We start from the raw sequence: 71,848 nt of genomic DNA, 5'->3' as shown, positions 1-71,848 counted from the left end.
CTGGGGCACCATCTTCAAGCCTGCATGTGGTGACTGAGTTGCACAATAAATGCAACTCAGTCAGGCACCAGGGTTACTGGTCATTCACATGCAGGGTGAGCGACCGGGAGTCGCAATTCACTTGGACATTGAGGGAGTGGTACTCTTTCTGTTCATGTAACTTTGCGGGTTCTGAAGGGAAGCCTTCCTTGCCACGTGCATTCCGTCGATCGCACCCAGCACTCTGGGGAAGCCAGCCATTCCATAGAAACATTGGTGTCTTTGCTCCAGTGCGGACTGTCCAAATGTAATGAACTCCCCAGCCCTATGGAACAGGAAATCAGTTACCTGCCGAATGGTCTATGCCTGTGTACATGTTCCGCACGAGCCTGTTCCCACCCTACTATAATGGAGGAGGAGGAGGAGGAGGAGGAGGAGGAGGAGGAGGAAGAACAGGTCTCCTGGGGATGCCGGAAGGATCCAGACCCATAAACATTGAGGGCCGTGGTCATCTTTATTTCTACAGTTAAGACTCTGCTGCATGTGGACCATTGTACATTAATGATTTAGACGAGGGGATTAAATGTAGTATCTCCAAATTTGCGGATGACACTAAGTTGGGTGGCAGTGTGAGCTGCAAGGAGGATTCTATGAGGCTGCAGAGCGACTTGGATAGGTTAGGTGAGTGGGCAAATGCATGGCAGATGAAGTATAATGTGGATAAATGTGAGGTTATCCACTTTGGTGGTAAAAACAGAGAGACAGACTATTATCTGAATGGTGACAGATTAGGAAAAGGAGAGGTGCAACGAGACCTGGGTGTCATGGTACATCAGTCATTGAAGGTTGGCATGCAGGTACAGCAGGCGGTTAAGAAAGCAAATGGCATGTTGGCCTTCATAGCGAGGGGATTTGAGTACAAGGGCAGGGAGGTGTTGCTACAATTGTACAGGGCCTTGGTGAGGCCACACCTGGAGTATTGTGTACAGTTTTGGTCTCCTAACCTGAGGAAGGACATTCTTGTTATTGAGGGAGTGCAGCGAAGGTTCACCAGACTGATTCCCGGGATGGCGGGACTGACCTATCAAGAAAGACTGGATCAACTGGGCTTGTATTCACTGGAGTTCAGAAGAATGAGAGGGGACCTCATAGAAACGTTTAAAATTCTGACGGGGTTAGACAGGTTAGATGCAGGAAGAATGTTCCCAATGTTGGGGAAGTCCAGAACCAGGGGACACAGTCTAAGGATAAGGGGGAAGCCATTTAGGACTGAGATGAGGAGGAATTTCTTCACCCAGAGAGTGGTGAACCTGTGGAATTCTCTACCACAGAAAGTTGTTGAGGCCAATTCACTAAATATATTCAAAAAGGAGTTAGATGAAGTCCTTACTACTAGGGGAATCAAGGGGTATGGTGAGAAAGCAGGAATGGGGTACTGAAGTTTCATGTTCAGCCATGAACTCATTGAATGGCGGTGCAGGCTAGAAGGGCCGAATGGCCTACTCCTGCATCTATTTTCTATGTTTCTATGTTTCTATTATCTCTGAGCAAGTCACACAGTCGACCAATGGTCTCCTTTGTAAAATGCAGCCGTCCCACAGTCAGCTCCTCGGACATTTCCTGGAACGTCAGTCAAGGCCGACACGTTCTCTCGTCCACGTACTTGCGTACAGGAGGCTGTCTCTGTTTGTGGTACTGCACTCTTTGGGCCTTCTGTCTCATGTTCTCTTCTGTTCCTCCTCCTCCGTTATAGTATGGTGGGTACAGGCTCGTGTGGAGCATAAACACTAGTTGGGCCGAATGGCCTGTATTTGCGCTGTAAATTCTATGTAATATAAATCAGGAGTAGCGACAGCAAAAGCGCCACTTTTATTTCTAAAATCAAATGTGGAGTGGCTTCCTGCAAGTAACAAACAATCAGCTGATTTGCACCTACTTCAGGCCCGGCCCGGAAATCGACGCGGTCCTGGCCTGCAAGACCATCAGCAGGCCGGGGCCATTGGAGGAAGCAGCGTGCGGCAGCATACCACTGCAGGGAGCAGCGCGTGCTGCTGCAGGAGGGCGATGGCTGCGAAGCCAGGTCGCGGATTGCAGTGCGGGCAGGCACAGCAGGAGGCATGCAGGAGCGGCAAGAGTTTGTAGAGGGAAGTGACCGGGGCCCAGGCGAGGCGTGAGTTTGGGGCTCAGAGGAGGCAAGGGCCCAGGAGTAGCACGGGCCAGCCCACACTGCGATATGTGTGCGCGCTCGGTCTGTGCAGCAGAGCTGGTCTCCAGTCAGCTTGGTTATTCCTGGCCACTGGACTAAGACCTAGCTCTGTCAAGCCCATGTAGTGGCTGGTGTGCAACGGCCACCACACGTTAAAAAAAATCCACGCATAGGCATCTTCCACCCTTCAAGATGTAATTTGGGATCTGGAATATTAGTTCGGGATCTGGAACATTGAAACACCTGTGAACTCATCCCTTTTTGGTATGGAAGCAAGTCATCCTCGCTTCGAGGGACTGCCTATGAAGATGACTTCAGGTGATTATGGGTGCCTGTCGCCTGAAAATCTGACGTAATTTGAGGAGATCCTCCGAACAAGCACAATCGCAGGAAACTCGGGGAATCGCCCAATTTATGGGTGGAGATGCGTTTGGGCAGAGGGGTCGATGAGACTGTCGCAAAAAATGGACTATTATAAATAGATTTACATAGGATACACAGAACAGAAACAGGCCATTTGGCCCAAAAAGTCCGTGCTGCCATTTATGCTCCACTTAAACATCCTCCTGACTTTCCTCATCTATTTCGATCAGCATAACCGTCTCCTTCTCCCTCGTGCTTGTCTAGCTTCGCCCTAAATGTATCAAAACTATTCACTTCAACCACTCCCTGTGTTAGCGAGTTCCACATTCTCACCACTCTGTCAAAGAAGTTTCTTCTGAATTCCCTATTTGATTTATTGGTGATTATCTTATATTGATGGCCTCTAGTTATGCTCTTCCCCACAAGTGGAAACTATTGTGTTCCTAACACAGATGAGACTGCACACAGGGAGGTTAAAGTAACAGTGACCTCAGTCTTTATTAAGACACTCCAGAGTGAGGAACAGGCCGGCTTATATACAGTGCTCCCAAGGGATGCTGGGATCCCTTGGAACTTCAGGGGATGCGCTCCCTGGTGGCAGAACATGGGAGTGCATGCTTTACAGATACACAACAGAAACACTCTTATTGTATTTACTCTATCAAAACTTTTCATAATTTTAAAAATCACTTCCCACCTTCTCCCACTCTGAATAGCTACTCTTTACTCCTACTCTCTGCTTTCTGTCTTGAAGCCAACTAGTTATCCATTCTACTACTTGTCCCATGATTCCGCATTTATTCATTAGTCTATTATGTGGTACCTTATCGAAGGCCTTTTGCAAAGTTAGATAAATTACATCTGTTATGTATGCAACCCGAGGTAACATAGAAAAATAGAAAATAGGTGCAAGGGTAGGCCATTCGGCCTTTCGAGCCTGCACCACCATTCAATATGATCATGGCTGATCATGCAACTTCAGTACCCCATTCCTGCTTTCTCTCCATACCCCTTGATCCCTTAGCCGTAAGGGCCACATCTAACTCCTTTTTGAATATATCTAACGAACTGGCCTCAACAGCTTTCTGTGATAGAGAATTCCACAGGTCCACAATTCTCTGAGTGAGGAAGTTCCTCCTCATCTCAGTCCTAAATGGCTTTACCCCTTATCCTTAGACTGTGACCCCTGGTTCTGGACTTCCCCAACATTGGGAACATTCTTCCTGCATCTCACCTGTCCAATCCCGTCAGAATTTTATGTTTCTATAAAATCCCTTCTCATTCTTCTAAATTCCAGTGAATATAAGCCTCGTCGATCCAGTCTTTCTTCATATGTCAGTCCTGCCACCCTGAGAATCAGTCTGGTGAACCTTCGCTGCACTCCCTCAATAGCAAGAATGTCCTTCCTCAGATTAGGAGACCAAAATTGCACACAATACTCAAGGTGTAGTCTCACCAAGGCCCTGTACAACTGCAGTATGACCTCCCTACTCCAATACGCAAATCCCCTCGCTATGAAGGCCAACATGCCATTTGTTTATCTTTATTGCCTGCTGTACCTGCATGCCTACCTTCAATGACTGATGTACTATGGCACCCAGGTCTCGTTGCACCTGCCCTTTTACTAATCTGTCACCATTCAGATAATAATCTGCCTTCCTGTTTTTTCCACCAAAGTGGATAACCTCACACTATCCACGTTATACTGCATCTGCCATGCATTTGCCCATTCACCTAACCTGTCCAAGTCCCCCTGCAGCCTCCTAGCATCCTCCTCGCAGCTCGCACTGTCACCCAGCTTCGTGTCATCTGCAAACTTGGAGATATTACATTCATTTCCTTTGTCTAAATCATTGTAAATAGCTGGGGTCCCAGCACTGAACCCTGCGGCATCCCACTAGTCACTGCCTGCCATTCTGAAAAGGACCCATTTATTCCTACTCTTTGCTTCCTGTCTGCCAGTATCATACCGCCATCAGAGGGCATCCCAGTATCCCTTGGGAGCACTGTATATAAGCAGGCCTCCCATGCTGTACCAGCACTCTGGAGTTTGAATAAAGGAGCTAAGGTCACACTTACTCATGTCTACAGTACTCAGTTACATTACTTTTATATGAACATAACAACTTGCGATGAGATAACGAGCAATCGCGCGAAAATGCAGAGAACTGTTGTTATCCTGGAGAAATTCTCAGAAGGGGATGATTGGGAGGCCTTCGTGGGGCGACTCGACCAATACTTCATGGCCAACGAGCTGGAAGGGGACGAGAATGCTGCCAAACGAAGGCCGATCCTCTTCACCGTCTGTGGGGCAACAACCTATGGCCTCATGAACAATCTTCTAGCTCCAGTAAAACCAACAACCAAATCATATGAAGAACTGTGTATGCTGGTCCGGGAGCACCTAAATCCGAAGGAGCACGTTCTGATGGCAAGGTATCAATTTTATACATGTCAACAGACTGAAGGCCAGGAAGTGGCGAGCTACGTCGCCGAACTAAGGCGCCTTGCAGGACATTGCGAATTTGGTGGATTCCTGGAGCAAATGCTAAGAGACTTCTTTGTGCTTGGCATTGGCCATGAGGTTATCCTTCGCAAACTATTGACTGTTGAAACACCGAACCTGAACAAAGCCATAACGATAGCTCAGGCATTTATGTCCACCAGCGATAACACCAAACAAATTTGGCAGCATAAAGAGGTTTCGGCAAGTACCTTACACAAAGTAACGCGTTTTCAGGCAGGAATGCATATGACAGAACGTACACGCCTGCAGCTGCATGACCTCAGATGACCCAGAGTCCGCCATCAAACGTTAAAGCAAGGCAGTTAACACCTTGTTGGTGCTGCGGAGGTGATCATCGAGCCCATCAATGCCGTTTCAAACACTATGTATACAAAGGCTGTGGAACAATGGGACACCCCCAGCGAATGTGCAGACGAGCTGCAAACCCTGCAAACCACCATGCTGCAGAGGAGGATCAATCCATGGCGGATCAGGCTGAACTAGAGACTCGAACCGAGGAGGCAGAAGTGTATGGGGCATACACCTTTACCACGAAATGTCCACCGATCATGCTAAAAGTCGAACTGGATGGAATTCCAGTATCCATGGAACTGGACACGGGTGCCAGTCAGTCTATCGTGAGCAAAAAGACCTTCGACAGGATGTGGTGCAACATGGCATACAGGCTCAAGCTTAGCCCCATTCATACCAAGCTAAGAACTTACACTAAAGAGCTGATCCCTGTTATTGGCAGCGCAGCAGTAAAAGTCTCCTATGATGGAGCAGTGCACGAACTCCCACTATGGAATGTACCAGGAGCCGGTCCCACACTGTTTGGCGGAAGCTGGTTGGAAAAAATCCGCTGGAACTGGGACGACATCCGAGCGCTTTCGTCTGTTGCCCACGCCTCAGGTGCCCAGGTTCTGAGCAAGTTCCCATCGTTGTTTGAGCCAGGCATCAGAAGTTTCTCGGCGGCGAAGGTGCAGATCCACTTGGTTCCCGGTACACGATCCATTCACCACAAGGCACGGGCGGTGCCATATATATTACGAGAGAAAGTGGAAATTGAGCTGGACAGGCTGCAGTGAGAAGGCATCACCACGCCGGTGGAGTTTAACGTGTGGGCCAGTCCAATTGTTCCGGTTCTCAAAGGCGATGGCACGGTCAGATGTTATGGGGACTATAAAGTAACGATTTAACCATTTTTCACTACAGGACCAGTACCTGCTACGCAAGGCAGATGACCTATTTGCAATCCTGGCTGGAGGAAAGATGTTCACCAAGTTGGACCTGACCTTGGCCCACATGACGCAGGAGCTGGCGGAATCTTCGAAAGGTCTCACCACAGGCATAATAGATGCCCGTTTGGGATTCGATCGGCTGCGGCAATCTTTCAAAGGAACATGGAGAGCCTGCTAAAGTTGGTTCCATGCACCGTGGTTTTCCAGGACGACATACTGGTCATGGGTCTGGACACCATCGAACACTTGAAGAACCTGGAAGAGGTTCTAAGTCGCTAAATCGCGTGGGACTCAGGTTGAAATGCTCGAAGTGTTTTTTCCTGGTGCCAGAGGTCGAGTTCTCAGGGAGAAGAATTGTAACAGACGGCATCAGACCCACTGACGCCAAAACGGAGGCCATCAAGAATGCACCGAGACCACAGAACGTGACGGAGCTGCGGTTGTTCCTGGGACTGCTTAACTATTTCAGTAATTTCCTACCCGGGTTAAGCACCTTGCTAGAACCCCTACATGTGCTGTTACGCAAGGGAGATGACTGGATATGGGGGAAATCACAAGAGGCTGCTTTTGAGAAAGCCAGAAATCTGTTATGTTCCAACAAACTGCTTGTTCTGTCTAACCCATGTAAACGTTTAGTGCTGGCTTGCGATGCGTCTTCGTACGGGGTCAGGTTTGTGTTACAAGAAGCAAACGAATCGCGAACATTGCAACCAGTCGCCTCCTCGGAGTTTGTCCAAGGCCGAAATGGCCGACAGTATGATTGAAAAAAAGAAGCTCTGGCATGCGTTCACTGGGTAAATAAAATGCACCAGTATCTGTTTCGTCTCAAGTTTGAGTTAGAAACTGACCATAAGCCGCTCATATCGCTATTCTCAGAGAGCAAAGGGATTAATACCAATGCCTCTGCCCACATCCAAAGATGGGCACTCGCGCTGTCTGCATATAGCTATGTAATCCGCCACAGACCAGGCACAGAGAACTATGCTGATGCTCTCAGTCGGCTACCATTGCCCACCACCAGGTGGAAATGGCACAGCCTGCAGATTTGTTCTTGCTGATGGATGCATTTGAAAATGAAAAGTCACCCGTTATGGCCCGCCAGATCAGGACCTGGACCAGCTAGGATCCTTTACTGTCCCTTGCAAAAAAAAAACTGTGTCCTCCATGGGAGCTGGTGTAGCGTCCCAGTGGAGATGCATGAAGAGATCAAGCCGTTCCTGCGGCGCAAAGACGAAATGTCCATACAGGCGGACTGTCTTTTGTGGGGCAATTGCGTGGTTTTGCCTAAGAAAGGCAGGGAAACGTTCATATGTGACCTATACAGTACCCACCTAGGCATAGTAATGATGAAAGCTATAGCCAGATTTCATGTGTGGTGGCCCGGCATCGACTCAGATTTGGAATCATGTGATGCGCCAATGCAACACTTGCTCTCAACTGAGCAATGCACCCAGAGAGACACCGCTAAATTTGTGGTCATGGCCCTCCAAACTGTGGTCTAGGATCCACGTTGACTTTGCGGGCCCGTTTCTAGGCAAAATATTTTTGGTTGTTGTGGATGCTTATTCAAAATGGATTGAGTGTGTAGTAATGTCTGTAAGCACGTCCACTGCCACCATCGAAAGCCTACGAGCCATGTTCGCCACTCACGACCTGCCTGATGTCCTTATCAGCGACAATGGGCCATGCTTCACCAGTGCTGAATTCAAGGAATTCATGACCCGCAATGGGATCAAGCACATCGTATCTGCCCCGTTCAAGCCCGCATCCAACGCCCAGGCAGAACGGGCAGTCCAAACCATCAAGCAAAGCTTGAATCGTGTGTCAGAAGGCTACCTGCAGACCCGCCTGTCCTGAGTCCTGCTCAACTACCGCACCAGACCACAGTCGCTCACCAGGGTTCCCCCAGCCGAGCTGCTCATGAAAAGGGCGCTCAAAACAAGGTTCTCTCTTGTCCACCCTGATCTCCATGATCACGTCGAAGGCAGGCGGCAACAACAAAGCATGTACCATGATCGCGTAAACTTGTCACGCGATATTGAAGTTAATGACCCTGTATTTGTACTCAACTATGGACATGGTCCCAAATGGCTTGCTGGCACTGTCATTGCCAAAGAAGGGAGTAGGGTGTTTCAGGTCAAACTTGCGAATGGACTAACTTGCAGAAAGCATTTGGACCAAACCAAAGTGTGATTCACAAACAGCCACGAGCAACCCAAAGAGGAAACCACCAACTTCGACCCTCCAACACACACACAAGTGGCAACCGACATCACGGTTGGCCACGAAGCTTAACTTACTATCCCCAGCAGCCCAGCAAGGCCAGCTGCCCAGCAGCCCAGCGAAGAACCAACCAACTCACCCACACCTACATTTGTACCAAGACGATCGACAAAGAAGCGAAAAGCCCCAGATCGTCTCACCCTGTAAATAAGTGTACTATTGACTTTGGGAGGGAGTTATGTATGCAACCCTAGATAACCTGTATCATACCGCCACCAGAGGGCATACCTGTTGGAGTCTCAAGGGATCCCAGCATCCCTTGGGAGCACTGTATATAAGCAGGCCTCCCATGCTGTACCAGCACTCTGGAATTTGAATAAAGGAGCTAAGGTCACACTTACTCATGTCTACAGTACTCAGTTACATAACTTTTTTTTTTGAGCATAACAACATCGACTGCATTACCCTTGTCTACTCTCTGTTACCTCTTGAACAAATGCAATGAGATTGGTCAAGCAAGACTTTCCCTTTTGAAATCCATGCTGACTATTCATTATTATATTTTTGGTTTCTAGATGTTCTTCTATTTTCTCCTTTAGTTGGGATTCCATTATTTTTTCTATCACCGATGTTAAGCTGACTGGTTTATAGATCCATGGACATGTTCTATCTCCCTTGTTAAATATAGATACTGTATTACGTTAGCCATCCGACAGTCCTCTGGAACTACACCTTTTTCTAACATTCTTAAATGTGTAGTAATGGCTCTGCTATCTCTTCCCCAGATTCTCACATGCATAACTCAGTTAAGGCCAAAATTCCTCGATCTTTTAGGCCATGCATTGTGCAAATATGCAGGAAATTCCAGGCCATGTTCTTTATCAACGCTTTTACAATTATGCTATACATAATGCACATAGGAAATCTTTCTTGATGGTGTATTTATCTACTGATGCACTGGGGAGTAAGCATACATTTTTTTCATTGCATTCCTTTATTGTATGTAACAATGTGCATTAATAAAATTTGTTAAACCTATGAAGTTTGGTTAGCTAAAAAAATGATTAATACTATTTTTCTGAGCCAATAGCTTTGAAAGAGCTTATCACACCACATGGTATAAACAAGATTAACAGGCGTTTCTTTGGCTTAATTTTCTCTGCTGTTTCTAGGAAATACAAAGCCTTTTTTGTATGTTAGTGAATAAACATGTATACTGATGTAGTGAGCCTCCACCTTAAGTAAGTGTTTTTTAATAAATGTAAAGGAGGCTGTGTGGTTACATCACAAGAGGATGTTGTAGTGTCTGTTAGTTCTTGAATTACCAGAGGGGAAATGCTTTAAAACTTGCATTTTTCTCTCCCTCCAACTTTCATTGTGTTCATATTTAATCCAAACTCTTGTTTATTTTACCTAAACTATACATTGTACAATTAAAATTGAGCTATTTCTTTATCTCTTTGGTTCAATTTCCTGCTGTTGCAAACCTTATTTATCCAAAGCAGTTCTAGAATGCACAAGATTAATTATGGTGTGCTTTTATAATGATTGTTTAACGAACTTCTGTCAAGTATTATGTCTCTAAAGAAGATTTCCTTTTTGCATTATGTAAGGCATAATTGTAAAGGTTTGCAAACAGCAGGAAATTCAACAAGATAAAATAATAAATGTATATATGATAAATAAATATTTCAGTTTTAGTTGTACAATGTAGAGTTTAGGTAACATGAACAAGCGTTTGGATTAAATATGAGCACAATGAAAGTTGGAGGGACGGAAAACTGTTAATGCTCAGGTAATGCACTCTTGTCTGTGAGCCTAAAGGTTGTTCAAATCTTAATTCATAAATTTGAGCACATAATCTAGACTGACACTCCAGTATTGAGGGAGTGGTACACTGTTGCAGGTACATCTTTTGGTCTCAAGTGAACGTAAAAGATCCCATGGAACTATTTTGAAGAAGAGCTGGGGAGTTCTGGTGTCCTGGTCAACATTTATCCCTCCACCAACATCATTAAAAACAAATTATCTGGTCCTTATTACATTGCTGCTTGTGGGAGCTTTTTGTGCATAATTTGGCGTTTCCTGCATTACAACTATTTTGGTTGTACCTGTAAATCAAATGCCTCTAAAGGGGCACTAAAACCAACAATTTAAACAAATTCACTTTTAACAATAATGATTCAAATTAAAATTTGGTTGCCGGGGCTGATGATGCACTCCAGTCCCTCTGGTGCCCACCTCTCGCAGAAAGCCGGTGGACAATGCGTGCTCCATCTCCAGGGACACCCTGGCTCGGATGTTTTCCTGCATTACAACAGTGACTATACTTCCAAAGTACTTTACAATGGCTGTGAAGCATTTCGGGACATTCTGAGGTCGTGAAAGACGCTATATAAATGCAAGTCTTTCTCTCCAGTAATGCTGTTTCAAAACCTTGGTACTTCTACAGTAACTTGGTATTTCAGCTTTGAAGAGGCTTAATGCAATTAAATCTACGACCTGTTCGGACATGTGTGTTGGAATATCACCACTGTTTGTCTGAGGCCGAGCTACTTATTTTGCTTTCTGACCAGCACGGCAGACCCTTGAGCACAAGTCGTTCTTCTCGCCCCGCCCCGCCCCCTTTCTCGCTTGATTGACAGCGCCGCCGCGCGCATGCTCAGGCCCGCACAAAGGCTGCTGGGAAAGCGCTGCTGGCCCGGCAGTAACAAGATGGCTGCTCCGGGAGAATACTTCAGTGTGGGGAGCCAGGTTTCCTGCCTGACGTGCCTGGGCCAGCAGCTGCACGGAGAGGTGGTCGCCTTCGATTACCAATCCAAGATGTTAACTTTAAGTATCCTTTGTTGAGAGGGCGCGGCGCTGGCGGCGAGGCGCGGGAGTGGATGTGTAAGTCAGTCAGTCAAGGCCTAGCTTCGGTCGGGATCCCGCAGCCTTTCACCGGTGTCCTGCCAGATAGTGGATCCGCGCGTGCGCACAGCTCGCCAGTGCCCTCTTTGCCAATAACTAGAGACGGAATAATTGCTAGCAGGCGCGTTGTTGCATTTGACCCGATCAATATAAGCTTGCAATTAAATATCACGATCGATCAGTATGGGAATCTGGATGTAGGCTTTCATTTTATAGTTGTTGGTGTATTATTTGGCACAAGGTGAGGCTGAATGTACACTATTTGGCAGTTCGCTGGTTACATCATGGCCTTGCTGGATGCTCATTGTATGAAAAATCCTTTATGTGGCACTGAATTCCAACGTCCGATTGGCGATGGCAGGGCTCAATCGATCGTAATCCTTATATTTAAAAAAATCCTGGCCATTGGGGTACCTCTGTGTGGTGAGGCTGTATCTGAGTAAGTGTGGCTAGCTGCTTATGTGGTTACCATGGGTAGGGCAAAGCTTGAGTCCGCCGTCTTGGTTTCTGTGTGCTATTAAGTTCCGCCAGACAGCTAACCCACCGAATGCCGCAGAATAAACCAACGATCTTCATATTCCTGAAGGAAATTGAAACTAGTAAAAGATGGATCGACGTGCCATTAATTTGCTTGCCCCGGGGGGAGAGATATGAAGGTTTTTCAGCATATTTTACGTCGGTGGAAGTTTTCCTTGCGGCTCACGCTAGTAAAGCTGCTGTTTCAGATCGGCGAAACTGCTTTCTGATAATATGCATGCTTCAATATTATTATGCTTTAAAATGCAGATTTTAAACAATATTAAAATTTCATTAAATTTGATATTTTGCTACATTAGTCTATACTATAGTTATTAACATGCTATGACTGTTGGTATTATAGTATAGGAATTTTGAATTTGCATTTTTAAATCTTGTAGATCTAAATTTAAGGAGTATATAACATTATTCACACTTTGAAAAATAGCCACTTTTGTTTACATGGTGCCTTTTAATGCAGTAAAATGTCCCTTGGAGCTATGCAGACAAAAATTGACACCGAGATATTACAACAGGTGACCAAAAGCTTAGTGAAAAAGGTAGGTTTAAGGAGCATCTTAAAGGAGGAATACGAGCAGTTTAGGGAGGGAATTCCAGAGCATAATTCCTAGACGGCTGATGGCACGGTCACTGTTAGGGCAAAGGAAGTGAGGGATGCACAAGTGGTCAAAGAGTTGGAGGAACGCAGGGTTCTCAGAGAGGTGTAGGGCTGGAGGAGGTTACAGAGATGGAGAAGGGTTAGGCCATAGAGGGATTTGAACATGGGGATGAGAATTTTAAAATCGAGGTGTTGCCGGCCCAGGAACCAGTGTTTGTCAGTAAGCACAGGGGTGATGAGTGATCAGGACTTGGTGTGAGTTAGGATATGAGCAGCAGAGTTTTGGATGAGTTGAAGATGGGACACTGGCTAGGAGTGGATTGTAATGGTCGAGCCTATAGGTAACAGGCATGGATGAGGGCATCCGCAGCAGATGGGCTGAGGCAGGGTTGGACATGAGTGATATGGAGGTGGAAGTAGGCGGTCTTTGTGATTGCAAGGATATAGGGTAGGAAGCGCAGTTAGAGGTCAAACAGGATGTCGAGGTTGCAAAGAGTTTGGTTCAGCTTGAGATAATGGCTGGGCAGTGGGTGGATTCAGTGGCAAAGGAATGGCGTTTATGGCAGGCTTTTGTGGCATATTGGTAGAAGCAACTATTGCCCAATTTGCCAAATAAGGTTTGATATTTTCTTCTGTAATTGCCAGCAAGGTGAAGCTGATTGGAGCTATCCTAAGGATTGTGTTTACTTAGCGCTTGGGTATTCAGCTGAGTCTTTGATTTATAACTTTTTTTTTAGAAAGGGCGAGGCTAGGACTTCTGATCCCATCTGGAATGCTGCGTTGAGTTTTGAATTGCACCTCGGGAAGGGTATATTGGCCTATGAGGGTGGATACAGCACAAATTCACCAGAATGATACCAGGGCTTAAATGATTAACTACACTTCATTGGCTGTGAAGTGGTTTGGGACCTTCCAGAGACTGAAAGGTGCTATATAAATACAAGTCTTTAAAATTTCCATAGAGTTTAAAAGATTGAGCGGTGATCTGATTGCGGTGTTTATAGTGATAATGGGATTCAATATGGTATATTCAGATAAACTATTTCCTCTGGTGAGAAATCCAGAACAAGGGGGCGTAATCCAAATTAGAGCTAGGCCTTTCAGGAGTGAAATTGGGAAACACTTTTTCTTAAAGGGTAGTGGAAATCTGGAGCTCTTTCTCTTCCCCACCCTCCCTCAAAAAATGGTTGTGGAAGGTAGGTCAATTGAAATTTTCAAAACTTCGATTGACAGATTTTTATTAAGATATGGGTATCTAGGCAAATGCAGCTAGAGTTTGGGTGCAGATCAGCCATTGACTAATAGAATGATGGGACAGACTCGAGAGGCTGAATGGCCTACTACTGTTCCTGGGCAACCATTTGTATTCCCTTGAATGCATGTGCAAAATAGATTTTTTTTTTCTTGAATACATATTTTGAATTTAATTTTAGCATTAATTGAGCTGTTAGCACACATTGCAATATGGTACATCGATGTATTAGCATTGAAGTTTGTTCAAAAAGATCTATATACATGTTGGAGTAGTTACTGCTTTAAAGCAACATATTACATATTAGTGGGATGGATAACTTTTCAGTCCTGACTAAGATAATTGGATAATAAATTTAGAAATTAAATATGGTTGCTTATCGTGAATTGATCGCATATATTTTCTGCAATATTGGTCTAGAATTAACTCCAATTCATCTACTGTAATGAATTGTAGTTATATAGAAAGAAAGACTTGAATTTATATAGCGCCTTTCACGACCACCCAACGTCTCCAAGCGCTTTACAGCCAATGCAGTACTTTTTGGAGTGTAGTCACTGTTGTAATGTAGGAAATGCAGCAGCCAATTTGCGCACCAACAAGCAGCAAGCTCCCACAAACAGCAATATGATAATGACCAGATAATAGAAGACCTTAACATTTTTTTAATTTGAGGGGGATGCAAGAAACATTTTAGGATTACTGGGTCAGGCTGAGTCCACAATTGCCCTTTATTGATTCTCACGGTGCAGTATGATGATCTTACAAGGTTCCATTTGACTTTTAAGACGGGTAACCTTTTAATATCGTGCTAATTTTCAGGTAACGAACTAGTCTGTTACAAAAAATGAACAGAGGGCTAGGCATAGTGATGGAGTCCTGTACACTTGACAAGAGAATTGAGTTTGAATGCCACTCTTAATTGATTTTGAGCATACAGGCAAGGTGTGTTTTAGCTGCCCTTAAATGAGTAGGTGCTGGGAGTGCTGTCTACTTCTGCTTCCAAGCTGATTGATATAAAATGTAGTTTACTTGCTCCTAGACTGAACAGGCTTTGTCAGGGCACAGAATGTGTTGAAAAAAGTTTCTTGGCGCCAAATAATGTGGGGAATATATGAAAACTGCTGTCTGAAATACTTGGGTAAATTCCAAATAGCCAACTAAAAATCAGAGAAGTGGGCAGACGTTTGTTGCAACGACTTATAAATGTCACACTACCTTCCATCTTTTCATAGGTCAGTGTACTTAGTGCAACTTCATTTCCTGAAGTTGTAAATAATTTGAAGAGTCTATAGCTTTAGCATATTTTAAAATCTGAAAATCTCCTCCCTGGCCCCGTGTATGTTTAATCGTCTGTTGATGCTCTTGTTGGATGTGTGGTTTGGTCACTAAAGGATTTTATTTGACATTTTATGCCCTGTAGCTTATTGCCTCTGTTCCAAGCCTCCAGCTGGCAAGCGGTGGTCCATTTATTCAGGTGATGGAAGGCAAGATTGGTATTGTGGAAGGTAGAGCATGCCTAACCTCTTCATTACAGGAAAGATTTCTTAAATACCTTGCCCCAGAGTGACTATGATTTTGCCTTGGAAATGTGGTAGGAGAAAGTAAAAAGAGCTAGAACAGAGAGTGAGCTAATCCTAGAACATGCAAAGTATGCCTGTGAGAGTAAGGTGTAAGTGGGCTCGTGCCTTTAGCATTTTGCCATCTGAAAATTAATGTTTGTGCCGACATGATGGGCATTCATCTGTGTGTATAGACAAATAAAAAGGATTTTTAATTCTGGCAGCTTTTTATAGCTAATGGCATCTGTTGACCATGTCGACGTTCAGTTGAATACTGAAGTGTTATGCTAAGAAGTACATTGTCCTGAGTGTCCAGAGTTAAAGTCACAGGCCGGGAATTTCCTTGGAGCTGCTCCTGCTCTGCCGCTGTAACTTTGCTGGAAGTGCAGCAGGAACCCCATTTACGTGTGGTTACGTATTGTAATTTTACAAAATTACAGTACTTGAGCAATAAATCACATTACAAATGGTAAGTATAAAAAGTTACCGGATGTGCTGTGTCTGCACAAGATTTACCCTAATCATGGGAAGGTATTAAGCAGAGTTCAGGAACTTGACAGCGATGAAAATTGGTCTGGTCTGATCTGGCCATGCTGGTGAGAGTCAACTGTACACTGACTTCTGTATTCTGTGGGTGACTCACGTTAAAAAAAAGATTTGAATGAGAATTTTGTGTGCAATACGTATAAACTTTTGACTCCTGACAATTTATTATGGCTAAAGTTGCTAACTTGTAGAAATCTTAACCAGCAACATGTGCAGATCATATTGACAGAAGATTCCAGTATCACTAATGTACTAAAAAAGTCACATTAAATATTAAAATTAATTTGGAAACTCTGAATAATGCTACTTTAAAATAATGTTACTTTTTAAAAAAAGATTTTGCAGTTGTGCATGATGTATGTGTGCAGAATACGTTGGCTATCTCTTAGCTTAACTAATACTTTAGCACCATAACCTCTTATCAGTCTTGAATGTAAAGGTGATCTCAGTGTTTACTATATGAAAGTAACTTGTCTAACTGGCAAATCATAAGTGTTGTATGTTGATTTTTTGGGGGGGGTACGGTAACCAAGCTTAAGTAGTCTTTGAGGCACTTGTGACTTTCAGTTGAAAGATTTGTCAATAGGTTTGAAGGAATATATGTTTCTTGTATTACAATGTTGACGTGCCTCATGGAACTATATCTTTCAATTAATGCCTTTTTATATTGAAGTATAGCAAGGGAGATGCAGTGCATATACTCAGAGGATTTACCATTCATTCATTGTGTTCCTTAACAATTTTCTTAAAGAATGTCCCTCCTCCAGTGGGAAGCCCAACCACAACGATGTTCTACTGATTAATTTAGCTTATGTTTCGGATGTTAAAACAATTAATGATCGCACAGAAACTCCACCACCCTTAGCTTCACTGAATGTTAACAAGGTAAGAATCTTAACCTGAGAAAAATGCTATATATTTCCGCTGATATTTTTGAATAAATTAATTTTACTTCGGGAAGGAGGGGCTAAAGAGAAGAATAAGGCTTTTGCTCATGCTGTGCATTTAAAAAAAAAAATTCAAACAGTCTACAGTATTTTTTTCTCATTATATCCCTGAGGGAATATGTTTCTCCGTGGATGGCTTCAATTTGACTTAGCAGTTCTCTTTGATGTTGGTAGTGAATTCTACATGAATTTTGTTGGGTGATTGGCAGTTACAGAATATGTGTAAGCTGATACTATGATAATTTTATTTGATTATTCCCATTAATGTATCTGCCATTGATGCTGTATGTTGTACAAAACCTATATTTTAACTTTGTTTAGAGCTGCAGTGCCACTTAAGTGGAAGATTTCCTTAAAGGCTATGACAGTTACATTTTCATCCTAGTTCCATCCATAAAGATAATTCAAATTTGCAATAAATTCCAGGAATGTGCGATCAATTGCTAAATAGCAATCAAGAGTAGGAGCCCTAGCTGTTTTTCATTCTTTATTCCACTGTAGTGCCCCTACTGCCACTTTGGTTGGGAACTGCTAATTCAGCACAGATCTGGAATTGAACTTGGGGCCATCTTGGTCGATACTATCATCTACTCACTGGATCAACTGAACTATTGGGGAAGTGAAACTAATTTTCCAAAATTTGGGCCTTTTTTTTTTTTACCACCTGCATAAAGTGCAGCAAAAACTATTATAAATTTAACTAAGTACACACCATCATGCTGAAAAATATTTTGAAATATAATTTCATACGCATGAAAACTGTCATAGAATGTCACATTGCATAAATTGGCTGCTGGATGGCTAGTTAAAAACAGGCACCTGTCTGGCAAAACTATTTTTGTTTCAAATAGTTGCCTAATTGTTTATGGCATGTGTTACATTATGGGTTACACCCCAAATAATAGTGGTGAGTTTGGCATTTGACTGTTTTGTAATGCGATGTATGCTTTTCTTCATTTCTTTCGGAGGAACGAAGGAGGTAATCTTTGGATCCTACCACAGCAAATTTAGTATGACTTTCTATTATAATCGATTCCAGGGACAGTGCAGTTTTTAACTTCCAGTAATGCAGCCCCACTCTCTGAGCCGAAACCAACGCATTATTTTGCTTAACCATATGCTATGGAAGTAGGTGAATTTGGTGATCCTGTCCTTCTGCTGATGGTTCTAGATAAATTTATTATGTACTGTGACACTGAGCTATACTGCCCATGAATATCTTGCAGAAATTTCAGCACAGGTGTTCATTTAGCCCATTTTAGCTCTACTGAAATCCCACTCCCCTGTTCTTTTTTCATATTTCTCAAGTGTTGAGTGACTAGGATTCCATATTTAAATAAACCTTTGCATGGAAAATTTTAACCGTTCAAAGCAATTCTTCACTATTTACGCTCGCAAACCCTTCCTTAATTTTGAACATTTAAATAAGTTGACAAATCAACTGAAATAGTAGAATTTGTACTTATTATTCTGTTCTCCACTCCATTGAGAATTTTACGATTTATGATATAGTTCAATTCTCATTTCCCCAAAATGTGCTATTTTCCTATTTATGTTAAATTGCATTTGCTGCATAATCTGCCCATTCCCAAACCTTTGTTTCCCATGTTCTCCCACATTCATCTTGCCCTTTCTTGGCTTGCATCTACATGAACACTTCTGCAGCAATCAGTAAAACAGGAGTAAGAGCTTTTGGTTTGTTCACCACCTCTCTCCTAGCCAGGGGACATTTGTCAGTTGTATTGCACAGCTTCTATGGTTAAGATCATTTCAGCACAGACGAGAAACTGATTTTCAAATATTATTTAAATGCAATTTATTCTATAGAGAATCGGCATATAAATAAGAGGAGGGGTGAGACTGATTAGGAGGCCTATGCATGGAAGCAGAGGGTATGGCTGAGGTACTAAACGAGTACTTTGCATCTGTCTTCACCAAGGAAGAAGATACTGCCATAGACAAGGTGAAGGATGAGGTAGTGGAGACCCTTGATAGGATAAAAATTGATTAAAGAGGTATTAGAAAGGCGGGCTGTACTTAATGTAGATACATCACCTAGGAGCGGATTGGATGCATCCTAGGATGCTGAGGGAATTGAGGGTGGAAATCGCAGAGGTACTGACCATAATATTCCAATCTTCCACAGATACAGAGGTGGTGCCAGAGGACTGGAGAATTGCTAATGTTACACCATTGTTCAAAAAAGGGTGTAAAGATAAACATACAGTTTAACTTTGCTAGTGGGGAAGCTTTTAGAAACAGTAATCAGGAACAGTGGGGTGGGGGGGCGGGAGCAAAGAGAGGAGGGATCCCTTGAGCAGAAATGTAAAAAGAGAAAGGAGAAGGCAAAAATGCAGGGTAGCAATAGGGGTCATGATAACCAGAGTGTGACAGGAAGGGACAGAGCGTATACACAAGACAAAATTAAAAGCTCTATATCTGAACGCACGCAGCATTCGTAACAAAATTGGTACAAGTAGAAATAAATGGGTATGACCTGATTGCCATTACAGAGACGTGGTTGCAAGGTGACCAAGGATGGGAATTGAATATTCAGGGGTATTTGCCATTTCGTAAGGGTAGGCGGAAAGGAGGTGGGGTAGCTCTGTTAATAAGGGATGAGATCAGTGCAGTAGTGAGAAATGATATTGGCTCAGAAGACGGGAGATAAGAAATAATAAGGGTAGGAAGTCACTGGTGGGAGTGGTCTACAAGCCTCAACAGTAGCCACACTGTAGGATAGAGTATAAATCAATAACTAATAGAGGCTTGTAAGAAAGGTATGGCAATAATTAGGACAAATTGGATAGGCTGGGTTTGTTCTCATTGGAACAGAGGAGGTTGAGAGGAGAGGTTGAGGTGTACAAAATATTGAGGGGCCTGGACATAGTGGATAGTAAGGGTCTACTTCCATTGGTGGAGGGGTCTATTACTAGGGGGCATAGTTTTAAGGTGGTTGGTGGAAGGTTTAGAGGGGATTTGAGGGGGGGCTTCTTTATGCAGAGGGTTGTGGTGATTCGGAACTCGCTGCCTGGAAGAGTGGTGGATGCAGAAACCCTCACCACTTTTAAGAGATGGTTGGATGGGCACTTGAAGTGCAGCAACCTGCAGAGTTACAGACCTAGAGCTGGTAATTGGAATTAGACTGCATGACCTTTTGTTGGACGGAGCAGATATAATGGTAAGTATTGCAGGGAATAGAATAAGGCCAAGGTGATCTCCTGGTCAGCGAGGAATTGTCCCAGATTTTTTTCTCCCTAAATTGGCCTGGGTTTTTAATCTGGCTTTTGCCTCTCCCAGGAGATCCGGTTGGGGTGGAGTGTAGAATGTTTTAGTATAAGGGGTGTCGCAGTTGTGGTGAGGCGGATTGGTTGGGCTGGATGCTCTTTGCCTTTCCGTCATTGTTCATAGGTTTATATGTAACCTTTAGGGCTGCTGATCAAGGACCGTGTGGCTCTTTGTCGGCCGGCGCAGACACGATGGGCCGGAATGGCCTCCTTCTGTGCTGTAAATTTCGATGTTTCTATAATCGTGGGCGATTTTAATCTTATTGATTTGGGCAAATCAAATTGGCAAAGGTAGCCTGGAGGAAGAGTGTATGTGGGATGGTCTCTTGGAACAATACATTGTGGAACCAACCAAGGAGCAGACTATTTTAAATCAGGTAATGTGTAATGAGTCTGGATTCATTTAATGATCTTGTAGTGAAGGATCCTCTGGGGAAGAGTGATCATAGCATGATAGAATTTCAATTTCAGTTTGAGGGCGAGAAAGCTAGATCTCAAACTAGTGTCCTGAATGAAAATAAAGGTAATTACAAAGGTGTTAAAGGGGACTGGAAAAATATATTAAAAGATAAAACTGTAGAAAAGCAGTGGCAAACATTTAAGGAAATATTCCATAACTCACAGCAAAGATATATTCCAGTGAGGGGGAAAAAAAAGACTGAGCAGGATGAACCATCTGTGGCAAACTAAGGAAGTAAAGGATGGTATCAAATTGAAAACAAAGGCATACAATGTTGTGAAGAACAGTAGAAGGCCAGAGCATTGGGCAATTTTTAGTAACCGGCAAAGGACGACTAAAAAATGATAGAGAAGATAGCTTATGAGAGTAAACTAGCAAGAAATATAAAAAACAGACAGTAAGAGCTTCTACAGGTATATAAAAAGGAAACGAGTAGCTAAAGTAAATGTTGGTCCCTTAGGATGAGACTGGGGAATTAATGGGAAACAGGGAAATGGCAGAGACTTTGAACAAATATTTTGTATCGGTCTTCACGGTAGAAGACACTAAAAGCATCACAATAATTGATAATCAAGGGGTGATTGGGGGCGGGGGAAACTTAAAACTATCACTAGAGAAATAGTACTAGCCAAACTAATGGGAATAAAGGTGGACAAGTCCCCTGCACCTGATGGCCTGCATCCTAGGGTCTTAAAAGAGGTGGCTGTAGAGATAGTGGGTGCATTGGTTGTAATCTACCAAAATTCCCTGAATTCTGGAGAGGTCCCAGCGGACTGGAAAACTGCAAATGTAACACCCCTATTTAAGAAAGGAGGGAGACAGAAAGCAGGAAATATAGACCAGTTAGCCTAAAATCTGTCATTGGGAAAATGCTGGAGTCCATCATTAAGGAAGTAGTAGCAGGACATTTAGAAAATCATAATTTAGTCAAGCAGAGTCCGCATGGTTTTATGAAGGGGAAATCATGTTTTGATAAATTTGCTTGAGTTCTTTGAGGATGTAACGAGCAGTGTGGATAAAGGGAAACCAGTAGATGTTGTGTTTTTGGATTTCCAGAAAACATTTGATAAGGTGCCACATAAAAGGTTACTGCACAAGATAAGAGCTCACTGGGCTGGAAATAATATATTAGCGTGGATAGAGGATTGGCTAACTAACAGAAAGCAGAGAGTCAGGATAAATGGGTCATTTTCAGATTGGCAAACTGTAACTAGTGGGGTGCCACAGGGATCAGTGCCGGGGCTTCAACTAATGTAGAGTGTGGTGTTCCCCAGGGGTCAGTTCTAGGACCACTGCTTTTCTTGATATATATTAATGACTTGGACGTGGGTATACAGGGCACAATTTCAAAATTTGCAGATGACATAAAACTTGGGAAGTATAGTGAACAGTGAGGAAGATAGTGATAGACTCCAAGAGGACATATACAGGCTGGTGGAATGGGCGGATACATGGCAGGTGAAATTTAACGCAGAAAAGTGTGATATATTTTGGTAGAAAGAATGAGAAGAGGACAAAACTAAGGGGTGCACGAAAAGAGAGACCTGGGGGTATGTGTGCACAAATCGTTGAAGGTGGTAGGACAGGTTGAGAAAGCGGTTAATAAAGCATTTGGGATCCTGGACTTCATAAATAGAGATTATAAGAGTACAAAAGTGTGGGAAATATGATAATGTATAAAACACTGGTTCGGCCCCAACTGGAGTACTGTGTCCAATTTAGTCACCACACTTTTGGAAGGATGTGAAAGCCTTGGAGAAGATATGGAAAGATTTATGAGAATGATTCCAGGAATGACGGACTTCAGTTACGTTGATAGACTGGAGAAGCTGGGGTTGTTCTCCTTTTGACCAGAGAAGGTTGAGAGGAGATTTGATAGAGGTGTTCAAAATCATGAGGGTCTCAACAGAGTTGATAGAGAGAAACTGTTCCCATTGGCAGAAGGGTTGAGAACTGGAGGGCACACATTTAAAGTGATTGGCAAAAGAACCAAAGGCGATGAAAGAAAAAACTTTTTTACGCAGCTAGTGGTTGGGATCTGGAATGCACTGCCTGAAAGGGTGGTGGAGGCAGACTCCATTTCATCTTTCAAAAAGGAGTGGGATAAGTATCTGAAGGTAAAAAATTTGCAGGGCTATAAGGAAAGGGCAGGGGAGTGAGACGAGCTGAGAGTAAGCATAGGCTCGACAGGCTGAATGGCCTTCTGTGCTGTAATCATTCTATGATTTTATACAGTCCTTAGTCTTATGGTGGCTGTACAGGAATTGCTTCAAAACTCAACATAAAGTTTTGTATTTAGCATGAGGCTTTGTGCAAATAAAAGTGAAAATGTCACTAATATTGTAGAGAGTAAATTCTTGATCCATGGTCGACTTGGGGTCAGGTCACTTGCTTTATTATCCTTTCACCTACATGACCCACTGACTACTGTGTTCAGTGTATGTGAAATAGTAGTAAGCCTGAGGATTGGGAGAGCTTTAGAAACCAGCAAAGGATGACCCAAAAAATTGAGGGTGAAAATAGAATGAGTGTAAATTAGCAAGAAAGATAAAAACCGATTGTAAGAGCTACAAGTATGTAAAGAGAAAGAGTGCAGAAGAATTGGCCCCTTACAGCAGCAACTTTTATTTATATAGCATCTTTAACATAGTGAAATATCCCAGGGCGTATTATGAGACAGGAGTATTATGAGACACAAATTTGACACCGAGCCACATAAGGAGAAATGAGGGGAGGTGACCAAAGGCTTCGACAAAGAGGTAGATTTTAAGGAGTGCCTTAAAGGAGGAAAGAGGCTGAGAGGTTTTGGCATGGAATTCGTGCTTGAGGCCTAGGCAACAGAAGGCACGACCACCAATGGTTGAGCGATTTGTAATCCGGGATGGTCAAGAGTGCAGATATCTCGAAGAAGGTGGGGGTTGTGTGGCTGAAAGAGATTGGGGATTGGGAGGGGCGAGGCCTTGGAGGGATTTGTAATCCAGAATGAGAATTTTGAAAACTAGGTGAGCAGAGGGGTGATGAGCGAGCGGGATTTGGTTCAAGTTAGGACATGGGCAGCCGAGTTTTGGATAACCTCAAGCTTACGTAGGGTAGAATGTGGGAGGCCAGCCAGGAGTGCGTTGGAATAGTCCAAGTCTAGGGGTAACAAAGGCATGGATGAGGGTTTTAGCAGCGGATGAGCTGAGGCAAGGGGAGATGGGCGATGTTACAGAAGTGGAAATAGGTGGTCTTAGATATGCTGTGGATATGTGGTCGAAAGCTCATTTCATGGTCAAATATGATACCAATGGTGCGAACAGTGTGGTTCAGCCTCCAGAAGTTGGGGAGAGGGACGGAGTTTGTGGCGGGGACCGAAAACAATAGCTTCAGTCTTCCCAATATTTAATTGGAGAAAATTTCGCCTCATCCAGAACTGGATGTCGGACAAGCAGTCTGACAATTTAGAGACCGTAGAGGGGTTGAGAGAAGTGGTAGTGAGATAGAGCTGGGTGTTATCAGCGTACATTTGGAAACTGATGCTGTGTTTTTGGATGATGTCGCCAAGGGGCAACATGTAGATGAGAAATAGGAGGGGGCGAAGGATAGATCCTTGGGGGACACTGGAGGTAACTATGCGGGAGCGAGACGAGAAACCTTTGCAAGTAATTCTCTGGCTGCGATTGGATAGATGAGTGGAACCAGCGAGTGCAGTCCCACCCAACTGGATGATGGAGAGGCGTTGAAGGATACAGTGGTCGACCGTGTCAAAGGCTGCAGAGAAGTCAAAAAAGATGAGAAGGGATAGTATTCCACAGTCACAAAGGATGTAATTTATGACTTTGATGAGCGCCATTTCAGTACTATGGCAGGCATGGAAACTGGATTGGAGGGATTCAAACGTGGAGTTCTGGGAAAGATGGGCATGGATTTGGTAGGCGATAACATGTTCAAGGACTTTGGAGAGGAAAGGGAGGTTGGAGATGGGTTGGCATTGTGCAAGGATAGAGGGGCAAAGGGTCGGACACGGAAGGAGGTAGGGTTATAGGGGGGAAAGAGAGGGGAGGGAAAGGGGATGTGGAGAGCGATATGAGGACGTGGTCAGAGATGGCCTTATCTGCGGTTGACACGATGGAGGCCGCGAGAGATGGCATGGTCGAGGGGGTGGCTGTGAATGTGGGTTGGGGAGTTCACATGGAGGGAAAGATTAAGGGAGGATAGGAGGCCAGTGAACTCGGAGGAGAGCGAGAATATGATGAATTGAGATGGAGGTTGAAGTCACAGAGGATGAAAAGTTGTTTGGTGCAGAGGCTGAGGGAGGAAAGCATGGAAGAAATATCGGTAATAAAATTTTTATGGTATTGGGTCGGCGATAGAGAATGAGAATTTTAACTGAGGTGCAGGAGGGGTGGAATTGGGTGAGATGCTTAAAGGAGGAGAAAGTGCTGGCGGAGTGGGGGACAGACCAAGGTGAGGTTTGATAAGAGCCACACTGTCACCACAGTGGTCAGAGGTTTGAGGCGTAGGCAGTAGAAATTATATTGAGAAAAAAGGAAATGACAGACTTTAATCAAAGCATTCAAAAATAGTGGGGAACCAAGGGGGTAATGAGAGTGAGGAATTAATATCAGTAGAGAAATTGTACTTGAGTGAGTAATGGGACTAAAATCCGACAATTACTCTGGACCTGATGGCCTACATCCTAGGGTTCTAAAAGAGGTGGCCGCAGAGATGATGGATGCATTGGTTGTGGTCTTCTAGAATCTAGACAATTTTGGAACGGTCCCAATGGGTTGGAAGGTAGAAAATGCAACCCCACTTTTCAAGAAAGGAGGGAGAAAAAAAGTTAAACTGACATCAGTTGTCGGGGAAAATGCTGGAATCCATTATTAAGGAAACGGTATTTTATAAAGTTATCATAGAAACATAGAAAATAGGTGCAGGAGTAGGCCATTCGGCCCTTCGAGTCTGCACCGCCATTCAATGAGTTCATGGCTGAACATGCAACTTCAATACCCCATTCCTGCTTTCTCGCCATACCCCTTGATCCCCCTAGTAGTAAGGACTACATCTAATGAGTTCATGGCTGAATATGATTAGGCAGTCTCAATGTGGTTTATGAAAGGGAGATAGTGTTTGACAAGTTTATTTATTATAGTTTTTGAAACTAGCAGGGTAGATCAAGGGGAACCGGTTAATGTAGTATATTTGGATTTCCCAAAATAATTCGATAACATATCACATTAAAAAGCTACGCAAGATAAGGGCTCATGGGATTGGGGGTAATATATTAGCATGGATTGAGGATTGGCTAACGGACAGAAAAGAGAGTAGGGATAAATGGGTTATTTTCAGCTTGGCAAGCTGAAACTAGTTGGTGCTGCAAGGATCAGTGCTTGGTCTTCCGCTATTTACAATCTATATTAATGACTTTGATGAAGGGACCGAGGTAATGTATCCAAGTTTGCTGATGACACAAAGCTAGGTGGGAAAGTAAGCTGTGAGAAGGGTGCAAAAAGCCTTCAAAGGGATATAGACAGGTTAAATGAGTGGGCAATAAGGTGATAGATGGAGTACAATGTGAGACTATTCACTTTGGTCGGAAGAATAGGGAACAGTATGTTTTTTAAGTGAATGACAAACTATTAAATGTTGGTGTTTAGAGAGATTTAGGTTTCCTAGTACAAGAAACAGTTAGCATGCAGGTACAGCAAGCAATTAGGAAGGCAAATGACCTGTTGGCCTTTATTTAGAAGGGGGTTGGGGTACAAGAGTTAATAACAATTGTACAGGACTTTGGTAACACCACACCTGGAGTACTGTGCACAGTTTTGATCTCCTTATCCAAGGAAGGATATACTTGCCTCGAAGGCGTTGCAACGAAGGTTCACTAGATTGATTCCTGGGATTGGAGACATCCCATGAGGAGAGATTGCGTAGATTGAGCCTATACTCTCTGGGGTTTAGAAGAATGAGAGGTGATCTCATTGAAACACCAGATTCTGAGGGGGATTGACAGGATAGATGCCGAGATGATGTTTCCCCTGGCTGGATAGTCTAGAACGAGGGGGATTGTGTCAGGATAAGGGGGTCAGCATTTTTAGACTGAGATGAGAAAGAATTTCTTCACTTGTGGGGTTGTGTATCTTTGCAATCCTTTGTCTCAAAGGGCTGTGGATTCTGAGTCATTGAGTATGTCATGTTTGTAACCTTCACATAACTGTAACCTTATATAACAACACTGTACATTGTATACACCTGAGTAATGCACACCTTGACCACAGGGATTGAACTTGTGGGAGACACTCCTCACCTGGTCATCCAGGTATATAAAGGGAGGTCCCACGCAGGGTCAGACTTCTTGGTCCTGGGAATAAAGGTCCAGGTCACGCAGTAACTTTGTCTGCAGTACATGCCTCGTGTGATTCTATAGTGAGGTGTAAGGACACCACATTTGGCGACGAGAAACGGAAATCAACGACCCACTAGGATGGCCACCGGTAGCACAGAGGTACAGTACTGTGTTGGTGAGGACTGGGATGATTTCATTGAGAGGCTCCAACAGAGTTTTGTCATGAAGGACTGGCTGGGAGAGGAAGTGGCTGGCAAGCGGAGGGTGCAGCTACTGACCAGTTGTGGATCCAAGACGTATGCGCTGATGAAAGACCTGCTCGCACCCGAGAAGCCGGCGGACAAGTCTTTTGAAGAGCTCAGCACTCTGATCGGCGAGCAGTATACACATGGCCCGGCACCGGTTCGACACCGGCGTCGGGAGGGACAAAGCATATCTGACTTCGTTGCGGACTTTCGCCGTTTGGCCAGCCTCTAAGTTCATAGACGCCTGCAGGGGGGAGATGTTAAGGGATTTCTTCCCTTGGTCATTGGTCATGCCGGGATTTTCAGGAAGCTTATTGAGATCAAGGACGTGACTTTGGAAAGGGCAACGTTGATAGCTCAGACCTTCATGGCAGGGGAAGAGGAGACCAAGATAATTTATGCACGCAGCCCTGATCCCAACGTGGCGATGGACCAGGGAGTTAACATTGTTAATCAGAATCCCGCAGGCAGGCAAGAGCAATTCGACACCGCCCAGGCAGCAACAAGCTCTAGGGTGGGCCAGCAAGAGAGACAATGGCAGGGGGATCGGCAATTCACGCCATCACAAGGGACAATGTGTCCCGGGATGGGACCATTGACACTCAGCAACAGAGTGCTCAGGAGTAATCAAAGAGACAATGAGAGGAATGCCTGTTAACAGTTCCTTTGTTCACAACAATCTCAGCTCATGCTGGAGGTACGGTGGCAAACATGCTGCGAGAACCTGTAGGTTTCAGCAATTTATCTGCAGAAACTGTAACTTCAGTGGACATCTGGCCAGAATGTGCAGAAAGCCCATAGTGAGGCTAGTTTACAAGGCAGAGGAACCAGACAAATGGTCTGCAAGGCAGGGTGATGCTTGGGGCAAAGCTATGGACGCTGAAGTCCAGCGGGTTCATGTGGCAGACATCCACAGCTCCTTTCCCAAAACGCCACCTATAATGATAAAAGTTCTATTAAATGGCATCCACGGTACGCATGGAGCTGGACACAGGAGCCAACCAGTCACTTATGAGTGCCCAACAATTTGAAAAACTATGGCCACTCAAAGCTAACAGGCCCAAACTAGAACGCATTGACATGCAGTTACGGACGTACACCAGAGAGATCATCCCAGTACTAGGCAGTGCAAACTTGGTGGTCACACGCAATGGATCGGAGAACCGGCTGCCACTCTGGATTGTCCCGGGGAATGGTCCCGCGCTCTTGGGGAGGAGCTGGTTAGCCGAGATGAACTGGAAATGGGGGGATGTGTGCACGCCATTTCATCTGTGGAGCGAAGTTCATGCTCACAGGTCCTACAGAAATTCGAGCCACTTTTTCAACCAGGTGTCGGGACTTTGAAGGGCACCAAAGTAGTGATACGCATCACCCCGGATGCCAGACCAGTGCACCACAAAGCCAGATCTGTGCCGTATGTGATGCGTGAGAGAATTGAGTGAGTTGGACAGGGCATAATTTCGCTTGTTGAATTCAGTGACTGGGCAAGCCCCATCATTCCTGACCTTGAAGTGGATGTCTGACCACCATCACTACACACAAGGGGCTATTCGTTTACAACAGGTGTCCATTTGGCATTCGTTCAGCGGCCGCTATCTTTCAGAGGAACATGGAAAGCTTGCTTAAATCCATCCCTAGAACAATCGTATTCCAAGATGACATTCTAATCACTGGTCGAGACACCGAGGAACACCTCCACAACCTGGAGGAGGTGCTACGTCAACTGGACCGGATAGGCTTGCGATTAAAGAAGTCCAAGTGTGTGTTTTTGGCCCCAGAGGTTGAGTTTTTGGGCAGGAGGGTTGCCGCAGACGGAATCCGGCCTACTGAATCCAAAACGGAGGCGATCCGTCGTGCGCCCAGGCCCGGCAACACATCAGAGTTGCGGTCACTTTTGGGACTATTGAACTACTTCGGGAACTTTCTGCCGAACTTTAGCACACTGGAGCCACTGCACGTGCTCCCACGTAAGGGTTGTGAATGGTTTTGGGGGGGACTGTCAAGAACGGGCTTTCAATCGGGCGCGGAATCTGCTTTGTTCTAACAAGCTGTTGACCTTGTACAACTCCTGTAAGAAACTGGTTTTAACGTGTGGTGCATCATCCTATGGGGCGGGATGCGTGTTGCAGCAGAGTAATGATGAGGGCCAACTCCAACCTGTGGCTTATGCCTCCAGGTCGCGCGCTCAGGCAGAATGGAGATATGGGATGGTTGAAAAGAAAGCACTCGCATGTGTCTACGGGATGAAAAAGATGCACCAGAACCTTTTTCGGCAGAAGGTTCGAGTTAGAAATGGACCACAAGCCGTTAACATCCCTGTTGTCCGACAGCAAGGCTGTCAATGCCAATGCGTCAGCTCTCGTACAGCGGTGGGCCCTCACGCCGGCTGCGTATGACTACACCATATGGCACCGGGCAGGCACCTAAAATTACACTTGCGCGCTCAGCAGGCTCCTACTGGCGACCACTGAGGGGGCGTCGGAGCAAAGCGCGGAGATGGTCATGGCCGTTGAGGCTTTCGACACCGCAGGCTCCCCCATCACAGCCCGCCAGATCAAAATCTGGACCAACAGAGATCCCCTCCTATCTCTGATAAAGAAATGTGTCCTGACCGGGGATTGGGCGCCCGCACACGAAGCGTGCCCCGAGGAGGTCAGGCCGTTTCACAGACGGATGGATGAACTCTCCATCCAAGCCGACTGCTTGCTATGGGGCAGCCGGGTAGTCATGCCCCAGAAAGAAAGGGAAGCATTCATCAGGGAACACCACAGCGAGCACTCAGGCATCGTGCTAATGAAGGCCATTGCCCGGTCACATGTCTGGTGGCCGGGAATTGACTCCGACCTGGAACACTGGGTTCGCAGGTGCACGATGTGTGCTCCGCTGGGAAATGTCCCCAGGGAGGCCCCACTCAGCCCGTGGCCCTGGCCCACTAGGTCATGGTCACGTAGTCACGTAGACTACATGGGCCCGTTCATGGGGAAAAATGTTCCTGATTGTTGTCGATGCATACTCGAAATGGATCGAGTGCATCATATTGAATTCGTGCACGACATCCACCACCATGGAGAGTCTGCGTTCGGTCTTTGCGACCCACGGTTTGCCGGACATCCTGGTTAGCGATAATGGCCCGTGTTTCACTAGCTAGGAATTCCAGGAGTTTATGTCGGGTAACGGTGTCAAACCCGCCAGGACAGCACCGTTCAAGCCGGCTTCCAGTTGCCAGGCGGAACGTGCGGTCCAAATCATAAAACAGGGCATGCTCCGGATTCAAGGACCCTCCCTTCAGTACCGCCTATCACGCCTCCTGCTGGCCTATAGGCCCCGGACGCATTCACTCACGGGAGCCCCACCCACGGAAATACTCATGAAACGCATGCTTAAAACGCGGCTGTCCCTCATTCATCCAGCCCTGTCAGACATTGTTGAGTGCAAGCGTCAGTCCCAAATCGAGTGCCATGATCGCAACTCAGTGGGGAGATGCATAGAAATAGATGATCCTATATTCGTTCTCAGTCATGCTTTGGGACCAAAGTGGCTTGAGGGTACTGTAATTGGCAAAGAGGGGAATAGGGTCATAGTGGTCAGACTTAACAATGGGCAGATATGCTGCAAACATCTGAATCAAGTAAAGAAAAGGTTCAGCATGGACACTGAGGAACCTGAGGAAGATCATGAGATGTCACCCACACCACTGCCAGTGAACGAGCAACAAGGACATTCACCAGCATGCACAGTCCCTGCGGCCAGGCCGGGCGACAGACGCATGCCAAGGCTCAACCACCAGAGCCCCAACTGCGACACTCCACGAGAGAGCGTCGACTGCCTGAAAGACTCAATCTTTGACCCAAAGACGTTGGGGGGAGGTGATGTCATGTTTGTAACCTTCACAAAACTGTAACCCTTATGTAACTACACTGTATACACCTGAGTAATGCACACCTTGACCACGGGATGAACTTGTGGGAGACACTCCTCACCTGGTCATCTAGGTATATAAAGGGAGGTCCCACGCAGGGTCAGACTTCTTGGTCCTGGGAATAAAGGCTCAGGTCACGCAGTGACTTTATCTGCAGTACATGCCTCGTGTGATTCTATAGTGAGGTGTAAGGACACCACAGAGTATATTCAATGCTGAGATAGATAAGGTTTTTGGACTCTAGGTGAATCAAGTTTATATGGATTTGAGGTTGAAGATTAGCCATGATATTGAATTGTGGAGCAGGTTCGAGGGGCTATATGGCCTGCTCCTAATTCTTGTGTTCTTATGAAGGGTTTTAGTGAACAATACGTGTTTACGTGCATAATTCTACACAAGTCTGAGCATTGTTAGTGACGACTTATGCCTCAGATAGCATTTTAACTCTCCTTGCCTATGTTGGCTGATAGCCAAGGTGGGCGCAGGGATGCTACAATTGGTCGCAGCAGGCCGATGCTAGGGTCCTCGTGACCCCGAGGGAAACTTTGTGGAATACAAGATTTGGTGTGATGCGCCCCGGAGCTGAACAAATTGGCTAACATTGCTGTCTCAGCTCACGTTTAAATAGCATCCACTTGGAAGAGGAAGAGGAAGTGATCAGTCGAACTCTATCACCAGGAATTGTGTATTGAGGATGGGAGAACATTAGGGCAGAGTGTCGGGTGGGGGGTTGTGGGTGGGGCGAGTTGGGGAAACCAGCTTTGAAATCCTCACCAGCTCGTCATTATTTCGTAGATGAGGCACTCTTTATCTGTGGCCATTTTAAATAAAAACTGACAAGGAATGGTGCAGGTTTTATTTTGCATATATTTTCTCATCGTCTTCGAGTACATAATATTAGATGCATAGCTCAATATTTAAGGTGCTGACCCAAAAATGTTGAATTCACTTGAAAAAATATTTTGATAATGAAAATTGTGGTCTAAGAATTCCTGCGATTCACTTGTATGGTGGTGTAACCATTGGCCGATTAAGCTTGCGGAGGTTCTATAAACACTTCCATTGTGTAATTTTAAAGTAAGCTATAGTGTTATTTCCTGTGAATGAACAATTTTCTTTGTATGGTGAAATGGCCCTTGTTGTAGCTTGAATGCGCTTACCATTGTAGGTGTAAAGAGTATGTTGTCATGAGTATTTCTCATTGTATCATTCCCTAGTTCCTATTGAGTGGGCAGTGCAAGAAATATAGTTGAATTCCCCTAAATTAACTATTTTATCTCTACTGTGTGTGAATCTGGCAAGTGTTTAATGTATTCAGTGTTTAAAAATCCAGTTTTTCCTTGGATGAGGTTGTCTCATCAGTTTGTCAGCATGATGCACATCCCATGGTTTTGGTTTTATGTGGACCTGCGTGGTGGCCTTGAGAGCTCTTGTGTTCAGAGATGTATTCGCAGTTCTTTATTTTTACCACAGGAATGCGTGACTATAGCAAAGGTGAAATAATATTGACTGCCTCCAGCGGCCTTCAGTGATATGATATGGGCCTGTTTTATATGTTCCTGTGGGCATGGTAGAAGTGTACAGTTTAAAAAAAAAAAAAAAATTAAAAAAAATTCCCCAGCTGTACTTTCTCGCCACACACATGCCAGGACAAGTCATCTTTTTACGAAGGCTCTGCTAGAGGGCAGCAAAGAGGAGATGGACTATGCCAGTATTTATATAGTCCGATGCTCTTGCATTTAGCAAATTCAAAGTAAACAAAACCTTTTTTTTTAAATACTGGGTTAGTTAAATCTCCCTTTTCTCTGCCTCCCAGAAACATCCAAATCCTTAACATGCAAACAGGAAATGCTGGGAACACTCAGTAGGTCACGTAGCGAGATCAAGCGTCAGCAGTGTTTCCAACATTTTCAGTTTTTATTTCAGGTTTCAAGCAACCGCAGTATATTAACTTTCTTTTCTAAGCGTACATATGGATGAACTAGAGTGTAATGTGGTTAACAGTAAACCTCAAACTTTCTGACCCATATGTGTTTTTCCGAACAGTCGAAATTGATAGCGTACAAAGTAGACGAACAAATTGTGAAATGGTGATGACAAACTGCAATTACAAAACAACCCCACATTGGCAATATTGAGTTGAATTGTGATATCATTCTGAAACTAGCCAGAGTCATAGAATCTGAAACAAGCACATGCGAGAAAACGGAACTTAGGTAGACTGGTTGGATTAAGACACATCTCGAAGTTCCAATGTAATCTGTAGCAAATAAATTACTTTTTGAAAGTGTAGCCTCCATTGACTTGTATGCAAATACAGTGGCCAATTTGTGTATAACAAGGTCCCACAAATGTCAGATGAATATTGAATCTGTTTTTGGTGTGGTGGTTGAGCGAGAAATATTGGCCAGGACACGGGGAGAATTCTCCTGCTCTTCAAATAGTGCCTTGGGATCTTTTATCTCCACCTGAGCAGGCTTTAATGTCTCCCCTGAAAGGCAGCACCTCCTGTCAGTGCAGCACTCACTCAGTATTACACTTAAGTGTCAGCTTTGGGCCATGTGCTCAAATCCTAGAGTGGGGCTTGAACCAACAACCTGCTGACTCAGACATGAGTGCTCTCACTGAGCCGAGACTGACACTAAAATAAAATATACCTATTTTTATCTTCTACTTTTAGGTTGCCACATGCCATTTTCTTGCTAAGCCTGTTCCCGACCTTTTAATTACAGCAACATTGGCTAAGCAATGTGAAAAAAACAGCCATTGATTTTTTTCTCTGTTTGAAAGGACTACTACTCGACAGTTCCAACAACCTGCCAAGCCCCACAATGAGGAACAGTGGGTATAACCCGCACCTGATATTTTTGTAGTATAGTTCATAGTCTACATAAGTTCATGTTTAATATGTCAAAATTGTTGGTTTCCAAATAAATAAAGACAATTTTATGCAGTTATCTGCAAAAAGAAAGTGTTTCTCCACTCTTTCCCGAAGGCAGTAGTATTCTGGGATACAGTTCCATGGGGAGCTCTCTGATACATCACCTTAGTGATTATTCTTGTTGTCTTAGCCTAGAATATGTGTCTACAGGTTATTTGACTAGTAGATGTCACAGTTAAGCCTGATCTTGATGTCCACATACATACAATTTCTAGCAGGAGTCATAGGATGGGAAGCAGAATGCTAGCTAATGTTTTCTTCATATTACTGAGCCAATCTGTGGTGTCCCATTGCTGTCTCAGCTGAAATCAGCTTAATCAGCACTCATTTGGAATTGAACCTGGGACCTTGCCTGTGTACTGTTTTCTACTGGGGGAGAAAAAGGCAGCATCATTCATTTCGTCATGATAACCAGGCTTGTCATAAATTTGGTAAGACCATCCCTTCATGCACTGTCCTGCCAGCTCCTGCTGCTGTCTATCTCTTGTTACTCTTCCATTTGTACAGGGTCCTTGGCTTTTGGCTTTCTAAATGATATTTTCCTAGCTGGGACCCATTCTTTTGAGGCTACTTGATCTTCAGCCATTTGGTTGTTCACTCTATTCTAGTTGATACCCAACATCATTTTTGAAAAGTATGTCCCAACAGCATTCATTTTCTGTGCCCTACAGAAATATTGACTGGCCACAAACCTTGCATGATCGTTTCACATTCCATTCCATTCCATGAGGCATCTCTCTTCCTCCAGAATGGTTTTGATACTCCTTCAAAATGCTTCACTGGGCATACAACTTTCCTGTTGTATAAACTCACTTACTTTCATTTTCTCTACATTAGTGCCCAATTTCTTCTTACTTCTATGCTCCTTGTACCATGGGCATTACCTTGATATTGAGAAGCTGATGTTCGACTCTTTCTTTCTTTCCTTCAACACCCAGCCACCTCTTTCATGTTCCGTAGTTAGGTTCTGACCTATCCATACACCTTTTTAGGCTCATTGATCTCCAATGTCTAGCTCCCATTGCCTAGCTTGTGATATGGTCCCTTTCACTATTGAACAAGGTAGATCATATGCTACCTTTTTGGAGTCTTATTTTAATTTTGAGCCACCTTCTCCTTTCCTTTGCCCTTATGCAATGCTTCTGTATCGCTTAACAGTCTGGTGCTCCATCTAGTTGCTTGGAGTTTCAACAAATCCCATACTGAATCTTGCACCTACTTAAAGTCTAACAAACACACCCATGGATATTTCTCATGCTTCCAGAACTTATCAGTTACTCATTTTGGTGTGATCTGATAACTGCATCGATATCTGTCCTTATCTAGTTCCAATCTAGTTACCTTTCCCCTCGGCTCATTTACAATTGGAAATTCTAAATTCACTCAAAGTTTTAAGTTAACCTGCCTTTCTATTCAGGTTCGCTTGTATTGAATATGAGATGCTTTTTTATGATGTATATAAATCTCAAGCAAGAGTTTTGTCCAGTATTCAATATTAGGAATGTGATGATGCCTCAAACTTGGTGCCATTTTTGTTTCCCAGACTCTACAATTGCAGAAGAGAAGACCTGAGTCAAAAGTTGCCCAAGACCATTTTTTTTTAAATGAGCTGAATTCTTAATTATTGATCAGAGGAATGGTTAAATGTTGTTCTTGATAAGCCACCTGCTTAAGATCTGTACTGTTTACCAGCTTTTAATTGTAAAAGAAGCTTGGTGGTAACATTTTAGGTAAGCATTGCAACAGTTGGACTGTTCCAGTCACCTGCATTATAAAAGCAGCTTTTGGTTGTGACACCAGAAGTGTCTGATACTTAAACTGTTACTTTATTACCAGCTTGCCAACCGAGCACGGACAGAGAAGGAAGAGAAATTAAGCCAAGCATATGCAATTAGTGCTGGAGTCTCTCCAGAAGGGCAGCAGCTTTTTCAGACTATCCATAAGACGTAAGTTCAGTATTTTTTTCATCTTCTCAACGCCTTCTTCCATCAGACAACTTCTTCAAAAGTAGATGGAAACTTTCATTAAACCAGTGAATAAGGGGTGGTAATATGAGATGGCAGTTGATTTAAATTAAAAACATGAGGTCTTCAGAATCTGTTTAATAATAATTCGAACAATATTGTCCCTGCGAAGACCAGTATGGATATAAAACTATTTCCGTGTACTATGTTGTAAAATTATGGTTACGGTTGATTCTCTAAATGAGTTGTTAATATTTACATGGCGAAGATGTGAAAGTGTAGCTTTTTCAATTGCTTGTTAACTGCTATGATATAGTTTGTATAAATGTGTGCATAATTTTAATAAGAGTCGAGGGGTAGTTCCTTTCTGTGATTGAGATCTTAAATAATAACAAAGCTCCTGGATTTTATTGGCATCAGTAGAATCTGCATTAAATTATATTGATTGGTATCAGCTGTTTGTTACCAATATTCAAAAAATAAAGTCTGTCTTTTTTAAATCCTGCTCTCATGAGGGGTTGAAATGCATGATTGGCATATATTACTACATCTGGCTGATACTCCAGTAATACCAGCTTTCTTCTCCCCAGTAGGTTGTAAGATTGCTTTTGTCCACAATGAATCCCAATATTTTTTAAAGGAATTTCTAGCCATTTTATCTTCATTTTCACTTTTTTCCCCTCTTTCCTTTCACCTTATCCCCACCCCCAAACACATTGCCTTTCTGGAGGCATCAACTCTGTTGTGCAGTTCCACAGTTGCCCTTTGGGCACCTTGCCCAAGTGGCACTTCATGCGAAAGACTTGACAGTCGGGTCCATTGCTCAAACCTCGATGCTGCCCTTGGCTTCACGTGTGTGTCAGGCAGAGGTTGCTGGATAGCAATTGGAATCTGAATTCTGTCCCAATTCCTTTCATTTTTTTTGGGCCCCCTTCCATCAAAACCTTGGGATACTGATGCCAATTGTAGCTCTGAAGGGCAATTATTCCTGGTCTGTGACTGAGCCACTTGCTGAATAAGCTGTTAAATGGAGAGCCTTGTACTCCAAATGTGATTTAAAACTTAAAAAAAGTAACGTAAGTTTAATCCCTTGCGTAGTGATTGGTATAATTAGAATTGGCATGATTTTACTGTTTTTGGAGCTAGATACTGGAATGTGCGATTCCAATACACTCTATCGCCTACCCACCTAGTCATAGTGGAGGAGCTGGGATGATGGAAACAAATTCATGTTTTCCTCCCAAAGCATAATCAGTGTAAAACTTACAACAACTACTGCAGAAAAATCATTTTCCCCTCTGAATATAATTTGCTGTCACCCCACTTAAAGGAATTATATGGATTGTTCAAAAAACTTTGAAACACATGTTCTAGAAAAAAAAACTTGGAATTACTTTTCCACATTTTAAAGTTAAAAATGCTCTTTGCTTGCTGATGAACATGACCATTTAATTCAGCAGTGGTTTAGGTGACAAAGAAGCCTGATGGCCCACATTTCTGTCTGCACTCTGTCAGCAATTGTTTCTTTTTAAAGCTATTAATTTTCTCCTTCAACCCTAAACAAGTGCTTATGTTTTAGATCTGTCCACCACAAAATTGTGGCTGCAGTTTGGAATGACATCTGCATTGATTTCCTCCCCCATCCCAGTTTTTAACCCCTTTATTTGCCTGGGGAATAGAACTGTGGTCCTAACTCTGGCAATGATGCACATTGTTGTTTCAAGTGTGCTATTGCACCTCATTTCATAAAGATCACATGGTGTGGTATTGAACATATAGATCAGGAAGCTCTCTGATTTAAGCGCAGGTCTGTGCTGAGGGAGCCTCATTTTCCCTGGAGGAGAGAATTAGCCAGAGGTCCTACTCTTTATCGCTGTCCAATAGCCACTGCAGTGCACGTCTGTGTTCCCTCTAATTTTTGTTTTGGGACGCATGGCCCATTCAAAAATCTGCGCATTTTTTGCATTTAAAAGCCAGTAAGCCAGCTATGCGGGAGCTCTTGACTGCTGCGTGCAGCTTAAAGGGGAATAGCAACCCAACTCTGGAGCAGCAAAGCAGCATTACAGACGGCTAAAGGCTAAGGTCCAACAAAAAACCCGTGACCTAAAGAACAGGTGGTGGATGGAGAAAGCACAGAAGATACAGCAGCTGGCCGACAGCCATGATGCGCGAGGATTCTTCATCGCAGTCAAGACCACCTATGGTCCAAACACCCAAGGCCCCACCCCGCTGCTGGAAACACTCATTAAGGATACCGAGGCAGTCAGTTCCCACTGGGAGGAGCACTTCGAAGATCTCCTCAATCGAGACTCTGCCTTTTGACTCGAGTGTTCTCTACTCGATTCCGCAGCATGATACCCGCCACCACCTTAGTGAGACCCCAACACTGCACGAAAAAGCCATAAGACAGCTAGAAAAATAACAAGGCTACTGGAGTGGATGGAATCGCTGTTGAGGCACTGAAATATGGCGGAGAGGCACTGTTGGTGTGAATACACAGCCTCATCTCTCTCTCATCTGGAGGGAGGAGAGCATGCCAGGTGATCTTCGAGATGCGGTGATCGTGACCATCTTTTTTAAAAAAGGGACAAGTCTGACTGTAGCAACTATAGAGGAATATCTCTGCTATCAGCCACTGGGAAAGTCGTCGCTAGAGTCCTTCTCAACCGTCTTCTCCCCGTGGCCGAGGAGCTCCTACCGGAGTCGCAGTGTGGATTTCGTCTCCTCCGGGGCACAACGGACATGACTTTTGCAGCGTGACAGCTACAGGAAAAATGCAGCGAACAGCGCCAGCCCTTGTACATGGCCGCCTTCGACCTTTGACACTGTCAATCGCGAGGGTCTATGGAGCGTCCTCTTCCGTTTCGGATGCCCCCAAAAGTACGTTACCATCCTCCGCCTGCTCCACGACGGCATGCAGGCCATGATCCTTACCAACGGATCCATCACAGGCCGAATCCACATCCGGACCGGGACCAAGCAGGGCTGTGTCATCGCCCCAACCCTCTTAATCTTCCTCGCTGCCATGCTCCACCTCGCAGTTGACAAGCTCCCTGCTGGAGTGGAACTAAACTACAGAACCAGTGGGAATCTGTTCAATCTTTGCTGTCTCCAGGCCAGATCCAAGACCATGCCAACCTCTCGTCGAACTACAATACGCGGACGATGCCTGCGTCTGTGCACACACACAGGCTGCACTCCAGGACATAGTCAACGTATTTACCAAAGCGTATGAAAGCATGGGCCTTGCGCTAAACATCAGTAAGACAAAGATCCTCTACCAGCCTGTCCTCGCAGCGCCGCACTGCCCCCCCCCCCCCCCCCCCAGACATCAAGATCCACGGCGTGGCCCTGGACAGCGTGGACCACTTCTCTTGTCTCGGGAGCCTCCTATCAACAAGAGCAGGCATCGACGACAAAATCCAACACCGCCTCCAGTGCGCCAGTGTAGCCTTCAGCTGCCTGAGGAAAAGAGTGTTTGAAGACCAGGCCCTCAAAACTGTTACCAAGCTCATGGTCTACAGGGCCATAGTAATACCCGCTCTCCTGTATGGCTCAGACGTGGACCATGTACAGTAGACACCTCAAGTCATTGGAGAAATACCACCAACTAGGTCTCCGCAAGATCCTACAAATCCCCTGGGAGGACCGACACACCAACATTAGGGTCCTCGTCCAGGCCAACATCCCCAGCATTGAAGCTCTGACCATACTTGATCAGCTTTGCTGGGCAGGCCACATAGTTTGCATGCCAGACATGAGACTCCCAAAGCAAGCGCTCTAGTCGGAACTCGTCCAGGTCAAACGAGCCAAAGGTGGGCAGAAGAAACATTACAAGGACACCCTCAAAGCCTCCATGATAAAGTGCGACATCCCCACTGACACCTTGGTGTCCCTGGCCAAAGACCGCCCTAAGTGGAGGAAGTGCATCCGGGAGGGCGCTGAGCTCCTCGAGTATCGTCGCGAGAGCATGCAGAAATCAAGCGCAGGCAGTGGAAGGAGCGTGCAGCAAACCAGGCTCCCCGCTTAATCTTCCCTTCAACCACTGTCCCACCTGTGACAGAGACTGTGGCTCTCGTTTTGGACTGTACAGCCACCTAAGAACTCATGCTAAGAGTGGAAGCAAGTCTTCCTCGATTCCGAGGGACTGCCTATGATGAAAGGGAACATAGGTGCACGTATGTGATAATTGAACCGGGTTCTGCTTTTCTTTTGCCTACACTCTTCCTTCCACCCAGTGGTAAAATGGGCAGGAGGAAGAGGGGAAAAAATCAAATCAGAAGTCATCCCAGATTGCTGTCGCACACTCCAGGACTTGGAGCATATAATCTAGGCTGTCACTTTAGTGCACCACTGAAGGAATGCTTCATTATCGAAGTTTCCCTCTTTCGGATGAGAAGATAAACCGAGGCATTGTCTTCCTGTTCAGGTGGATGTCACAGATCCCATGTCACTATTTGGGAGAGCTTCTCTGCTTTTCTTCAATATGCTGGCCAACATTTACCCCTCAACCAACACCACCAGAACAGATTAACTGGTCAATTATGTCATTGTTTGTGGAACTTGCAGTATGCAAATTACCTGCTGCATTTGGCTATATAACAGTAACTACACTTTAAAAAGTGTGAAGTCCTTCCCTCCCTCCTTCCTACATGGGCATTAATTTAGACCTGGTCCAGAAAAAAAAATCAGTACCACTTAAAATAATAACTGATGCGAGACCCTAGACAGGAAGTTATGGATAATGGCCACTTGGGCAAGATTTCACAGGGCTACTGGTACCATACCACGTAGTCAGTCACTGCTTTGAGAAGGGACGAATAGAGGAGCGCAAAGTTATTCTAATAAAACTGTTGGCTAATCTGTCAAGCAGTTGCTGTTTTCTTTCCCCAAACTATTTAAAAAAAATATTTTTCTTTTACTTCCTTGGAGTAGTGTCTCTGCATCAGAGGCAGTTTCTGAGACGAAGGTACATTTCATTCCCCTTTGGGGAAATATCTGTCCTCCCAGTCAATGTCTCTACCATGACCAAGCTTATTAAATTGATATGTGGACAAACATGATTGTAAATGCTATTGTGCTTTTCCCCGACATTGCAACAGTTTTCAGTACTGAACATTTAAGTTCCATCAGAAGAATTATGACAAACAAAAGTTTAAATCATTTTGATATGGCTTAATGGATTGGAAATCTGTAATTAGTTGTCTATTCACCCAGCAAACTTATATAATACTTTTTTAGCATCAAGGACTGTAAATGGCAAGAGAAGAGCATAATCGTCATGGAAGAAGTTGTAATTGTACCACCTTACCAGGTTGAGAACTGTAGAGGCAAAGAGGGAAGCGCATTAAGTCACGTACGCAAAATAGTAAGTATACATGTACATTTTGTTACACTCATTTAGAACATTTATTCTCTTCCTATTTAGGGTTTCCCTCCACATGACATTCTTTGCCAGAGAAGACAGGCAGATGACATTTTTAGGCCTCACAAAGAGTCCCATTTTTGTGAGGAAGTGCCTCCCTCGCTATAGTCTGCTTCTCTTTCCCCCTCCCCCCCCCCCCCTTCCCGAATGGCCTGCTTAAGGTCGGGAACCTGCAGCGTGGAGAATTGCATTGCCAATAGAATGGGTGAACTGTGCGGGAACCCTTTTGTAAATTTAGCATGCTCACTCTTCCAGAAAGATGTTTGAAGAAACCTTCTGTTTGGGTGAGTGCACATCATTCCTTATTTCACCTCTACACTAAAGTTCTCTTTTGAGCATTTGTGTAGAATTTCAGGTCATTGTTTTTTTGTGAAGCCAAAAGAATGACACCAAACGAGAGAGCGTTTGCAGTTTAGCCATCGAGTTCTTGATAGTTGTACAGTTTCATTACTTTATGGAGCTTCTGCACCGGGGCCAGGTACTCCTTTCTCTTTCCCCTCCCCCCCCCCCCCCCCCCCCCTCCAAAGCATGTGGAAGGTTCCACTCCCACTATCTTTTTGCACTGCTCCATGGAGAAAAAGTGGGCTGTCACCTACTTGGCAAGAGACACAAGAAGCAGAATGGAAGAGGGGGGACATCTTTTAAAAGTAGTTTTTTCCTCAAATTCCCATGTTTGTAAGTACCGATACTCAGTTTATGTTGGAAATTATTACCCTTCCCTGTAATGTTACTTGTATGCCTGAATATATTTGATTGTTACAGACTGTGTTTCATTTTAATGTGGGTTATTCTGACATTGAGTGCCCTCACATGAAGGCATGGTCTTCAACTCTTGTTGCTTCATTTATATCTGGCCCAAGGAGGCTGTGGACTGGAGCTTCAAGCAAGTGCACCACTGAGTGGTGGAATGTAGTCTTTCTATCATATTGTGCTCCTGATTGCTCAGCACCTCATCTTTGTAGTAGTTGTGTAACTTAAAATAGCTAGCTTTTGTGAAGCCATGATGGAGTCAGGTGACCCACTTCCTTATGTTCAGTTAGCATTGGTGTATGCTTCAGGGAGACACTTGGAGGAAAGAGAAAATACTTTTCACAAAAACGATCCTACAAAGGGAATTCAGAATTTGTATTGCCCCTCAATCCAATTCTCCACATGCATGTGAATTCCATTTAGTATCTTAAAGATTTTGTTAATATATATTTTGGAGATAACCAAACCATTTGTAAAGATGCATGCATTTTTAACATTTATTGTATACTTGCTAAACATTTGAATTGTGTTGGATGGCTAATAAAACAATCTATAATTATTGCTATCGGGAAACCTGCTAAAACGGAATAGCTTTTTTAAAAAAAAAGAGTAGGAGTTCCAACTTGTCGCAGTGATTGTTGCTAGACCTGTTGTATTTAGCAAGATATTTCCTTGTGTTGACGGTGGCCCCACCATAATAGCAAAATCAGCATTCAACAAAAATAATACAAGAATAAACGTTACATGCATTTTCATTTTATGTAGCCTGCAATTTAATTGGATTTGATTTAATTGTATGTACCTGTGTTTCCCAAGCTGGACTTTGATGTTGCTTACACCTTTTGCAATGCAATATCTTTTTTTTTAGTACCGTCACCAGGTATAACTAACATTTTATGTAGTTTCCTTATTTTAGAAAATTGCTTTAGTTTTATGCCCCAAGAACTATTCATTAATGTAGTGTTTTTGGTTTGTATTAATATTGTATAGTATCCCAAGATATAAATTTTAAATTTAGAAGTAGTCAGTAGGTACACGATAGTGATTTTGAATCTGAAATGACAAAGTACCCTGTACTGTTAATTCTGACAAGGCTTCTGTAACTTTAGGGTTTAGTTACTTTTAAGATAAACTGTCTTTTGTTCGTAAATCTTGGCCTCCATACTGTTAAAAGTATGGGCAAACAATATATTTAATAGCTAAATTTTACTCGGACTTTAACTTCATGTCATGGCTGATAGTATTGTGGAATGCAAGTAACACATTCAAAGTCCCACTGAATACTTGAACTGACAATTGAGTCTGGTGCTTACTTAATTCGTTTGAATTGATTGTCATCTAATATGAGCTTCATACTGAAACATAATCACATACTGCTCATACCATTGCAATTTCATTAAAATCCCAAAACAGTCAATTTCCACCCACCTCTTGATTTGTTTGGTCTATAGATAGCCTGCTCAGAGCAGAAGGGGGCTCAAGAATCATTTTTCAGACAAATGAGTGACAAATTTTAATGCCATCTCATCCCTTGAGAAGGAATGGAATTTTCATGGCGTTTTTTACTAATCTTTCCCTGTTGCACATTTAGTGAAGTGACGCTGTCCATTCAGCACCCTGTTTATTTAGAGAACACTTTGGTCAGCTGGATGACTCACGATTATCAGTATAAAACTCGGTAAATTTCAAAATTGGGTTTATTAGTTCCTTGAGACTTTATGAAAGGAAACTTCCCAAGTTCTAACCAACTTCATTTGTTTTACTGCAACCAACAGTTGCGATATTCATTTCCCCACAAACTTAACTGGTAGGATAAATTTAAATAATGATCTGTAAATGACCGTTGACTAAATTTGAGTGGACATAATACATTTCTGGCCTCAAGGTATTCAGTTTATTTCATCCGTTGTTAAAATGTAAACTTTTTAATAGTCGGCACAAAGCACTAATTATTTTCTATCATTTCAGCTATACAGTAAAAACAAGTTTCAAAGTGGAGGTTTCCACTTGCCTGATAGCAGCCATTAACTGCTTAGGAGAGAACGTTAACAGCCTTTTGTCAGGTAATGTCAGTAGGCTACCTGCTGTTGATTAAAGTACATTGGGGAGAAATGGGGCTGCTGTTTTTTTAAATTTGTGCTTAAAGCTTTTTTGTGCAATGAGCACCATACACTTAGCTGTAAGAAAAAAAAGAAATAAGCAGTGAGCTACTAGTTATGCATTTCAGCCTCATGGGATCATCCACTGATGATGAGGCTGCTTGTCTCTCCAAGCAAGTAATGGCTGCTATCAAAGAACTATCTACTTGTTTTTCCCATGTAGATGAAATAACTAGTACTAAAAACTAGATATTCCAGTGTTGATTATGTTAGCTTGAAAGCTTTCTTCAGTATAGCTACATGTCTGTCATATTGCTAGACAAGCACATCAAATCTAAATTCAGTTAAATTATGCAAGCTGTAAATCGTTTAATATTGACCAAGGGACAATATTCCTCCATTCAATTTATTTAGCTTCTCTCTGTCTCTTCCCTCTAAAACCCCTTTATGCTGAAGCTTGCAAAGAGTCACGGTTTTCATGGGAAAAGGCATTAACTTCTTTTCTAGGAGAAGGGGGAAAGCCATGTATTACTTCCATTGCAGTAGTGTCACGAAGTGGTGATTTTGACATTTTTTTTGTGAATCCAAACACACTTGCGGACCACTTTTCACGAAGACAATTTTCCTTTTATGCGTATCTTGGTCGGTGCTTGGCTGAAGCTAGTATAGTCAGTTGCAGAATAGAGCTGGCACAGGCACAATGGGCCACCTCCTGTGCTGCAAAATTCTGATTCTAGTAAGCTGGTGTAACTTTACCAGAAGTAATTGTGTCACTGTCTCTGAATCAAAGGACTGATGCAAAATAAGCTTGAAACTAAATAAAAATCACTGTTTATACTTGGAATAGTAGATACTGCAATGTGCTATAGTATATCAACACAGTGGACAGTTCTGGTTTGATTTCCTATACCATGTGAGTGAAGCTAAAGCTATTTTATAGATATCCTGTTACCTTAAATCATATGCCCATATATTCAAATTATTTAAAACATACAAAGCAAGTGTAGAAGGAAAAGGAGTTGAGCAGAAACTAAACTGAATTATGTATGCGACCCAAACAAATTGACATGCTCAAGGGCTTGGACAAATACTGTAATATTTGACTAAATACCAGAAAATGCTGCTTTTGTGTTATAAATGAATCTTCAACAGTAATATGCTTTGTTTTCAAATGTACCAGATAGATTAAACATAACTTGTACAAATATGCAAGAATCCAGTTTGTGATGTAGTTTATAAATCCTAACTGTCCTCCATTGGCTTGGTTATGTTTCTGGCACCAAAGAACAATGTTCCATCTGCACAGGAAAAAATGAACTTCAAAGTGAATATTTTCCACTTGATTTCAGCAGGAGAAAGAGAGGTTTTCAGTGAGGGTGATGAGGCAGTGGAAACACTGGGTAGAACAAAGGATGCAAGACTTTAGACCTGTCTACAGACCTCCTGACAGTAGTGATGTAGTGGGAGGATGTATAAATATGGAGATCAGGGAAGCATGTAGCAGACATAATGGGATATTTTAATTTTCACAGACTGAGAAACCGAACAGCTCAAGTAATAAAGGCAATGAATTACTAGAATGTATTTAACAGTTTTCTGGAACAATATGGTTTAGAACCGACAAGTGAACAAGTAGTACTAAATTTAGTGCTGAGTAATGGACCAGAATTAGTTAACCATCGGATGGTAAGGGAACATCTTGCAAACAGTGACTATATGATTGAATTTGTTATTGGGTTTGAGAGGGAGAAGGGAGAGTCACAAACCAAGGTTGTAAATTTAAGCAAGGCAAACTTTGAAGGGATGAGAAATAAATTGACACGGGCTTAACTGTTAATGGGTAAACCTACAGACAAACTGAGGATTATTCAGAAATATTTGGTACAATACAAAACCAGTACATGGCCTAACAGGCAAAAGCGCTACTTGTGCAATTAAGCAACCATGGTCAACAAATGAGGTAAGGGACGGTATCAATCTAAAAGCAAGGCTTGCACAAATTCAAGGAAAGTAGAAATCCAGTGGATGGAGAGTTATAAAAAGAACAAAGGGAAAAAAAGAAGGTAAATAGGTGCAAAGAAGGAACATGGGAAAAAATTGTAAAGAATATGAAAGCTAACAATAAAAGTTTTCCTAAATATATTAAAAGAAAATAGTAAGGGGACTGTGGCCCATTCGGACAGATGCAGGTGAGACTATAATTGGGCAATGACAGACTTGTTAAATGAAATACTTCGTATCTGTTTTCACAGTAGAGCAAGAGGACAAAATACCAGCAGTACAAGGGAACCTAAAACTAAGTCAAAATGAGAAACTAATTGCATTTAATGTGGGTTTTTTTTTTTTAAGTGTCATGGCAAAATAGTGGGACTTGAGAGACAAATCTCCAGGACCTGATGGTTTCCACGGCGGCGGGGGGGGGGTCGGGGGGGGGGTGGGGGGGGGGGATTAGTGTGGAAATTGCAGTTGCGTTAGTCATAACCTTGTAAAGCTCTCCAGATTCGTGAATTGTGCCTTTTGGATTACATAATTACAAATCTCTGTTATTTCAGAAGAGAGGGAGGGCAAAAGCAGGAAACTACAGACCTGTTGTGGGGAAGTTACTGGAATCTATCATCAGAGACCGGGTGACTGAGTACTTGGACAAGCATAAGCTGATAGAGTCAACATGGATTTGTTATGAGCAGATCACGTATGACTAATTAATTTCATTTTTTTTGAGGAGTTCACTAACCTGGTAGATAGGGAGGTATCTATGGATAAGAGATTAATAAAAATAAACGCATGGAATTGGAGATAACTTTGTGACTGGGGTTAGTAATTGGTTGGGAGGTAGGTGACACCAGTTAGGGATAAAGGGAATGCACTCTGACAGGATGTGTGAAGTGGTATTCTCCAGGGATTTGTGCTGGGACCTCGGCTTTCCGCCATAAATTAATGACTTTAATGAAGGAAAGAGAGTTGTATATCTAAATTTGGAGATAATGCCAATTTAGGGGGCATAGTAGGTTGTATAGATGGGAGCAGGAAGTTGCAAAGGGACCTAAACATTGATTAAGTGGGCAAAACTGGCAGATGGAGCTCAGTGTGGGGAAGTGGGAGATCCATTTTGGATTCAGAAATGACAAATTGGAATATCTTCTAAATGGCAAGAGACGAGGAACTGTGGAGGAGCAAAAGGATTTGGGTGTCCAAGTACATAAATCCCTAATAATAACTTATTTATATAGTGCCTTTAATGTAGTAAAACATCCCAAGATGCTTAAATTAATTGCTAATGAAGGGATAGAAAAAATCATAAATTTCTATTTGAATTTGGCCTTTATATCAAGGGGACTGGAATTCAAAGGGGAGGAAGTTGGGCTTCAGTTGTACAGAGCCTTGGTCAGACCCCATCTGGCGTACTGCGTTCAATTTTGGGCATCGCACTTCAGGAAGGGTATAATGGCCTTGGTAGGATTACAGCGCAGATTCACCAGAATTATACCAAGGCATGAAGTGCTAAATTATGAGAGCTGGTTGCATAAGCTTGGCTTGTATTCCCTTGAGTTTAGATGGTTGAGGGTGATATTTTTGAAGTGTTTAAAATGATACAGGGATTTGATAGCGTAGATACAGAGAAACTCACTTCTTCTGGTGGGGAATCCAGAACAAGGGGGCACAATCTTAAAATAAGAGCGAGGCTGTTCAAGAATGGAATCAAGTAAAACATTTTCCTCACAAAGGGTAGTGGATATCTGGAACTCTTTTTGCCCCCCCCCGAAAGACTGGAGGGCTGCGTCAATTCAAATTTTCAACACTGAGATTGCTAGGTTTTTGTTGCGTAAGGGTATTAAGGGATATGGAGCAATGGCGAGTGTATAGAGTTGAGGTACAGATCAGCCATGATCTAATTGACTGATAGAACAGACTTGAGTGGCTGAATGGACCCACTCATGTTTCGAAGTGCCGTCAACTATAGCATAGAACTATTTAAGAGGAAGCCACATAGCTACGTATATAACTTTTGGGTAAGGGTATCCAGGGATATGGATCAACGGTGGTTTCTGTTCCTATGTTAGCAGCAGCTGTTAGCTACATTACTGTGATTATTGCCAACTTTTTGTGATCGTCATTGGCTGAAATTTCAGAAAAATATGATGGCTTCTTAGTACAATTTTTCTTTTGTGCAGTATAGAATGATTTACATAATAAATACTGTTCTATTTAATCACTACCAAAACCTGTTTACCTAATGAGAAAAGGCAGTTGTATATTGATACATCCAGTTATTCTGTTTGGCTTCATCGATAGTACATCTGGTTATGCAAAACTAACGGTTTCTTGAAAGCATTTACTTTGAGACTAGATTTTTAATCCCATCATTGCTTGTAATACTGACGAGAGTGCTGCGTGCATTAAGTTGTTTGGAACCAGGCATTTAATTTTTTTAAAGTAAAAGCTCAATGTTCATTTTGGCTGATACACATTATCCAAATTCCTGAATGAAACTGGAAGCCCATGATTTATGTTAAATCCATTTTTGTGCAAAACTGACTTCAGGCTCTAAAAGGAAATGGTTGCCTGAAGTTCATCTGCTGGTTATTGGAAGTTTCTTTCCAGGAGGCAGTAAAGTAAAGGCTAGATTAATCGCTCTTGCAGTTGGATATATTTTATAAGGGCATTGTGGGGGGGTGGTGGTGTTGGGAGGGAGGGGGAGAAGGAGAAGCAGGGAACCTTTTCTGACTTCAGAAGTGTGACTCTACTATGGTTCTCCTGTGTTTGGAAAACAATACATTTAACACTAAACTAAAATAAAATGTTGCACATTTTATATATTTCAAATGCATTCCAGGCACTCCCTGGTGTTGATTTAGAAGCATGCCAGTTCAACCTCTGGGTCCCTTCCCTGTACTCCGTATGGAACCTATTTGTTTTTGTAGAAGATTAGTCTTGGTCGTGCACTTGTTAGTACAATATATTTGAAAAGGTATTCAACTGATGCGTTCTTCTTGCCTGCATTTTATTTCAGTTTTGTGTTCTTGAATGAACTTGCTTTGAATTCCAGTTTAAATTCAGAGCAAGAGCTCCATATTTTCACTTTGCAGTAAATCTACAAATGTAATTTGGATAACAACGCTTACTATGGGTTTTATGAACACGAGTCTGAAGAATAAATTTTAAATTGAGATTGTTTTATGCTGGTTAACTTGTCTGTTAATGCACATTATGCTTGTGTAAAATAAAATGGCCTTTTAGAATTGTGGTACTTAGCAGGTACACAAACTTTGCATTTTCAGTTCTGAACTGGTTCCATCTTGTGATTTGTGTAAGTGCATTCCTTCCCCCCCCCCCCCCCCCCCCCCACCCTTAGCCTGTTCCGCCATTCAGTTAGATTGTGGCTGATCCGCATCTCGACTCCATTTACTCACATTAGCTCTATATCCCTTGATCCCCTTAACTAATAAAAAAAAATCTGTCATTCAGTCTTGAAAATTTCAATTGACCCAGCACCCACAACTTGTTTGGAGAGAGTTTTCCAGATTTCCACTACCCTTTGCTTGGGGGGAAAAGTGCATCCTCTGATTTCACCTAGCTCTCATTTTAAGATTGTGCTGCCTTGTTCTGGATTCTCCCACCAGAGGAAATAACCTCTCTTAACTGCTGCATGGAATCCTTTTTTATAATTTTAAACTCCTCAATTAGATCACTCTCATCCTTCTAAGCTCAAAGGAATACAACCCCCAGTCTGTGCAACCTGTCTACATAATTTAATCCTTTAAGCCCTGGTACCATTCTGGTGAATCTGCACTATACCCCTTCCAAGACTAATATATCTTTCTTGAAGTGCAGTGCCCAAAATTGAACACAGTACTCCAGATGGTGTCTGATGAAGGCTCTGCAATTGAAGCATAACTTCCTCCCTTTTTGTATTCTCATCCTTTTGAGATAAGGGCCAACATTCCATTAGCCTTTTTGATTACATTTTGTACCTGTGCACTAGTTTTTAATTATTTACTTCCCTAAATCCCCTTTCTCCACAGTACCTCATCTCTGAATTTAGAATGTCTTCTTGGATCCAACGTGGATAACTTCACAATTCTGCACTTTGAACTCCCATCTGCCAGTTTTGCCCACTCAATCTGACTACACTCCTTTATAGCTTCTGTTCCATCTACACAACATGATGTACCTCCGAGAAGTGCCAGTTGTAAACTTGGATATACAACTCTCTCTTCCTTTATCTAAGTTATGATCCATTTGGTGTAAAACTGAGGCCCCAGTATGGATCCCTGGGAAACACCACTTGCATTATACCACCAATCAGAGTACAGTCCCTTTATCTCTACTCTCTGTCTCCTCCCCCCCCCCCAATCATTACCAACTCATGACACAATTCTTTCTGTGCACTTTTAACTTTGCTAGTAATCTCTTGTGTGGAACTTTATCAAATGCTTTCTAGAAGTTGACAGAGGCAACATCGATAGACACACTCCTGTCCACCATGTTAGTTACCACCTCAAAGAAATCCATTAGATTAGTCAGATGTGACTTGCCCTTCACACATTGATGCTAACTTTGATCAGCTCATACTTGTTCAAATGATCTTTGCTGAGATTTTTGCTGGGCTAGTTTCACACATGTCATTCCTCCTGAGCGCTGGTGGGCTATTTAGTTATTTGGCTCATTGCAGCGGAGCCCATTCCCCTTGGTGCATTTGTAATGACTATTGGGAGCAAAAAGACTACCCTGTATGGATGGCTAGGATGTGGAGAGCTCTCATGCCTCTACCAAAATTGAATTTGGGACCATCTGCTTTGAAAAGTTCAGTACAGTACCACATAATGTATTTATTGACTTCATTAGGGAGCATGCAATTTTATCATTTTATAATTGGGTTTACCAGAGTATTGTAATTTTGTTCAAGATTTAGGATAGTAATCATTTCTGGAATAATGTTTGACTCATATAAAATGACTATCCGCTTTTTAAAAAAAAAAACAATTTGCCCTGCACATACCTTTATTGGTCTATTGAAACTGCTGGACTTAACTATTGAATGGAAAGAATATAATTGTGATTTGCTTGTTTTGGTTTTATTTATTTCTCTTCCTTTCTTTTAGGTCGAGAAACATTTTAGAGATTTGGAAAATCAGAAGTTAATGCAACAACGTTCACAAGCACAGCAAACACAGAAGGAAACTGCCTTGTCGTCCTGAGTGGCTTGGATAGGTCCTTTGCAGAGCTTGATGGGGAGGGGAGGTGGGGGGGGAATTTTTTTTTCCTGGGATGGGGAGGGGGTAGTCCACACATTTTCCAGGGAGAATCTACAGTGAGCTGACATTTCCACTTCCAGAAGAGAACAGACTTTACAAAAAAAAAGCATAAAAGACAACACTTATTGTAACTTGACTAACTATAAATTACCTTTTTCCTTTGTTTGCTTTAAAAAAAAATTAAAAAAGGTCAGATATTTTGTTAATTTTATTTTTTACATGTTCATTTGCTTTTTCATTTTGTCCATTACACTCTTTAGGTAGATCCTAAACTGCTGTCTGTGACCTGCACAACACACACAACTTTCAAACATTTGTTAGAGTAACAAACCAGCTGTTTGTAGTAATAGTGTTCAAAGGAGGAAAAAAAGCAAAGCAAGAAGGTAATTTAACATGTTAAGTGGTTGTCCCATTTAGGAGAGATTTCCTTTTTGAGTCCTTTTTTTTTTCCCAGAAACTTATTCCCAGAAGGAATAAGTCCAGTTTTTTAAAAACATCACAGAAAAGTCTTCCAGTGAAGAATTGAGTATCTGATGATGGAAGATTTGGCTCATTAGCTTATATCCTCTGACTGTGTACAGAATCGGTTTGTCTTGCTAAGACAGTGCTTACGGAGAGTGTGGCCGTTTTAAAGGATATAACTGTTCATGCAGTTTTGCATGTGTCATGTACTGTACACTTCATTAAATTGGAAGAAAAAGGTTGTCGCCTGGTCTTTGCATAATAAAATTAGACAGTAACAGTCATTTAAAAAGTCCTTTTTATAGGCTGGTGAAGAATCTATGATAATGTATATTTTTATTCGCAGTCCCTGTCAGCACAACACTATAATATAAATTGGAGGAATTTAAAAAAAAAAAACATTTTAAAGCTGAATCTGTTATTGTCTTATTTTGATTGAAAAAATGAAATTAAAGAGAGTAAGAAGAAATTTATAACTGGTGTTTGTTATTCTCTACTTTGATGTTTCCTTCATGAGATTCTTTTAACAAAGGGCAGCTGTTTACCATTATGTCACAGAAAATCATTTGTAATGTTCAAAACACCTTGAACAAATATAATGAAGTGTTGTATTGAAATTTAGCACAGGATGGAAATGTATAATATTAACATCCTACCCCAAGTTAAACCTTTCTGGATTATTTGAAAGGTATTGTGTATGTGTCCTTTGTTACTCAAATTTTAAAACCATCACAGCTCAGATCTGACAATTCTGGTAGATTCCAATGACAAACTATACGGAGATAAGCTTGGTGTTGACTAGAGGAATGAACTTGTAATATTTGTACAGTATTAGCAATTACATCATTTTTATTGTATTTCAATAGCAGGTACTCTGTACAATTATTTCTTTCATCTCTCCCCTTGCTCCTAGAGTTATCTTTTGCTATGATTTAAAATCAAAGCATTGTCTACTGAGTGGTAGAATATGATTAAATATGAATTTAATACATTATGCCACTAATAGTGATTGTTCACAATCCAGTGATTTTGAGTACGGTTTGCTTAAAAAAAAAAGATTGGGGGCTGCTGTATTACCGAATGGATAAATGGTCTTGTTCCTTTTGTAATTTGGAGAAGGAATTTCCCATGAAGAGTTAAAAGTTCAACATTTTAAGCTATGTGAATCTTGTGTGCTTTTGCTTCCTAATTTTTGCAAGTTAAGCTCTCATGGATGCCCTGCATTTGGTACATGAATTATGTTTTCCCCCTTGCTAATCTTTGCATCATGTTTTGAAAAATTCTGAACAATTTATGGTATTGATTTTCTAGCAGTACCCTTGTATCTTGGAAAATTTCTTCGGGGAAATTTGGGGTTGCTAAATATAACTCATGGGTAAATGCAAAAAAATGTTTGTGCTTCCCTCCCCATTCATTTTTGTAAAACAAAGCTTAAATTGTTATGTATGCAACCTTCTGGTGTACTGTCATGAAGTAGTGAGATGCAATTTGTCCCCTGCTGAATTGATTTAATCTGTGCTACTACGGGCAGTTTGTTGAAGCTAGACCATAAGCCTCCTCGTTGTTTCGAGGAGGTCAAAATGAAGGGATTGAATAAGTCTGTCCTTGGCTAATCTAATGCACGGCGGTGCCATCCAAGAGCAACATTGATGTGGCTCAGTAAGAAGAGATTTGGGAAAGGATTGGAGGGATGTATACTTTCTTACCTACATGAGGTGTGCGCACATTTTCTTTAGTCAAGAGGATGACTTCTGCTCTTGAAGGTGTGCGTTGAGCAGCCCAGTAATACTTTCTGGCGGTGCTTCAATACAATATTGTGGCTGAAATCGAATTTGGCATTGGGGCTAGAACCTCAAGATCATAAGAAATAGGAGCTGAAGTAGGTCATATGGCCCTCGAACCTGTTCTGTCATTCAATAAGATCATGGCTAATCATGGACCTCAATTCCACTTTCCTGCCCCATCTCCATAGAGTCCTAAAATCTATCGATCTCCGCCTTTCATATACAACAACCACTTGTATTTATATAGCGCCTTTAACGTAGTAAAATGTCCTAAGGCGTTGACATCCAAGATTCAGCATTCACAGCCCTCTGGGTCAGAGAATTCCAAAGATTCACAGCCCTCTCAGTGAAGAAATTTCTCATCGGTCCTAAATGGCTGACCCCTTATCCTGAGATTATACCCCCTAGTTTTAGACACTCCAGCCAGGGGAAACAACCTCTCAGCATCTACCCTGTTAATCCCCTTCAGAATCTTTTATTTTTCAATGAGATTACTTCTCTTCCGAACTCTAGGATTATAGGCTCATTCTCCACAATATCTCAGCATAGGACAGCCCCTTCATCCCAGGAATCAATCTAGTGAATCTTTGTTGCACCGCCTCCAAGGCAAGCATATCCTTCATTGGGTAAAGAGACCAAAACTGCACAGTACTCCAGGTGTGGTCTCGCCAAGACCCTGCACAATTGTAGCAAGCAATAAAGGCCAACATGTTATTTGCCTTTCTTATTGCTTGCTGTACCTGCACACTAGTTTTTTGTTGCACGAGGACAGCCAAATCTCTCAACACCAACATTTAAAAGTTGGTCAGCATTTAAAAAATATTCTCTCTTTTCTATTCTTCCTACCAAAGTGAGTAACCTTTCATTTCCCCACATTATACTGCCCACTCACTTAGTCTATATCCCTTTGAAGACACTGTTCCTCCCTACAGCTTACTGTCCCCCCCTAGCTTTGTATCGTCAGCAAATGTGGATGCATTACACTCGGTCCCTTTATCTAGGTCTTTAATATAGATTGTAAATAGCTGAGGCCCCAGCACTGATCTCACTAGTTGCAGACCGTCAACCTGAAAAAGACCTGTTTATTCCTACTTTCTTGTCCATTAACCAATCCTCAATCCATGCTACTATATTACCCCAACCTCATGAGCCCTTATAAGAACAAGGATTAGGAACAGGAGTAGACCATTCAGCCCCTTGAGCCTGCTCCACCATTCAATACGATCACGGCAGATCTACCTCCACTCCCTTCCTGCTCTATCTCCATATCCCTTAATTACCTTAATATTCAAAAATCTATTGATTCCTGTTGTGAATATACTCAACGATTGAACATCCATAGCCCCCTCAGATAGAGAATTCCAAAGATTCACCACCCTCTTGAGTGAAGAAGTTTCTCCTTGTCTCAGTCCTAAATGGCCGACCCCTTATTCTGAGTCTGTAACCCCTGGTTCGAGACTCCCCAGCCAGGGGAAACATCTATCCTGTAAGAATTTTGTATGTTTCAATGAGATCACCTCATCCTTCTGAACTTAACAATATAGACCTAGTTTACTCAATCTCTCCTCGGAGGTCAATTCCCCCCCCCCCTCCCTCCCAGGAATCGGTCTGGCGAACCTTTGTTGCACTCCAAGTATACTTGACAAGTATATCCTTCCTTAGGTAAGGAGACCAAAACTGTACACAATATTCCAGGTATGGTCTCACCAGAGCCCTATATAATTGCAGTAAGACATTTTTACTCTTCTCAAATCCTCTTGTAATAAAGGTCAACATACCATTTGTTTTCTTAATTGCTTGCTGTACCTACATGTTAGCTTTCAGTGGCTTGTGTACAAGGACACCTAGGTCCCTCTGAATACCAATATTTGCCAATCCCACCATTTGCAAAATACTCTGCTTTTCTATTTTTCCTACCAAAGTGCATAACTTCACATTTCTCCACATTATATTCCATTTGCCATGTTTTTGCCCACTCACTTAGCCTATCTATAGCCCCTTGCGGTCTCTCTGCATCTTCCTCACAACTTACATTCCCATCTAGCTTTGTATCATCAGCAAACTTGGATATATTACATTTAGTCCCCTCATCTAAATCATTGATATAGATTGTGAATAGCTGAGGCCCAAGCACTGATCCTTGTGGTACCCCACTAGTTACAGTCTACCAACCCGAAAATGACCCATTTATTCCTACTCTCTTTTCTGTCCGTTAACCAATCCTCAATCCATGCTAGGATTGGAAAGCAGTTAATGTAACGTCTCTGTTTAAAAAAGGGGGCAGACAAAAGGCAGGTAACTATAGGCCGGTTAGTTTAACATCTGTAGTGAGGAAAATGCTTGAAGCTATCATTAAGGAAGAAATAGCGGGACATCTAGATAGGACTAGCGCAATCACGCAGACGCAATATGGATTCATGAAGGGGAAATCATGTTTAACTAATTTACTGGAATTCTTTGAGGCTATAATGAGCATGGTGGATAGAGGTGTACCAATGGATGTAGTGTATTTGGATTTCCAAAAGGCATTCGATAAGATGTCACACAAAAGGTTACTGCAGAAGATAAAGATACGCGGAGTCAGAGGAAATTTATTCGCATGGATCGAGAATTGGCTGGCTAACAGAAAGCAGAGAGTCGGGATAAATGGGTCCTTTTCGGGTTGGAAATTGGTGGTTAGTGGTGTGCCACAGGGATCGGTGCTGGGACCACAACTGTTTACAATATACATAGATGACCTGGAAGAGGGGACAGAGTGTAGTGTAACAAAATTTGCAGATGACACAAAGATTAGTGGGAAAGCGGGTTGTGTAGAGGACACAGAGAGGCTGCAAAGAGATTTAGATAGGTTAAGCGAATGGGCTAAGGTTTGGCAGATGGAGTACAATGTTGGAAAATGTGAGGTCATCCACCTTGGGGGGGGGGGGGAGGGGGGGAAGAAAAACCAGTAAAAGGGAATATTATTTGAATGGTGAGAAATTGCAACATGTTGCGGTGCAGAGGGACCTGGGGGTCCTTGTGCATGAATCCCAAAAAGTTAGTTTGCAGGTGCAGCAGGTAATCAGGAAGGCGAATGGAATGTTGACCTTCATTGCGAGAGGGATGGAGTACAAAAGCAGGGAGGTCCTGATGCAACTGTACAGGGTATTGGTGAGACCGCACCTGGAGTACTGCGTGCAGTTTTGGTCACCTTGCTTAAGGAAGGATATACTAGCTTTGGAGGGGGTCCAGAGACTATTCACTAGGCTGATTCCGGAGATGAGGGGGTTACCTTATGATGATAGATTGAGTAGACTGGGTCTTTACTCGTTGGAGTTCAGAAGGATGAGGGGTGATCTTATAGAAACATTTAAAATAATGAAAGGGATAGACAAGATAGAGGCAGAGAGGTTATTTCCACTGGTCGGGGAGACTAGAACTAGAGGGCACAGCCTCAAAATACGGGGGAGCCAATTTAAAACAGAGTTGAGAAGGAATTTCTTCTCCCAGAGGGTTGTGAATCTGTGGAATTCTCTGCCCAGGGAAGCAGTTGAGGCTAGCTCATTGAATGTATTCAAATCACAGATAGATTTTTAACCAATAAGGGAATTAAGGGTTATGGGGAGCGGGTGGGTAAGTGGGGGTAGGTAAGTGGAGCTGAATCCACGGCCAGATCAGACACGATCTTGTTGAGTGGCCGCGCAGGCTCGAGGGGCTAGATGGCCTACTCCTGTTCCTAATTCTTATGTTCTATAGTAACCCCAATCCCATGAGCCCCAATATTGTTTAATAACCTCTTGTGGCACCTTATCGAATGCCTCTTGAAAATCCAAATACACCACATCCATTGGTTTCCACCCTTAGCTATTCTGCTAGTTACAACTTCAAAAAACTCAGATTTGTCAAACATGATTTCACTTTCATAAATCTGTGTTGACTCTGCCCAATACTAATATTTTGTAAGTGCCCTGTTACCACATCCTTAATTGATTGTAGCATTTTCCCTACTACTGATGTCAAGCTAACTGGTCGGTAGTTCCCCTTTCCCTCCTTACATAGCGGGGTTACATTTGCTACCCTCCAATCAGCGGGAACCTTTTGAGAATCTGGAATTTTGGAAGATGACAACTAATGCATCCACTATCTCTATAGCCGCCACTTTCAAAACCCTCAGGTCCAGGGGATTTATCGGCTTTCAGTCCCATTAATTTCTCTAGTACTATTTTTTTAACTAATTTCTTTCAGTTCCTCATTCTCGCTAGACCCTTGGTTCTCCACTATTCCTCTTCCCCCCCGCCCCCCCCCCCCCCCCCCCCCCCGGTTATAATTTCTCCTGTCTCAGCCTGTAAGGGACCCACATTTACTTTCACTAATCTTCCTTTTTACATATCTAATTGAAGCTTTTTCAGTCTGTTTTTGTCCATTTTTCTTTTATTCATTTCTTGGTCCTCCTTTTCTGAATTCTAAAATCCTTCCAATCCTCTGGCTCTTTTTGGCAACATTTATAAGCCTCTTTCATCTAATACTATCTTTAACTTCTCTTGTTAGCCACAGTTGGACCATTATTCCTGTGGGGTTTTTGTGCCTTAAAGAACGTATATTTGTTGTAAATTATGTATTCTTTAAATGCTAGCCATTGTTTGTCTATCGTCATACCTTTTTAATGTAGTTTCCCAATCTACCTTGGCCAACTCGTCCCTCATACCTACGAAGTTTGCTTTGTTTAGATTTAAGACCCTAGTTTTGGATTGAACTAAATCACTTTCAAACTTAATATAAAATTCTTTCATATGGTCACTCTTCTCTAAGGATCCCTTTGCTACAAGGTTATTAATTAACCCTTTCTCATTACACAATACTAGATCTAAAATAGCCTGCTGCCTAGTTGGTTCCTCAACATATTGATCCAGAAAACTATCTTGTATACAGTCCATGAATTTATCCTCCACATTATTACTGCAAATTTGGTTTGCCCAGTCTGTCGATTTAAAGTCTCCCATGATCACCATATTGCCTTTTTTACATGCCTCTCTAATTTCTTGATTTAAATTCTGCCCTACATTACAACTACTATTTGGGGGCTTATAAACCACTCCCAGCAATGTTTTTTGCCACTTGGTGTTTCTTTGCTCCACTAAAACTGAATTCTACTACTTGATTTTCAGAGCTAAGATCCTTTCTCTCTCTCTCCTGTCTTTATCCCATCCTTTATTATCAGGGCTACCCCTCCTCCATTTCCAATTTGCCTGTCTCTTCTAAAAGTTAAGTATCCTGGAATATTTAGTTCCCAACCTTGGTAACTTTGCAACCACATCTCCATAACGACTATTAGATCAAACCTATTAATTTCTATCTGCGCTATTAATTCATCTATTTTGTTGTGAATGCTTCACGGATTCTGATATAGTGCCTTTAGATTTGATTTTATTCTCTTTTTCCCTGATGTCACCTTAATCAGTGATGACCTTTGTTACACTCTCGGTCACTTCCTGACCCACTCTGTTTATTTTAACCCAAAATTCTGCTCTGCTCTAGAGCCTTGACATTTCACTTGCTGATTTTAAATTTACTCTTTCCTGAATCCACCCCACCCCTTAGTTTAAAGCCCTGCCTACTGCGATATGTATTCAATTCGCCAGGACACTGGTTCCAGCCTGGTTTAAATGGTGCCCATCCCAATGGAACAGCTCCCTCTGCTTATCCCTATGCCAATTGGCACGTGGCTCAGGTAACAATTCAGCGATTATTACTTTTGAGGTTCTGCTTTTTAATTTGGACCCCAACTCCTCAAACTCAGCAGAACCTAATTCCAATTCTACCTATGTTGTTCCTACATGGACCACGACAACTGGATCCTCACCTTCCAACTCCAAGTTCTTCTCCAGCAGTGAAGTGATGTCTTTAACTCTGGCAGGCAACACAACTTCTGAAACGCCTGGTTGCAGCTGCAGCGAACAGTATCCCTCTGATTATACTGTTCGCAAATACATTCCCTTTCAGTCCCCTGACTTGAATGGCCTCCTGCGTCATGGTGAGAGGAGGATAGTTATCTAGTGTGATTACCTTTCATGTGCCACCTTATCGAATGCCTTTTGTAAATTCAAATATACTACATCTACTGGTTCCCCTTTATCTACCATACCAGTTACATCCTCAAAATACTCTTAATAAATTTGTCAAACACTATTTCTCTTTCATAAAACAATGTTGATCCTGCCTAATCAGGTTACGATTTTCTTAGTGCCCTGATACCATTTCCTTAACAATGGATTCCAGCATTTTGTCAACAACTGATGTCAGGCTAACTGGTCTGCAGTTCCCTGTTTTCTCTCTCCCTCCTTTCTCGAATAGCGGTGTTAGATTTGCTACCTTCCAATCTGCTTGGACCATTCTAGAAAATTTTGGAAGATCAAAACCAAATGCATTCACTATCTCTGCAGCCACCTCTTTTAGAACTCTAGATTGTAGGTCGTCGGGTCCAGGAGATTTGTTTGCTTTGAAGTCCCATTCGTTTCTCTCGTACTTTTTCTCTACTTGTATTAATTATATTAACTTCCTCACCCTCATTAGACCCTTGGTTCCTCACCATTTTTGGTATGCTTTTTATGTCTTCTACTGTGAAGACAGATACAAAATATTTGTTTACTGTTTCTGCCATTTCTTTATTACCCATAATAATTTCTCCTGTCTTGGTCTCTAAGGGACCAGCGTTTATTTTTGCTACTCTCATCCTTTTTACATACGTGTAGAAGCTCTTACAATCTGTTTTCTCTCATTCTATTTTTTTTGATTTTTTAAATGTTTTTTGGCCATCCTTTGCTGGTTTCTGAAATTCTCCTAATTCTCAGGCTTTTCTTTGCAACAGTATAAGCTGCTTCTTTCAACCTAATGCTATCCTTAACTTTAGTTAGCCACGGTTGGATCAATTTTTCCGTGGAGTTTTTGTTTCTCAATGTAATGTATTCTTGAAAATGTTGAAATATTTATTTAAATGCTAGCCACTGCTTATCTACCATCATACCTTTTTAATCTATTTTTCCACCTCTCCCCCTCATACCTACGTAATTGACTTTATTTAAGTTTAAGACTCTAGTTTTAGTGGGCAAGTCACTCAAACTTAATGTGAAATTCTATCATATTATGATCACTATGCCTCAGGATCCTTTACTATGAGATTCCTAATTAAATCTATCTCATTGCACAATACAAGATCTAAAATAGTCTGTTCCCTGGTTGGTTCCGTGACTTATTGTTTTGGGAAACTGTACCGAATGCATTTCATGAATTCGTCCTTCAGACAACCTTTGCCAATTTGATTTGTCCAATCTTTACGAAGATCAAAGTCCCCCACAATTATTGCATTGCCTTTGTTGCAAGCTCCTACTATTTCTTGATTGATATTCTGTCCAACAGTATAGCTACTGTTCGGGAGGCCTATATACTACTCCCACCAGTGCTTTCTGCCCCTTGTTATTCCTTATCTCCAACAATGCTGAATCTACTACTTGATCTTCTGAGCTGATATCCTTTCTGTTGTCCTTATGTCATCCTTTATTATCAGGGCTACCCTCCCTCCTTTTCCATTCTGCCTATCTTTTCAAAATGCCCAGTACCCTGGAACATTTAGTTCCCAATATTGTTCAACCTTGCAACCATGTCTCTGTAATGGCCATCAGATCAAACCCATTTATCTCTATGCCACTAGTTCATTGATCTTGTTACGAATGTTTTGTGTATTCAGATAAAGAGCCTTTAAAATGTTCACCCTTATTCCCTGCTTTGACCTTATTCTCTGCTGTACTGCTATTGTTAAACTCTCTGTCCCTTCCTGTCACACTCTGCTTATTTTTACCCAAATCGCTACACTGCTCCATTGGCTTGACCTTTCTCTTTTTAGATTTCTAAATTTTCACTCACCTGACTCCTCCCCGCCCCGCCTTTTTAGTTTAAAGCCCTATCTATTATTGTAACAGTGATGACCGTGATTTTGAATGATTGTTCATCGTGCCTTCCTTTCCCTGCCCTGCAGAGATGGGAGATGTGCGTATTGAACAGAAGTTAAGGAAAATCTTTGGCTGGAATGGAGTCACAAAGCAAAAGAACTACCTTGTATGGGAGTGCTGAAGCCAATGCTTTAGTTGCTAAGTAAACTATTATTTTCAGTTTAATTTATGCACATCTTGAGCAAGGTGTCTACAGTGAAATAGATTTCTGTTATAGACATGCTATCTGATGCTTTTCAGTCCAGTTAAATGCTAAATTAATCTACCTGGTACCAAGTGAGTTTAACAGAAAATGTTTCTAAATCAACAAGTATTTCAATTTTATCAACTTTATTTTTAATTGGTTGAAGCTCCCTCCTTTTAAAACAACTAGAAATGTGTTTCATATGTATTTTTCTGTTGTAAAACTTTGGTGTTTAAACAATTCTATCTTTCCTTTGCCAATTGCAGGGTTATGGGCAGAGTGGGGGAGTGGGACTAATTTCAAAATTTGCAGATGACACAAAACTTGGAAATATAGTGAACAGTGAGGAGAAGAGTGATGGACTTCAAGAGGACATAGATAGGATGGTGGAATTGGCGGACATGTTGCAGATGAAATTTAATGCCAAAGTGCAGTGTGATTCTACCAAAATGTATGAGGAGATGAAATATAAACTAAAGGATACAATCCTAAAGGGAGTGCATGAACAGGGAGAATTAGGTATATATATGCACAAATCATTGAAGGTGGCAGGACAGGTTGTGAAAGCTGAAAGCTTACGGAATCCTGGGCTTCATGAAATAGAGGTATAGAGTACAAAAGCGTGGAAATTACAATGAACTTTCAGTTAAGTGGATAGACCGGAGAAGCTGAGGTTCTCCTTAGAGCAGAGGAGATTTGAGCGAGGTGCTCAAAATCATGAGGGGTCTGGACAGAATAGATAGAGGGAAACCATTGGCAGAAGGGTTGAGAACCAGAGGACACAGATTTAAGGTGATTGACAAAAGAACCAAAGACGACATAAGAAAGAAATGTTTACGCAGCGAGTGGTTAGGCTCTGGAATGCACTGCCTGAAAGGGTGGTGGCCCCAAACTCAACCATTGCATTAGGATGGAGAATGAAACAGTTAATTCAGAGACCATGGTCCAGAACTTAAAGAAGGGTAACTTTGAAGGTATGAGGTGTGAATTGGCTAGGATTGATTGGCAAATGATACTTAAGGGGTTGACTGTGGCTGGGCAATGGCAGACATTTAGAGACCGCATGGATGAACTACAACAATTGTACATTCCTGTCTGGCATAAAAATAAAAAAGCAAAGGTGGGTCAACCGTGGCTATCAAGGGCAATCAGGGATAGTATTAAAGCCAAGGAAGTGGCATACAAATTGGCCAGAAATAGCAGCGAACCCGGGGACTGGGAGAAATTTAGAACTCAGCAGAGGAGGACAAAGGGTTTGATTAGGGCAGGGAAAATGGAGTACGAGAAGAAGCTTGCAGGGAACATTAAGATGGATTGCAAAAGTTTCTATAGATATGTAAAGAGAAAAAGGTTAGTAAAGACAAATGTAGGTCCCTGCAGTCAGAATCAGGGGAAGTCATAACGGGGAACAAAGAAATGGCGGACCAATTGAACAAGTACTTTGGTTCGGTATTCACTAAGGAGGACACTAACAACATTCTGGATATAAGAAGGGTCAGAGGGTCTAGTAAGGAGGAGGAACTGAGGGAAATCCTTATTAGTCGGGAAATTGTGTTGGGGAAATTGATGGGATTGAAGACCGATAAATCTCCAGGGCCTGATGGACTGCATCCCAGAGTACTTAAGGAGGTGGCCTTGGAAATAGCGGATGCATTGACAGTCATTTTCCAACATTCCATTGACTCTGGATCAGTTCCTATCGAGTGGAGGGTAGCCAATGTAACCCCACTTTTTAAAAAAGGAGGGAGAGAGAAAACGGGGAATTATAGACCGGTCAGCCTGACATCGGTAGATGATGGAATCAATTATTAAGGATGTCATAGCAGCGCATTTGGAAAGAGGTGACATGATAGGTCCAAGTCAGCATGGATTTGTGAAAGGGAAATCATGCTTGACAAATCTTCTGGAATTTTTTGAGGATGTTTCCAGTAGAGTGGACAAGGGAGAACCATTTGATGTGGTATATTTGGACTTTCAGAAGGCTTTCGACAAGGTCCCACGCAAGAGATTAATGTGCAAAGTTAAAGCACATGGGATTGGGGGTAGTGTGCTGACATGGATTGAGAACTGGTTGTCAGACAGGAAGCAAAGAGTAGGAGTAAATGGGTACTTTTCAGAATGGCAGGCAGTGACTAGTGGGGTACCGCAAGGTTCTGTGCTGGGGCCCCAGCTGTTTACACTGTATATTAATGATTTAGACGAGGGGATTAAATGTAGTATCTCCAAATTTGCGGATGACACTAAGTTGGGTGGCAGTGTGAGCTGCGAGGAGGATGCTATGAGGCTGCAGAGCGACTTGGATAGATTAGGTGAGTGGGCAAATGCATGGCAGATGAAGTATAATGTGGATAAATGTGAGGTTGTCCACTTTGGTGGTAAAAACAGAGAGACAGACTATTATCTGAATGGTGACAGATTAGGAAAAGGGGAGGTGCAACGAGACCTGGGTGTCATGGTACATCAGTCATTGAAGGTTGGCATGCAGGTACAGCAGGCGGTTAAGAAAGCAAATGGCATGTTGGCCTTCATAGCAAGGGGATATGAGTACAGGGTTAAGGGAGGCGTTGCTACAGTTGTACAGGGCCTTGGTGAGGCCACACTTGGAGTATTGTGTACAGTTTTGGTCTCCTAACCTGAGGAAGGACATTCTTGTTATTGAGGGAGTGCAGCGAAGGTTCACCAGACTGATTCCCGGGATGGTGGGACTGACCTATCAAGAAAGACTAAATCAACTGGGCTTGTATTCACTGGAGTTCAGAAGAATGAGAGGGGACCTTATAGAAACGTTTAAAATTCTGATGGGTATAGACAGGTTAGATGCAGGAAGAATGTTCACAATGTTGGGGAGGTCCAGAACCAGGGGTCACAGTCTAAGGATAAGGGATAAGCCATTTAGGACCGAGATGAGGAGAAACTTCTTCACCCAGAGAGTGGTGAACCTGTGGAATTCTCTACCACAGAAAGTTGTTGAGGCCAATTCACTAAATATATTCAAAAAGGAGTTGGATGTAGTCCTTACTACTAGGGGGATCAAGGGGTATGGCAAGAAAGCAGGAATGGGGTACTGAAGTTGCATGTTCAGCCATGAACTCATTGAATGGCGGTGCAGGCTCGAAGGGCCGAATGGCCTACTCCTGCACCTATTTTCTATGTTTCTATGTTTCTATTGCATTCAAAAGCGAGTTTGATAAGTACCTGAAAGAGAGAAATTTGCAGGGCTATGGGGAAAGGGCAGGAGAGTGGGACGAGCTGAGGTCCTCTTGCAGTGAGCCGGCACGGGCTCGAATGGCCAAATGGCCACTTCTGTGCTGTAATCCTTCTATGATTGTATAATAGTATAGCTCTTTCAAAGAGTTGATGCAGTCATGATGGGCCGGATGGCCTCCTCCTGTGCTGTGAGATTCTATGATTTCTTTTTTTTAGATTGGAGGGGAGTTTTGTGCAGTACTTGTGTGTGCCCACTAGATGGACCCATTGACAAGAGATGAGTTATCCAGTTGCAATAAAAGCACAGCCGACATGACAGGCTCGATTTTTTTTCCTACCTTGGCGGGTGATATGGGGTGTGGAATTGAACGACACTCCTGACTCCATGTCCACTTCCCCCACGACTTTCCCCTGATTGAGCTTGTTAAGCCCGCCCTGCGAGGTTCCCGGCCAATTAAAAGGAAGTGGTTCTGACTATGTCATTTGATGCATCATCAGCCGGTATCCTTGCAAGGGACCATGCCCTCATTCATTTTGACAGTTGTACTGTAAGTGTTCTGCAGCATTGAGGTGCTGCACACTGCTGAGCACTGCACAAAGGTGTACAGCTGCACCCAGGCTCTCCCATCACTCCCTCCAGATGCTTATGGAGGGAGTCACAGCATAGGCGGAGGAGGCCTCCCCAAGACACCAACGCAGGCTGGTTGCACATTGTACAGGAGGGCACAAGCAGGAATGTGGTCAAAAAGACCTGGCTGCAGTGGCGCAAACCTTTCAACGATCTCTGTGGATCACAAAACGTTACTGTAAAGCCACACTCCACCTCATCCTGCTGTACCACTCATCACATTCCCATCACTCTGCCTTCCCTACCCTACTCCTGCACATCCTTACTCACACCAACTTACCTTGCACCTCCACCCATCCCGCTCTCTACATTATCTCATCCCCATCACACTAGCCACCCCTTTCACTCACCCTCATCCTTGTGCAATCATAACAACACACAAGGGTAGGAACTTGGGTCTTTTAGCCAATGTTCATATCGAGTGTCTGTTAATGTGTTATCACGTATTTTTCCTTCCAATTTTCTTGCCTCTCCCAGGAGATTGTGTGCGAGCGTGGTTGGGAAAGGGTGAGTGCAGTTGATGTGCATGGGGTGCACCATGTCTTCCTGTCCTTTCTTGTATGTTCTGTCAGTTCAAATTTAGGGATTTTTTTTTTTGTATCAGAGATCATTTTGTCCCTTTTTTGATTTCTTACTGAAAGTCCGTGACATTTTGCCCTCAGTATGTGAGACTGAAGTGTGTGCAGCATGTTTGGTCATCTTGAAATTACTTGCAATCTGGATCTTTTTGTCATTTAAAAAAAAAAGAATAATATTTAAATTTGTCCTTTTATTTATGTTTCTAAGTTGACTGAGTTGATCTTGGGCTATGTAAAGCTGACCCATTAAATAGAGGAGAAATTAATACACCAATTCTAACAACACATTTTCTCATAATTACTATTTATTCCCTTCTGGTCTGAGGTACTTAATCTTCATTGAGTAGGTTCTGTTCAAGGAAGATGTTTATTTATAATCCTGATCTAACAAAAATAATTTTTATTAAACCTATGAGATACTAAAAAAAGAAGAAATTAATAACCGTGAAGGTTGAGTGCAAAGAGTAAATTCAAAGCTTATGCTTGTGAAATTTGTAAATAACTTAAATTCCAGATGGCCCTATTGGTAAAAATGCCTAAAAGCTTAGGTAATGATTTTAATATTTGAAATCGCTATACCTTTTTAGTCCATTTTCGGCCCTTCTGAAAGTACAAATGGCTCCTGGTGGTCCTCTGATATCCAGCCAAAATGACTGCTGTTCATGCATGAGCCTAGAGGGTGTGTGCCTGCAGGCTATTCAGCTGAGGATAGGATTAGCTAAGAGCAGGGACCTTGGCTCTTTCTTTCAAACCCCGCCCCAGTATTGAGACTGATTTTTAGTACTCCCAATTGCCATGGGCTGAGATTAACTAACAGCACATACTGGAGTTGAAGCTGGTATCTTCTGGTGTGTTTGGCCTTTTACTATATTGGGCAGTGCCTTTACCCGTCAGATTGCCGGAGAGCTGACAGTGCTATACTTTAGCCTGAGTTTTCCTTGCCACTAGTACCTACAAATTTCATTCTCACTGTCTTTTTTTAGTTTCAGGCAGGCAACACCTTGCTTCACTTTAGGTATTCAAAGAAAGACTTGCATTTATATAGCGCCATTCATAACCTCAGGTGTCCCAAAGCGCTTTACAACAACAACAATGTGTATTTATATAGTGCCTTTAACATCGTGAAACATCCCAAGGTGCTTCACAGGAGTATTATGAGGTTTAAAAAATTTGACACTGAGCTGCATAAATAGAAATTAGCGAAGGCGATAAAATGCTTGGTCAAAGAGGTATGTTTTAAGAAGCGTCTTGAAGGAGGATAGAGAGGTTTAGGCAGGAGTTCCTGAGCTTGGGGCCTAGGCAAACAGCAGGCATGGCCATCAATGGTTGAGCGATTTATAATCAGGGATGCTCAGGAGGGCAGAATTAGAGGAGCGTAGATATTACAGTCGAAGTACTTTTGAAGTATAGTCACTTGTAATGTAGGAAATTCAGAGTAGTAAACAAGAAGTTGAACTGAAGTGCCTTTAGAGTACATGCACTCTGATTCAAAGGCATTTCAGTTCAAGGAAAATGTCTTCCTCACAGTAAAATGAAATTTTTTTTTAAAGTGCGCATCACCACTTCAGGTCATGACCATTATTGCTTATTATTGAGTGTTGTCCAACTCTTAAAGCATTGCACAGAACATAATCTGCAATAGCATTGTGGGGCTGCAAGACTATTTGCAATAGCAGCTGATTATATTGTATTAAATGTCTGAAAGGAAAATTTGTGCTTGCAGTGCAGTTGATCAAGGTTGATGGAGAAATGGGCAGTAAAATGTGATGCATGCCCTTAACCATTAAATACACTGCTTGTGGTCAAAATTATAAAGACGCAGTAAACCGCTTTAAGGGGGGGAAAAAAATCAATCATAATGCAACCTCTTACTATTATGACATTTTGCTAGGTGATTCTTTTCAAATACAATTGCTGCAAGTTAGGCCAAGCACTCCCCCATTTTCTGAAAAAGATTTGACTTGTACTCTTGCTTTGTATGAAGATTCCTTATAATCCAAATTGTTTTTTGGGGGGTGGGGAGGATTATGAGGTTTAAGATTCTTGTCAAAGAATGACTATTTCAGTCAAAAGTAACTGGTCTTTCAGAAAGTTTTGATTTAATTCTATTTCCTCTTCATGGCTATTTTGATAAGGAACAAAAGTTAATTTTTTAAAGATTATTGAACCCCCTCCCCACCATTCCTCCATCCCCTTTTATCAAGATCCAGTTGGTGAGAAAAACATTGCACACAAGTTAGGGGCAGCAGGAACTTGGTGCTTGAGACCTGTTTAAGAAACCTGTTGGATAATTTTGAGAAGTCTTCCTAAACCTGAATGGTCAAATGCACTTCCTTATTGGCTTAATTCAATGGTAACACTCTCACCCGAGTCAGAAGGTTGTGGGTTAAAACCCCACTCCTCAATGCAGTGCCGAGCGAGTGCTGCATTGTTGGAGATGGAGTCTATCAGATAAGCCCAGATAAGGTTAAAAGAAAGCTCTGACTATCTGTTCAGGTGGATGTAAAGGATCCCATGGCATTATTTGAAGAACAGGATTTTATAAAAAATCAATTTAATATGAGAAAGAGCAAGGTCAGATGGTAATATTTATAGATTACAATGTTGTGGGATAGGGACAGATTACAAATTTAATTAGCATTAAAATTACTTAATCTTGCTCAAAATCTTAACACAGCACAGAGTAATTTTAAGAATGTGTATATTTACTATTGAAAATATTGACTATTGTTTAAAAAAAAATGAAAGAGAGCTGATGGTGTGTGTCAGAATGGTAATGTGGAGGACGTGTCGGAGATCTATTCCTTCTAGGTTCTTGGTCTCAGTTGTGTTGTTGTGGAGCAAACTGGCGCAAGGAAAGGGAAATGAAGAAGGGGCAATGACTCCTCGCACATGGATCAACGACATTGGTGCATTCTTGGGACAGGTTGGATAACTGAAGTTTATTGTTAGTGTCTCGAGAGAGAGAGAGAGACTAGGGAAGGAAAAATAAAAACTAATCTTAACCATCTCCTTTTGGTGGAAAAAATGGTGCCAGTGGATGTGAAGATTTGCCCTGTAAGTTAAGTTGTTTTGTCTCTTGCAGTCCTAAAGTTTAGTGATAGGAGTGTAGATATGGCTGACTGTAAAGGATAAATAGATGGAGGTAAGCTTTCGATGTAAAGCTAAAGGGCTGAATTTTCGGCTTTTAAGATATTGGGGCGTTAATGACGTTGGGACAGACTGATAACTCTTGGAAAAAGTTTGCGCCACAGTCAGCAAAATTGGGCAGCTGGGCCCTGAGTGTGGGGCGGAGTGCTAAGGGAGGCGTTGATTGGACAAAGCAAATTGGCCAGGGTAACCTTGAAGAGTTCATTGTGTATCCGGGATAGTTTCCTTAAACAGTATGTTGCGGCACCAACCAGGCTATCTTAGATCTGGTACTGTAATGAGACAGGATTAATAAATGATCACCAATAAAGGATCCTCTGGGAATGAGTGAACATAACATGGTTGAATTTCAAATTCAGTTGGAGGGTGAGAAAGTTGGATCTCAAACTGGTGTCTTAAGCTTAAATAAAGGAGACTACAAAGGTATGAAGGCAGAGTTGATTAAAGTGGACTGGGAAAATAGATTAAAGATTGGGACGGTTGATGAGCAGTGAGTGGCAGACATTTAAGGAGATATTTCATAACTCTCAACAAAAATATATCCCAATGAGAAGGACAGGCTGTAAAAGAAGGGATAACCATCTGTGACTAACTAAGGAAATAAGGGATGGTATCAAATTGAAAACTAGAGCATACAATGTGGCCAATACTAGTGGGAGGTCAGAGGATTGGAAAACTTTTAAAAGCCAGCAAAGAACTACGAAAAAAAAGTAATAGAGAGGGAAGATAGATTATGACAGTAAACTAGCACGAAATATAAAAACAGCTAGTAAAAGTTTCTACAGGTACATAAAAAGGAAAAGAGTGACTAAAGTAAATGCTGGTCCCCTAGAGGATGAGACTGGGGAATTAATAATTGGGAATAGGGAAATAGCAAAGACTTTGAACAAATATTTTGTATCGGTCTTCACCGTAGAAGACAATAAAAACATCCCAATAGGGGATAATCAAGGGGCTATAGGGAGGGAGGAACTTAATACAATCATTATCACTAATGAAGTAGTACTCGGTAAAATAATGAGACTCCAGGCAGACAAATCCCCTGGACCTGATGGCTTACATCCTAGGGTCTTAAAAGAAATGACAGAGATAGTGGATGCATTGGTTGTAATCTACCAAAATTCCCTGGGTTCTGGGGCGGTCCCAGCGGATTGGAAAACAGCAAATGTAACGCCCCTATTTTGAAAATAGGAGGCAGACAAAAAGCAGGAAACTATAGACCAGTTAGCCCAACATCTGTCGTTGGAAAAATGCTGGAGTCCATTACTAAGGAAGCAGTAGCAGGACATTTGGAAAAGCATAATTCAATCAAGCAGAGTCAGCATGGTTTCATGAAAGGGAAATTATGTTTGACAAATTTGCTGGAGTTCTTTGAGGATGTAATGTGCAGGGTGGATAAGGGGGAACTAGTGGATGTGGTGTATTTGGATTTCGAGAATGCATTCGATAAGGTGCCACATAAGAGGTTACTGCACAAGATAAAAGTTCATGGGGTTGGGGGTAATATATTAGCATGGGTAGAAGATTGACTAACAGAAAACAGAGAGTCGGGATAAATGGATAATTTTACGGTTTGCAAACGGTAACTAGTGGGATGCCGGAGGGATCAGTGCTGGGTCCTCAACTATTTACAATCTATATTAATGACTTGGATGAAGGGACTGAGTGTAATGTAGCCAAGTTTGCCAATAATACAAAGATGGGTGGGAAAGCAAATTGTGAGGACACAAAAAATCTACAAAGGGATACAGACAGGCTAAATGTGTGGGCAAAAATTTGGCAGATGGAGTATAATGTGGGAAAATGTGAGGTTATCCATTTTGGCAGAAAAAATAAAAAAACAAATTATTATTTAAATGGAGAGAAATTACAAAATGCTACAGTACAGAGGGACCTTGTGCATGAAACACAAAAAGTGAGTATGCAGGTATAGCAAGTAATCAGGAAGGCAAATGGAATGTTGGCCTTTATTACAAGGGGGATAAAAACAGGGAAGTCCTGCTACAACTGTACAGCGTATTGGTGAGGCCACACCTAGAGTACTGCGTACAGATTTTTGTGATCTTGTGTTGCACACCTCTTTTAGGGCGCCGGCTTAGAAAACGAAAATCCCGAGCTAAAGAGCCGGCCTCGGAGCTCCCAAAGAGAGGCTTGGGGAGAGAAAAAAAAACCTGGCGAGAAAAAACCACCACAAACATTCCTGATAAATAACTCGCCACCACAACACAAATCACAAAAAAAACAATCACACTTACCTGAGGTGGACATTACTTACCTCATTGCAACTGCTACAGTTCGGACCCCCAGTTTGCACAGGCGGTCCCAGCGT

General features: G+C 42.5%; 1 protein-coding gene across 2 annotated transcripts; it reads left to right on the top strand.

Annotated features, from left to right (window-relative positions):
• The first annotated feature begins 11,197 nt into the window (after positions 1–11,197).
• Positions 11,198–52,244, top strand: lsm12b (LSM12 homolog b). 2 transcript variants are annotated; one of them, XM_070864018.1, is made up of 6 exons: positions 11,198–11,354; positions 16,675–16,808; positions 35,887–35,996; positions 41,256–41,382; positions 44,158–44,252; positions 51,392–51,478. In XM_070864018.1, the coding sequence occupies exons 1-5, from the start codon at positions 11,234–11,236 to the stop codon at positions 44,215–44,217; spliced, it is 552 nt and encodes a 183-aa protein (XP_070720119.1). In that variant the 5' UTR covers positions 11,198–11,233; the 3' UTR covers positions 44,218–44,252; positions 51,392–51,478. The 2 variants fall into 2 exon arrangements, with proteins under 2 accessions (XP_070720119.1, XP_070720118.1); XM_070864017.1 differs by lacking the exon at positions 44,158–44,252 and having other exon boundaries at positions 51,392–52,244.
• Positions 52,245–71,848: the final 19,604 nt, after the last annotated feature.

Source organism: Pristiophorus japonicus, chromosome 21 (assembly GCF_044704955.1).
Source record: "Pristiophorus japonicus isolate sPriJap1 chromosome 21, sPriJap1.hap1, whole genome shotgun sequence".
Taxonomy (NCBI): Eukaryota; Metazoa; Chordata; class Chondrichthyes; family Pristiophoridae; genus Pristiophorus; species Pristiophorus japonicus.
The sequence above is the reverse complement of the archived record's forward strand: the minus strand, read 5'-3'. Positions and strand labels throughout refer to the sequence as shown.

Excerpts from the sequence above, each read along its gene's own strand:
- lsm12b (XM_070864017.1), top strand. The coding sequence starts at position 11,234 with ATGGCTGCTCCGGGAGAATACTTCAGTGTGGGGAGCCAGGTTTCCTGC. Across the intron at positions 16,809-35,886 it reads CTTCACTGAATGTTAACAAG|CTTGCCAACCGAGCACGGAC; the intron begins GTAAGAATCTTA and ends CTTTATTACCAG. Across the intron at positions 35,997-41,255 it reads TTTCAGACTATCCATAAGAC|CATCAAGGACTGTAAATGGC; the intron begins GTAAGTTCAGTA and ends ATACTTTTTTAG.